Source organism: Oryzias latipes, chromosome 13 (assembly GCF_002234675.1).
Source record: "Oryzias latipes chromosome 13, ASM223467v1".
Lineage (NCBI taxonomy): Eukaryota > Metazoa > Chordata > Actinopteri > Beloniformes > Adrianichthyidae > Oryzias > Oryzias latipes.
Genome location: NC_019871.2, coordinates 21,075,982 through 21,148,070, shown reverse-complemented (window position 1 = coordinate 21,148,070; position 72,089 = coordinate 21,075,982). Strand labels below are relative to the sequence as shown.

General features: G+C 39.6%; 1 protein-coding gene and 1 long non-coding RNA gene across 6 annotated transcripts in view; one reads left to right on the top strand and one right to left on the bottom strand.

The window, feature by feature from the left end:
• Positions 1-19,623: 19,623 nt before the first annotated feature.
• Positions 19,624-24,308, bottom strand: LOC110016158. The gene is made up of 4 exons (XR_002291444.2): positions 24,269-24,308; positions 21,786-21,946; positions 21,601-21,693; positions 19,624-20,851 (listed from the first exon to the last, which is right to left on the bottom strand). It is a non-coding gene; the product is annotated as an uncharacterized LOC110016158 (long non-coding RNA).
• Positions 24,309-66,525: 42,217 nt separating this feature from the next.
• LOC101163507 (glutamate receptor 4) overlaps positions 66,526-72,089 on the top strand; it is a 182,903-nt gene continuing 177,339 nt past the window's right edge. For 2 of the 5 annotated variants that reach the window (XM_023961798.1, XM_023961797.1), the window contains exons 1-2: positions 66,528-67,030; positions 69,799-69,957. In XM_023961798.1, coding sequence (XP_023817566.1) covers positions 66,925-67,030; positions 69,799-69,957 — 265 coding nt within the window. In that variant the 5' untranslated portion in view covers positions 66,528-66,924. Of the gene's footprint in view, positions 67,031-69,798; positions 69,958-72,089 lie in introns of all 5 variants that reach the window. The other 3 variants (XM_023961794.1, XM_023961793.1, XM_023961796.1) reach the window with 2 other exon arrangements.

The window sequence follows — 72,089 nt, the reverse complement described above, 5'->3', positions numbered from 1 at the left end:
ATAGACAATGCTGAAGTTCTGGGATCTCTGGGTATAACAAAAAGGGTCTCTGAAGACAAATGGAGAACAGATCAAATCATTTTTAAAAAGTTAAACTTTTAATGTCAGCAGGGGGGGAAATGATAAAAATGAACCTGAGATGAGTCACAGTTGCTTTCAATTTCTGAAGACTTACATAAACAAAAGCAGTGGTTAGAATACCAGATATGATCTGCAGTGATGCATTGTTTTCTTTTCTCTTTGTGAACACAGAACTGTTCTTGTGTCTGACCCTTTGTGACGGATAAATGAACTGCTGCAACCATTCCTCAAAACAAGTTAATCAGTAGAAGTGTTTGGAAGAAACAAAGGGACTCTAATGTAATTTATATTCTACACTAGTAGCTAATTAAAATGTCTGGAGAACTCGGTGTCTGGAGGCCGACAACACTGAGGCAGCGTGTGGTGGATTGTGAAGTATGCAATTCTTCTTCAGAGAAACATGACAGGCTGACAACACTGGACACAGGAGCATTTTTGCTGGTTGCTAGTAGACAGTTAAACTGCAATTTCAGTTATATTTTATGGTTGCACTGAGCCCGAATCATTAGTGTCCTTTAAGTCAATGTAACATCTGGGAGAAAAGGTGTTGATTTTACCTCAGTTTAAGCCTAATGCTACATTCAGTGTGCATTCAAGTGGCCACTTCCAATGAAAGGCCTATGTAAACACACGTTGCGGGCTTCCACATTCAAAACTTTTGTGTTCATGCTTTGGAACACAAGTTTTTAAGTCCTTTTTAAGTCCGTGCTAAACGTGTGGCCATTGAATGCGCATTGAAAGTTAAACCAGTTGAACTTTGATCAATCAGGGACTCAGATTTGGTACTGACGTGTGGATGGTATACTTTTTAATTCACGGAATTGCCAGTCATTTGAAAATTGATCATGAAGGAGGAATTACTAATTGTGGTTTGTTGGGGCTGGCATTATATTTTACCATTAATTTCATATATCGGAATAGAGCTGTGAAAGAAAAACCCTGGAGTAAGATTAGCAAGAATTGCACCGCTTTGACATTTTGCACCACACCTCTTCTAACTGTGAGTACATGCACTAGCTTCAGGTAGCAAGAGTCCAGTGTAAACACCATACGCAAAAAGTGCGTTCAAGGACCTGTGTTCAGCACATTCTTGAACGTGCAACACATGCCTGGTGGGTGTATAGTATATTAGGGCACCGTATGACAACATCACCAGTTTGTCATAATTGTGTGTAACGAACATCATTATTAACAATACTTAACAATACACTTACCACACACACGACAATGCTACGTTCTATTTTCATGAAGTTCCTTTAAAAGCAGCTGCATGAACATGATGGGAACTGCAAGACACAGCTGTGCTCACCTTAAGATGGAGCCACTCCTTACTATGATGCTCCATAGTAAGTTTAGACAACCCTAAAACCTGCAGCACCTTAGCAGGTTTTACACCTATGGGTGCATGAGACTAAAGGTCTAAATTTCGCACGCGATATTCGCCGACGTTTAACGCCTCGTGACTAAACAAAGTGCACCAATGTGAGTGTGCACACCGACGCGAAAAACGCCACGCGTAAAAGCGTCATTTTTTTAAAAACGCCTCGGGTTCGTTTTTTTGGTTTGACGCGCCGTGTCAAAAACTATACGACCAATGAGAATGGCGCTTTTGCACACGTGTCTGGAGCTTCTGAAGTTACAGTAAAACACAACTTGGGGGCGCTCAAACACAAAATTGTCTTGCTGAGCTCACATACGTCACGGCGAAGAAGATATACGCCAAGTAGCGTCTACACTGCCGTGAAGAAATAAGACGAAGAAGATGCACTCACTGACGGACATTCTAAAATATCCCCGAAAACGCTCATGATACATTTTCAGCTCTTGTACCAGTCAATAAAACTCCCCATGTTCTTCTCTTCTCGTAACTATGGGATGTACCCAAAATCGACGTCTTTCATAATTCAACAGAACAATAATTTCTTCATCGCTGGAACTGGAGCTGGAGCTACTGGTGCTGGAAATATCCATGCTTTCTTTGTATGATTCTGACAAGTGCGTAAATACTTGCTCTCTTCTTCTGAGTGAAAAGTGACTTTAAGAAGCGTAAAGTTGCGCAGCGCCACCTTGTGTACAGGGGGTATTTCTGTTTTACATTAAGCGCCATCTAATGTCAGGGAATGAAATTGCATGTTCGCTCGGCTCATCGTTAGCGAAAATCGCCTGGGTGTGAACATAAAAAAACGTGTCGAAAAATGCTGGCGAATATTCGTCCCGGTGTGTATGGGCCTTTAAGGCTTTAGAAAGCCTTTTCTTGAAAACTTCACATAAGCTAGCTTTTGATTGTCATTCAGTGGTGTAATTCTAATTGTTTCATGCAAAAAATAAATCAGAAATAATGATGCCAATCAACAAATCAATGATAAACGTTAGGCAGATATACTGAGAGCACAATAAAACACACTTTGAACAATTGCTTTTGGGATAAGGCCATGCAGTGAGGAGAGTGTTTTTTTAAAAAGGCGAAAAACTGAAATGTCTGTTTTGATCAGTCACTGAGTCTTAAACCCAAATGACTGTAAACTTAAGTTAGGCATAAAGAGCAGGACTTCTATATTTTAGATCCCAGCAGTCAAGAAAAATAACAACCCAGCTAAACACACAAGACAACTTTCACGGATTCCAGAGCAACATTGTTTTTCCACAATAAAAGCCTGATTTGCTGGTGTAAATAAAAAAAGGAAAATTCACAAATACAAGCAGTGCATGAAGATTTTGCATTTTTTCTTTTTATAATAAAACTATTAATTTTGTGTCAGATGGTTTTCCTGATATTGTAAATATATTTTCTGTAAAATGATGCAAAGAATATACTTTGACATTGTTCAGATGTCTACTGAATGTCTACTGACGTCAGAAGAATTCACTTCGAACAAATAATGGAAGCCTAAAAAGAATATATGCTTCATCCGTCCAGCTGTGTCTTTCTTACTCATCTCCCTGCAAGGTTGCATGACTCAGAGTAAAAGTAAACTCATCAGTTGCATTCTTTTACATTGTTGCTTCTGTTCTGCTCGTGTTTCCCTCTTTCATTGGCTGTAACTATTTCTTAATCCTCTGCAGGTTGTCTGCTAGGAGAACTACATGCATCTGTCACTCCTTTCCATTCATCCGAGACTATAGCTTTTGGTGAAATGCTAAATTTGTCTTGAAAAACTGCCCTCCAAATAAATAAATAAAATATAAAAGAAAGAACATTCACTAGTAGATGTTTGTTTTCAAATGGTCAATAACCTTTTTTTTGACTAGGTTACAGTCAAGGACATTAACTGTTGTGCTTTTTGCTTTGCTACTTTACATTTTAACTGATGTATTTGCTGTAATTTCAGTTGCTGCTTTCTTATATATTTTTATAAATTTTCTTTAATCCCAAAGTGTCTATGAAAATGTCATGACTGCCGCTGCCCCTCCCTCTCAGCGGCCGCTCATCAGGTCTGATTCTCCTCACCTGTACGCCTCAGTATTTAAGCCTGCCACGTAGTCTCAGTTATTGCCGGAACGTCTAGCCTTTTGCCTGACTACCAGCCTTGTTGTTGTGATTTGAGCTGAAGTTCAAGTTATTAACCTCACGCCCTGTCTATGTTAACGCTCCAGGTCCTCAAGCCAAACAACTACTTACCTGTCACGCTTCCAGAGACCAAGCATTCTGCCTGCTCGTCAGCCGACGCTCTCACTCCGTGTCTTTCTCCACAAGACTGCTATTCCAAGTCGGATCCATCCCAAGAATCTCTCATTCCCGGCTCTGGCCTCTAAAGGACTTCTTCATTCAAGGTTTCCACGCTTCGACCCCCCCCTCTCGCTTCTCCCTAAGTGACTGTTTTTCGACTCTCCTCTCAGCCTGCTGGCGGCTCCCATCTCTTGCAACGCCCTCTGGTGCCTATTCCGAGTACTGCAAGCTCCAGCTCCCCAGTCTCCTCAGCCCAATAAATATTAAGTTACATTCCTGGGTCTGTCGTTTTTGGGTTGGTCCCCAAGATCCATCCTGACAGAACGTTCCGGCCACAATGGACCCAAAGACAGCTCAGGAGTTCCAATCCCAGGTTGAGGGTGCCTTCAGGAACTATGATCTGCGGATGGCTGAGTTTTCTTCAGGTTTACGTGACATAACTGAGAAACTCGCTTCTATGAGTGTTTCGCAAGGATTACCACCATCTATCACTGTGCAATCCATCAACGAACCCAAGATGAATCCACCAGAAAGATATGACGGAAATCCTGCTTCATGTCGGACTATTATCTGTCAATGCGAACTGATTTTTTCTCTTCAGGAATCTTCTTTTCCCTCAGAAAAATCTAAGGTTGCCTATGTAATTTCTCTGCTGACTGGCCGGGCGGCTCAGTGGGCAACAGCTGAATGGACTCGTGACTCTATCATCTGTTCCTCATACAGGAGATTCTCAGAAGAGCTCAGGGAGATTTTCGACCCAGTAAAACCCCATAGAGAAGCTGCTCGACAGTTAACCAAGATACGCCAAGGGAAAGAGACAGTTGATGATTATGTCATTCGTTTCAGGACCATTGCAAGTAACAGTGAGTGGAATGAGGAGGCCCTCTACGACATGTTCTATGAAGGTCTGTCTGACAACGTTAAAGATGAACTGGCAGCACGTGAACTTCCAAGTCGCATCAATGACTTGATGTCCCTAGCCGCTCGCATTGACAGACGCATCCAGGAGAGAGGGAGAGAGAGACCACAAAGATCACGCCCCGTTTCACATGAACAGCAATCCTGTTTTTTCCCCAAGCAGTCAGCCTCTTCAGGCTCAAGCACGGAGGAGCCCATGCAGTTGGGTCGCACCCGACTCTCCAAAGAAGAGAAAGATCGTCGTTTCCAGCAGAACCTGTGCTTTTACTGTGGCTCTCCTGGTCATCATGTCAATAACTGCCCAGTAAAAGACCAGGCTCAACACGAAAGGAGGAGACGTGTATGAGCCTTTCTGTGTCCTCCTCCTCTCATCCCAACCCAAGAACCAGAGCATCTTTTCACGTCAAGAATCAGGTACTCACAGAAACTGTTTTTATTGATTCAGGGGCTGATGGCAATTTTATGGCAGAGGCGATTGTACAAAAGTGGGGTGTTAACGTTTCTTTGTCTCAGCAACCTTTGAGTGTCAAAGCCATTGATGGACATGTGATCACTAACAGTCTTCTTGTTACAGAACCTGTTAAGATGCAGATCGACAATCACACTGAAACTGTCAGATTCCACATCCTCAAGAATATTGACCTACCCGTTATACTAGGACTGCCTTGGTTGCAACGTCATAATCCTCAGGTTGATTGGCTTACAGGACGAATCCTGACCTGGAGTACTGACTGCCACAGAAACTGCCTTGGTGCCATGGAAACCCCATCAGTCCCTAGCCAGAAAGTCATCTCTATTGAAAAATACCCTGACCTCTCTAAAATACCCACCCCTTATCACGACCTTAAGGAAGTGTTTAATAAGGTAAAAGCTACCAACCTACCTCCACATCGCCCTTACGACTGTCCCATTGACCTCTTGCCAGGTACTTCTCCCCCCCGAGGTCATTTATACTCTCTGTCGGTCCCTGAGAGAGCGGCCATGGAGACGTATATTAAGGAGTCTCTAGCTGCTGGACTCATTAGACCCTCCTCCTCCCCAGCTGGGGCAGGGTTTTTCTTTGTAAAGAAGAAGGATGGGGGTCTAAGACCTTGTATTGACTACCGAGGGCTAAATGAAATTACTGTACGCAATCGTTATCCTCTGCCACTCATGTCCTCTGCCTTTGAACTCCTTCAGGGGGCCAGGATCTTTACGAAGTTGGATCTTCGTAATGCCTACCATTTGGTGCGGATCAGGGAAGGAGATGAGTGGAAGACGGCATTCAACACACCTTCAGGTCATTATGAATACCAAGTCATGCCATTTGGCTTAACCAACGCTCCCGCAGTTTTTCAGAACCTGGTTAACGATGTGTTAGGGGACATGATCAACCGCTTTGTTTTTGTTTATCTCGACGATATCCTGATATTTTCTCGTTCAGAGGTTGAGCATATCCAACATGTGCGCAAGGTTCTCCTACGCCTACTCCAAAACCAGCTATATGTTAAGGCTGAGAAGTGCGAATTCCATGCCACCACCACTTCTTTTTTGGGTCTGGTCATCGCTGAGGGCAGAGTTAAGATGGATCCTAAGAAAGTCCAGGCAGTGTTGGAATGGCCCAAACCCGAAAACCGTAAGCAATTGCAACGTTTTCTAGGATTCGCCAATTTCTATCGGCGCTTCATCAAGAATTACAGTAAAATCGCTTCGCCTCTACATGCCTTAACATCATCCAAACAGAGCTTTTCTTGGAACCAGAGAGCAGAATCTGCCTTCAAAGATCTAAAGAACCGCTTCACATCGGCTCCTGTGCTGGTTGTTCCTGACCCCAGTAGACAGTTCATTGTGGAAGTAGATGCTTCCGACACTGGGATCGGAGCAGTTCTATCCCAACGCAGTCTGGATAACAAGGTGCACCCTTGTGCCTTCTATTCCCGCCGTCTGTCCAATGCTGAAATGAACTACCATGTCGGGGAGAAGGAGTTATTGGCTATTAAAGAAGCATTAGAAGAATGGCGGCACTGGTTGGAGGGGGCCGAAATTCCTTTTGTTGTGTTTACTGACCACAAGAACCTGGAGTATTTAAGAACTGCCAAAAGGATGAACTCACGCCAAGCTCGCTGGGCCCTTTTCTTTAACCGGTTTACCTTCTCTTTGTCCTATAGACCAGGGTCTCGAAACGTGAAGGCTGATGCACTGTCCCGAAGGGATGAATGCCCCCTGAAGAAGGCCTTTCCTGAGTTTATACTGCCTACCTCTGCTCGACTCGCTGTTCTCAGTACCGACATAGAAGAGGAGGTAAGGTCGGCTAACCAGGACTCTCAATCTCCTTCTGCCTGCCCCGTAGGACGTCTCTACGTACCTGTAGATCTCAGAGCCAGAGTTATTCAATGGTTTCACACCTCACATATGTTTTGCCATCCTGGACAGAGAAGAACACTCTCCATCATTGGACAGCGCTTTTGGTGGCCCAACATGAGGAAGGACATCAATGAATATGTCTCTGCTTGTCCAGAATGTGCCCAGGTCAAAGTAACTACGTCCCCACCTGCTGGATTTCTGCAGCCTCTGTCCGTCCCTAGAAGGCCCTGGTCCCACATCTCCCTGGACTTCGTCACAGGACTTCCACCATCTGAGGGCAAGACAGTGATCCTTACGGTAGTAGACCGTTTTTCTAAAATGGTTCATTTTGTTGCTCTACCCAAGCTCCCCACGGCCAAGGAGACTGCTGAGGTCCTACTCAACAACGTCATTCGTCTCCATGGCCTTCCCAGAGATATTGTCTCTGACCGGGGACCCCAATTCACTGCTAAGTTCTGGGCGGAGTTCTGCCGGTTGCTTGGAGTCTCTGTGAGTCTGTCCTCTGGTTTTCACCCACAATCCAATGGCCAATCAGAACGGCTCAACCAACAGTTGGAGACCGGCCTCCGTCTTCTCTGTAGCCGCGAGCCTGCATCTTGGTCCCGCAATCTGGTCTGGGTTGAGTATGCACATAATACGCTTCCTTCGTCTGCCACAGGGTTGTCCCCCTTCCAGGTGGTGTTTGGCTACCAGCCCCCTCTCTTTGCTTCCCAGGAGGGGGAGGTTTCTGTGCCATCTGCCCATGCGTCCGTTCGCAGATGTCAGCAGGCCTGGCGCAGGGCCCGGCAGACTCTCCTACGGACCGTGGAGACCTACCGCACCACCGCAAACCGACGGAGGATTCCTGCTCCCTCCTATCAAGTGGGTCAAAGGGTTTGGCTTTCTACCACTAACCTGCCTCTTCGTGTGGAGAACAGAAAACTGGCTCCACGGTTTGTTGGTCCCTTTCCCATCTCCAAAGTGGTCAATCCGGTGGCAGTTCGCCTGCGTCTACCCAGGACTCTCCGTATACACCCTACCTTCCACACTTCCATGGTGAAACCTGTCAAGACCAGCCCTCTTGTCCCTCCTGCTGAGGCCCCGCCACCGGCTCGATTCATTGATGGGGGTCCTGCTTATACAGTGAGGCGCCTGCTTCGTTCTCGCCGCCGTGGACGTGGCCTACAGTACCTAGTAGATTGGGAGGGGTTATGGTCCTGAGGAACGTTCCTGGGTTCCTGCTCGGTTCATCCTTGACCCTGATCTTGTTGCCCAGTTTCATAGTGAGCATCCTGACCAGCCTGCCCCACCGTCAGGTGCCGGTCGTTGAGGGAGGGGTACTGTCATGACTGCCGCTGCCCCTCCCTCTCAGCGGCCGCTCATCAGGTCTGATTCTCCTCACCTGTACGCCTCAGTATTTAAGCCTGCCACGTAGTCTCAGTTATTGCCGGAACGTCTAGCCTTTTGCCTGACTACCAGCCTTGTTGTTGTGATTTGAGCTGAAGTTCAAGTTATTAACCTCACGCCCTGTCTATGTTAACGCTCCAGGTCCTCAAGCCAAACAACTACTTACCTGTCACGCTTCCAGAGACCAAGCATTCTGCCTGCTCGTCAGCCGACGCTCTCACTCCGTGTCTTTCTCCACAAGACTGCTATTCCAAGTCGGATCCATCCCAAGAATCTCTCATTCCCGGCTCTGGCCTCTAAAGGACTTCTTCATTCAAGGTTTCCACGCTTCGACCCCCCCCTCTCGCTTCTCCCTAAGTGACTGTTTTTCGACTCTCCTCTCAGCCTGCTGGCGGCTCCCATCTCTTGCAACGCCCTCTGGTGCCTATTCCGAGTACTGCAAGCTCCAGCTCCCCAGTCTCCTCAGCCCAATAAATATTAAGTTACATTCCTGGGTCTGTCGTTTTTGGGTTGGTCCCCAAGATCCATCCTGACAGAAAATGTATTGTTTAAAAAGTGAGGAAAATCAATGAATGGAAAGCCAAGATAAACCAGAGTTTTCTAAGAAAGCTTTTGGAAAAAAAACATGAATTTATCAAATGTGATGAGTCGTTATCCATTCACTTTCTAGTAGGAACAATTTTCTGTCTTTTTTGTTTTTGTTTTGCTAAATAAGGCAAAAGAAACAAAAATAATGGCAGAACAAGACAGTAAACTATGGAGTGGTGTTGATACTAAAAAACAATATTGATAAAAATTTTCTTAAAATTAACATTTTCTGTCCCTCCTTTTTCTGCCCCATCTCATATTCTTTCCTGTCTTCATCTTCTACATTTTCTTTGATTTTGTTGTTCGTTCTTCTTTTATGTCTTTCCTCCTGCACTTTTGGGAGTAAGGCAACCCATTTCATGCTTTCTCTTCATCTTTTTCTTTTTTTCACAGTCCCTTGGAAAACTACCCTTCATTTTACCACTTTAATCTCTTAAAAGAATCTCTTTCTCATTGACTGTTTGCGAACTGGACTGAGTGACTCCTCCCCCTGCCTGCGGGTGTCAAGAAGCCAACATCCCATAGACTTCTATGGAGAAACAAACAGCTATTACTCAGTCATTCTATTTGTCAGAATAACCATTCTTGCACTGATACCATTTTTAACATGCTCTCGATAATCCTCATTGTTTTCCATTAATTTTCTTCTGTAGGTTAAGCTATTCAAGTTGTAAACTGACCAATTAGATGCCTCAATAAAAGTAGGTGGCCTCAAGTCTAGCTTTCAAACCATTTGATCAAAAAAATTTTGTGTAGCCCGCTTTCAAGTGGTAGGGAAATAGCCTTCCAACAAGCTCGCTCCTGATTGGATAGAGTGGTGACCATAGAAACGTTGACTCAGACGAACTTGGACCAATCACTGATTAATGATTTCTGGCTTCAGCATGACGGCGTCTGCATCACGATTAATTTTTGACAGAATAGAGTTTTTTTTTAGCTGGAACCGGAAGTAGCCTAAGTCATTTTCTTTGGGTGACGTCTCACTCACTTGATCCAGTTCTCAGATGCAGTCAATGCACTCTGCCTGTACGTTGCCGTGGCTGTTGGCAAAATATTCCATTGCTGCAGAAGGATAGGGAGGACGAAACATTTTCACATGAGCAATCTTATGCCATTTCTGTGAATTTTTGTTTTAATTGCATACTTCAAAAAAATGGGCACGGTAATTATTCTTGACATTTTTATTAAGTGGTCAGCTCTGCTAGATAATCACATACCTTTGCTTAATGTTAAGTTTGCCTCTCTTTAGAGCTATTCGTGGTGTTTTGCATAGTTTTTATTTATTTCATGAACTTGCACATTCAAACAACCAACACAGTAAAACATTGCAGGACAACCAAACAGGGACAAATTCCTTCATGTCTTAAAGAGACTGCTCTAAAATCCCATTCGATGAATCTGTTCCTTTCAGGGTTCTGCACACATCTCTTACTGTGTCAAGTAAGATGGATTTTTTTTTTCTCCTTGCATCCCCATTTCCATCTAAGGCAGCATTCACCCTGACTGGAGGAATCCCTTATAAACTGTCACTGCCCTCTCCAAACCTTGCCTTTACAACATAAACGATATTCTGTTTAGCTAACAATACATTTATAAGACAGCTGTTTAATGAAACACTAAACTCAGCTCCTACCTTGAATTGCAATGTCATGTTTAGAAGACTTAGAAAACAACCCTCCACTGCCTTTTCTGTCAACTTTTTGCTTAAGTGCTGCCTTGTGTCTTTGTATTCTTTCACTTTTCTTTAGCGCTGTCTTAATGCCCTTCTCACTCTTTTCCTCTCACACTGTCACCATTTCTCTCTTTTTGCTGGGAAATAGAAAATTAAATAAGAGTGAATAAGACCATTTGAAATCCCATCAGAGGGACTTGGGTCTTTGACATTGTTAATTAGCCAAGATATTTATAACTGCGTAAGCTGCAAGGATTTAAAACATGAGCAATCCTGCTTATAGATGTGTACACTGGGGGAAAAAAAATCTTTATAAATAAAAAAGGATATCTGGACCAAATAAAAACTGTGCTGACCTTGTACTTAAACTAACATAACATACAGTTTTAACAAGAAATTATTTTCAGTTTGGTCCAAAAACATATAAATGGACGTTATGGAGAACAAATGTTATAATTAGTTGTTTTATTTCACTATATAACAAATTAAAAAATAAAACCAGTTGAGAAGTTGCTTTAGTTTGTTTACTAAAAGAGTTTGATGAACACTAATTTTCAAAAATGTAATAGTGGAAAATGTGAAAACTGGTCCTTTTAAATAGAGGACTTTTGACAGCTCATCATGCAAACCCTTGACAAAAAGTAGTCTATTTAGGTGTACAACAAGTTTATTTAGTATAAACTGAAAGTGAGGCTGTATACTTGATGTTTCCTTTTTATGTACTAACTATATGCTGTAAAATAAAACGTTTCAATTTAAGATGTATTCAGATTGGAAAAATCATTTGTTCCGGAACAAGTCCGCTTAATTTGGTCCGGATTGAGTCCTGGACCTTGTGTTTGGTCTGTATTCAGACTGCCGTCAAGGGGACTTCCCTGTTCCGGACTACAGCTTGTATACAAAACCATGTGACTACAGATCTCTTCACTCATTGGCCAGGAATTACAAGGGCGGAGCAAAGCTAGCGAGAGGCAGAAATTATGAAAGACCTGAGTCCTGCAGTCCTTGTCAGGATAGTTCACTGATTCACTTATCCAGTCTGAATACAACCTTAGTCTAAAGTATTTAGTTAATATAATGCCGTTCCTATGCTAAATATACATGGTCTATAGTACACTTGCTACACTTATACTCAACTATGCACAGTAAAATAAACAACAATAAACTATAAACAATTTTTTGCTAAGTAAAGAATTTTCTAGTAAAAAATTAATTTAAAGGGTTAAATTAAGGTTTGGGTGAGGATTCATCTTAGTGTTCGAGTTTAAAATATGAATGATCGTACATGGAAGGAGCTCCAAATTGGCTGACAAAGCCAGAAAAACGTGAAACAAATTGCTTGACTGTTTCCCTCAGTGCACACCCTGTCAGGAGTTTCACAGATAGCTGCAGCTTGTGGCTAAAGTGCCAAAAGGAGCATTTTTTTCATGTCTCTCATAGATTCTGCTTCAGCTAATTCATTTTCTTCTTCATTTGGTACTTATCTAATGGGCTTATAATTATGAGAATTAGTTTCGCCGTTTAAACTCACGTTTCAATTTTCAGTGTCCTTGTTCTCAAATCTTGCAGTTGTGGTTAATTTTCTTTTGATTGTTAAACTAGCTTGGCAGCGTCACTGTTTTACAATTTTGTTTACAAATTATTAAATCATTTATATGATCCACCTGAAAATTGGTTTATATATCGCATATTCATGTTTGCATCAAGCTTGTAATTCATATTTTACTATTTGCTTTTGCTTGAGGTGGTGCTCTTGACAGTTGCTTTTGAGAGAAAATTGGACTTCTTTGAATTTGTATTATTATTTTTTCAATGTGTGGTGACTCAATTGTTTGTTTTGGGCTCATTGAAAGGCTGATGTTCAGCTTTGTGGTTTTTGCAATCTTGGCCAAATACAACTTCTTTAAATCTCAATTTTTCCAAAAGAAATAGGACAATCAGAACCTTCTAAGAAGCATGGCAATTGAACAGACAAGCGTGGTGAGGCCAAAGTAAAGCTTATGATTCAGAGCACATCTACAATCTAAAAGAATACCCACGCCTCCTCCTTCTTTCAATTTTGATGTAACACACGATAAAAAATGCAGACATACATAAAAAATTCACCATTTAAAGTTTACAGACCTAAAAAAAAGCTCCTTTTTGGGCCACAGCTTTAAATCGCCTTTACTCTTAAATAAAATAAAAACCAATTAAAATTACTGGACATCAAGACTATTCAGCATGTGTAACAAGTAATCTAATGGTTATGTGAGGAGCTGATCTGGCTGCAGTTACTTTGGTTTTTTCAACATACTTTACCATGGGTCAAAAGCCTTAGTGTACGAGTGTATGCACCTGTATCAGGGTTTACCTGTACAGGTCCTGTGGGTTTTGGGGTTGTCCAGGGGCCCATGGGTGGTTACATAGGGTCATTGGTAAGAATAATGTAAGTTCCACGCACTTATGACGCATGGGTGATGCTGTCGTATGATACCCTTACACCACATTCTAGTCATTGGTAAGGTGTGAGTAGTGGCTCCTCACTGACCTTGCATTAACGCTTCATGAATGGGGTGTGCACGTGACACGTAAGTGCCCATAAGATGACCACACAAACCGCGCTTTGATTGTCCATTTTCAGGCTGCACACAAGGAGCTCACACATCATGTGAAAAGCACTAACGAGCCTCTTGTGCAGTCCACAGAATTTGTGAGGGGGATGAATGAAAAGAAATCTGTGCAGCCCATCAACATGCCCGTGGAAAAAAAACCTGCATGAACGTTTTCAGTCTTTGGGTTCAATGAGCAGTCTCTGACCTTGATATTTCACATGGGTCTCCTTCATGCCCCGTCAAGGCTAATCCATTTCTCTCATAGACAGCCCGTATATGACTGTGGCTAAAGGCTCTGGGGTTTCCGTCCTGTAAATGTCTGAGTCTGGTGGTCTACATTCAGCTGTCTTTTGCAGAGCTAAAAGACTCGCAAAGAACAAAAAAATGGACAAGATGTGACTGTTGGACACTCCTAAAAGGATGGCTACGGAAGACTTTGTTGCAAATATTTTTCTTTACTGTTCACAGGATTAGCTAGATTATACTACACCACTTCAGACAAGGACCTAGGTCCAATATTGTACTCGTTCTGTGGGTAATGACTGCATCACAAAATATACCTTCAAGACGCATGTCGTTTTTTCTTTTCCCAAGCATTTTTTTCACCTGCTTCGCGGATCACATTAACACTTAGAGGTCACTGTAATATGTATTAACATTGCCCGTCAATGCAGCAGAGTGACACAGTGTGGGTGGATAATTACCTGAACCAGAGATCCTAAGCTACTTCAACAAATACTGATTATTAGCTGTAAACGTGTTATTTCCTTATCCAACTAAAGATTGTCATGTTAGTGTGTGTAAACAAACTAAATGAAGAGAATCTGCATTGACTAAACTGATCCTGCAGATGATGCATCTCCTCACACTCTGGCTTTCATTCATTCTGCTGTTAGACCAACAAAACAACCGACAAAAAAACAAGAAAACAATGTTTTTGTTAGGAATAATTAGAAATAGAATAGTTAGAATACTTTAATTCCTTCTGTCTAACCCGTGAGTGGAAGAGCTTCATTCTGATAACCAATCAGAACAGAACCCAGATACGCAACATTTAGCTGTACTGAGGCACAGCACATCCACCTTTTGGGGGTCTGTTGGTGGAAGTTCTTCCTGACAGGGGTGTTTGGTTGTTCACAGTAGACTGACAGATGCTCTTACTCTTGTGACATTCAGACCAAAGGTTGCTGGCTGCTTTTTCAGCTCATCGCTTAAAAATGCTGCTCAGGCACTTTTGTTTGAGTTTAATGAGGTGCAGCATCACTGCAGCCATGACTTGCAGTAATGAGTGAGAGTCTGCAACATCAAGACCTGAAAAGTCAAGCCGAGAAGCATTCTTCATCATCTACTGCTGAGCATTAACAATGGTTAATGCCACACAAAAACACTGAGCAAAATTCTTTACTTTGTTTTTGATAGTAAAGAAATACAATACAGTATATTGCAACAGTGCTGTTAAGTAGAAACATATTTTGGTTTATTGAGATTTTTTTGTTTCCAGAGCAAATAAGAATCCAGATCTTAACTAGTCGCTGCAGATTACCAACGTTGGAAAAATGACACCCCCCCCCAGTAATGTAGCTTGCCAGCAAAATGGTGATGTTCATAGGATTTTATTAGTATGCACATCATGCATTTGTTTGCAACAACCCTCACTTTTTTCTGTCTCTTTTTGTAGTTGACTCCCATATCTTGAGCATCACTGACTTTTTCACCAGATGTGGTCCAGAAACTGATTTATAATTTATAATCAGGGGTTTACTTCCCTCCCTTCCCCCTTAACCAACGTAGGTTCCCCTTTGTGTTTTTCCATAATCATTTATACGCACACACACACACACACACACACACACAGTAAATACGCTACATAACCCCAGCATCAATATGTCAACAGTAGTGCTGGCTGATTGTCAGGATCAATTGATGCCCTGCATATTATGCAGTGACACTGCTCAATAAAGACTGATCAGCAGTGTCTGCTCTATGCTGCTCTATGCACCAACGTAGTTCCGCTAAATTCCACTTTAGGCTTTTGTCCTCCAAATCATAACGTGACATTGTAAATAATGTGTTGTTAATGGCAAGAAAAATGACACTCACTCTGCAGAAATGATCACAAAAAAGGAAAATTAAATATTTTCACATCTCTTGCAATTCTTAAGGTATCAAAAAAAGCAAAAGAGACAAATATGATCTTCCAATCTTTAAATACTACAAAACAAATTCTTACTATTATAAAAAGTACTATTATTGGTAACTGTATCTGAATCAAACTTCACATTTATATTTTCCTGCTTCCTCATTAAGTTTCATGACAAATTAACACAAATTTGCATGTTCAACTGTTTTTCCTGTTTTTTTCTTTGTGTAAATAGATCTATTTTAGAAAAGTTCACAGTGGTCTTTTAAATAGAATAATGTAATTTTTTATCGAAAATAAAAAAAAACTGTGTTTTTTTCTAGGACATAGTTTCTGCAGAGCAACAGAACATTTGAAATTTGCCTGTGACTTGTTGGCTTTAGCTTTGGTGAGCAACTCTGCCCCCCTTCACCTCCCCATTGCTGAGAGCTCAGGGGAAGAAGATTGAGACCTGCCCAGTATATTTTTTATGGCACAAATATGATCTTTTTCAAATGGCATTTTTCACCTGCTTCTGCTTCATAAAGATTTGAAAAAAGAAATTCTCAGAAATGTTATTTTAAGCTTCAATTTCTTAATATATGTCCTCCATTATCCGAAAACTGCCATAAAAACATGTTAAAAACACCAAAACAGGATTTTTTCATCAGAGTGGGATTTTAAATTGGCATAAAAATACCAAATTTTAACATTTAGCATCTCTCCCCTCTACACAAGGTTGTTCAATTATTCTTAAAACATCAATACTAGTGACCTTTTGAAATATAGAACTTGTTAGAATTAAATAAATCAATAAATAAGAGCTTTGATTAAGAGTTTGTGGCAGCAGAAAAGCAGGAATTCTTATGAAAAACAACTGAAATAAAGTTCCTGCACCGCTGAACATAGATGCTGTCATATGTTCCACACACACTTAAACTAATGCATTAACCATGTTCTTTGTATCTTAAGGTAATTCTTGCATACTTGATGCAAAAATAGCAGAGAGATAAATGCATTTTCCTTTTCAGTGACAAACTCCTGAGGGTGTTTGAATGTCGGAGAATAGGTGTGTGTGAAAGTGAACACAGTGGGGGGAGGAAGATGGCCATTAGGAAAAAAAAATCCAAAGTTGTTGCTGATGTGACAGGTAAAAAAAACATTCTTTTTTACATTAAATATTTATTTTATCATCCCTATTTAAGTCCTTTTGGATTGCTAATTTATTTATTCTCTGAGGACTTTTGCTTACTTTTATTTTTAAAGCTGAAGACAAAATAAACAAAACAAAACAAAAAAAAAGGAGATCATTGAGGTTTCTTTCAATGAAAGTGCTAAAATCACTTAATTTAATACTGAGAAATCTAAACTAAGATAAAATTCCCAGATAGAAAATAGGTAATAAAATAGGATTACATTACTTTTCTTCTTTTACTTCACACGCTTTTGTCTAATTCGTTTTATTTATTAAATAACTAATCAGTGGCCAAGTGGACGAGTGTCCACACTAAACATGCAGACGGCTGGTTCCAATTGCAGCAGGTTTTAATATATTAGCTCAGCTAAAAGTCCACAAATCTATATCAGGGTCAGGCAGGACATGAATGGGAGCATCAGAGAAGAGACTGGAGTAGTCAGGATCCATGCGAGATTCGGTCCAGGCGACAGGCAAACAGATTTGGAGACATAACAGGGTCAGGGAATACAAACGTCAGGTCCAGGAGAAATACTTGGCAGAGTGGCACAAACAATACTTTGCACTGAGCGAGGCTCTGTACAGTGCTTAAGTGTCATGTGAGTGATTGCAAATGAGAGTCAGGTGTGTGCACACTGGGGTTGCTGAGAGATATAGCGTGTTCAGAACTATGGAGACTGCCCCTGCCAGTGACCAGAGGGGGAGACAGAGCTCTGACTTCTGACACTTATGCTGCGTTCACACTAAATTTGGCAAATGCTTGTCTACTGCTTCCATCTTGATGTGTGGGGAATTCCCTGCTAGATGCTGAGAGATCAGGTTTGTTTATTTTGAAGAACTCTCCAAAGGCATCAGGGAGCACATCTCCATGTCTGTGTTCATGAGGTCAGTTAGAGACTCTCAGTACGTTGAGGTTCACCATGTACTGCAAGAGCTGTGTTTGAGTGACGGACACTTTCAATGGTATTTCCTTTTGACCCAGTTTGATGTCCCGCATTAGTCCAAAGAGAGAAAAATACAAATAATGATAAAATTAGAGAAACTTATTTTGTTATGAAGTTCAAGACGAGAACAATCAGCTTCTCCTCAATTTTGGTTTTGGACTCCACCTGCATCAACACATCATGGGCCAAAGCAGAGCTCCACAAACTCTTTGCCAAAGTTTAGATATTGCGTTGCAGCCGAACACTCACTAGACTGCCGCGCCTGATGCTCAAAACACCTCTAAATGTGTCTGTACGTTGACTTGACATTGAAACTGCCCACTCCTGCTGCACTAATTGCATTCGGCTTGAACATAGCTTTAGAAATTATGGCTGGAATGCCGCCTCAAACTCCCAGGTGGCTTGGATTTTCGGTTGTGTCAGCAGCTTACTGTTTTCTTAAATGAAGGGTTAAACATGCAGAATATAATTCACAGTTCGATTGTGACAGCTAGTGGGACTTTAAATACCCATAACTGTGCTTCTAATCTGAAATGCAATTTTGTCAGTTTGTCCATCAAAACGTTAGCAACTCAGCTCAAAAACTGCAGCCAGGATGAAGCTATGAGGCAAAGAAATACCTTTATAACATTAAATTTTTCTATTATGATATTCCATTACACAACATTTAATGTAGATTTTCATTTAGCTGTACTGTACTCCGTGCAATGACAGGATTTAAACACCATAATAAACTGCAAATACTGAAATTTGCAAATGTAGTCTAATTAGAGAATCTTGTCTGCAGCACAGCAGCTGCAGGTCTACTAAGACCACACAAGCTGAATTGGAGAATTGCAGTTGTCAGCTACTGCCTCATCAGAGCAAATTTGCCCATCTTTTTCGTGTATTCTGCCCCACTCCATCCATTCTCTGTCAAAACAAGCCTTACATGGGTTGCTCCAAACTCCTTCATTACACGGCTCTACACATACGCAAACATAAACAGGTTTCTGCTGCTGCAAAGAGCTTGATTGCAGCCATTACCTCTGTGACAGGAATGCCACGGCTAATGATATCTGTGTTTTAAGCATAGGAGAGCTTTCTGGACACTCATTCATCCTAAAACGCCATTTCTTTTATGAGCTAATCTATAAGGACTGTTGCATTAGTCAATAAAGCTGCTTCAAGCCAATGACTATTCATCTGCAATGCAAATCGACTCAGTGCAAATGTATGTGTGTCTGTAGACTTTTATTCCCCCCAACAGCTGTAGTCAGAATATTACAATACCACTACAGTTGTTCCCAAAGAAAGACAGTGCTTGACTTAAATTAAGCCAAAACCTATTTTTTTCCAGATATCTTTTTAAAATTATTACATAAAAGCATGGATCCATCTTCTCTTGTATCAATGGTTTAACGCTTGTGCTATCCTAGGCATTTTGACATAGGGAGTTGGGTCATCTAGACCCCTCAAGACAGTGCGTTGAACCTTTTTTCTTCAATGATTCGTGATCTTCACTGGTGTCCAGGGATTACATGAAATCCTCTCCACCTTTATCCACCTTTGTCATGGTAGGGAGAACACGTCAATGTAAGGGTGGGGTCATAGGTGGCACAAGGGTTAAGGCTGGTGGTGGTAGTGTAATGGTGTGGGGGATATTTTCTTCCTTAGTACCAACTGGGCATCTTTACAAAGCAACTGCCTATCTGAGTATTGTTGCTGACCATGTCCCTTTATGACCACAGTTTCTTTTGAGAGCTACTTCCAGCAGGATAAGGCGCTGTGTCATGAAGCTGAAATGATCTCAGACTGGATTCTTGAACATGATAAGTTCACCAGACTCAAATGACCTCCACAGTCACCAGATCTCAACCCAATAGAGAACCTTTAGGATGTGGTGGAACGGGAGTTTGGCATCATGGATGTGCAGCCAACAAATCTGCAGCAACTGTGTGATGCTATCATATTAATATGGACCAACTCTCTGAGGAATGTTTACAGTACCTTGTTGAATGTATGTCACCAAGGTTTAAGGCAATTTAAAAGGGCATCTGCCCTGGCAGTAGCAAGATGTGCCTAATAAAGTTGCCAGTGAGTTTAGATCACAGATTTCTGTTTTTTATTTGTGTAATGCATTGGTTATTATCTAGAATTGTAAAGCTAAAATAAATTATTTAACATGTGATTAACAGTGATTGCTGAGGTTAAACCACAATGAGATACTAGTAACAGAAGTTTTGGGGTTGTAGATTATTTTTTCTTATTTTATTTCACTTGAATAACAATACATAACATCAATACAATACAAAACAAACTTATAACAGTTAATAAATGAATAGGAACAGAAAGAAGAATACTTAAACGACCTGCCCCCATCGCTACATCAACAAAAGTAACGCAAACTAAGATTTAGTGTAGTCTGGATCCTAGAACAGTAAACTATTGACACATTGTAGGTTTATTGTGACCTACATTATAACTGTTAGCATGACCAACATGTTAGTCCAGAGTAACACATTGACAGCATTGGAGGCTCCACTTGCCTGATTGTCCCAGGCAAACAGGAAAATTGAACATATCGAGCTTTGGGTTATTTCCTCTTTAAACTTGATTTGTAAAAACTATTTTTTTGGAAACTTTTTTGTTTCCTTATGAAAGTGATTTTTTTGACAAAATGTTTTTTTTAAGGAACGCGGTCCCATTTTTTGACCTCTCATACATGTAAAGTCTAGGGAATTAGCATAGTTAATAATGAAAGAGCCTTCTAACCCATTTTTATTAATTGGTACATTAATCTGATATGCAAAGTTTTAGAATCCAAAATTTTAAGTCTTTCTGGATCACAAATGTTTTTCTTCTTGTTTTTTTCTAATTTATACTTCCCCCAGAGATGTGCAATTCATTTAATGAGAAACTTTGTGACCCCCCCATGAGCCTGTAGTTCTTTCACAGCAGTAAAATAGGTTAAAACTTTGCTTTTATAGAAAGCGGGTTTGTATAAAATGGGGCCACATTTGCCACAAACACAGCTGAAACTCTCCGTATTTACATTCAGCTTTGTTTTACATAATCTTCTTTAAACTGTTTATTGATAATCTTACTTTGTGTATTTCTACTGTTCCTCAGTACGACTGTTGAATATTCAAAGAAACGTTCATGGTTTTGATGTCCCTCTGCAACACACATAAATACTCACACACAAACTGTGACCAACAGACAGCCATCTCACTCCTAATTGAAAGATGCAATCTTGGAAATGGAAGCCATGAAAGATTCAGAGAGTGTGCATGTGTGCATGCCAGTGTTTACGTGCACATGGTTTTTGTGAGTAATCCTCAAGAGACTCACTCACAGGCACTCTGCAATGAAAAGAAAGGGGAAAAAAAGCACTGGTGATCACCCCTTGGTCTTCTTTCATCCTCTTTTCTTCTTTTTCATACTGACTCTAAGCCTCTTGTTCTTTCTGCTCAGACAAAATGCTGGCATTTGCTCCCGACTGGAGCATTTTGGACCAAAAGAGCCTAGTTTTATTTTTAAGATGCCAAGAAATCACGTGTATTTTATAATAAATGATGACATTTCCTTACTAAGTAATTTTAGAAGCTGCTCATTTGAAGCACCAAAGTAAACAACTTAGAAAATGCAGTCCAAGATTTAACGTTTTCATTACAGACTGTTCCTGAATAGAATATTCTCCTTCAGTGTTTTCTAATTTGTGACAAAAAAAAACAGTAATTTAAAAAGATGCAACTTTGCATTTAAGTAAGGGATAATTAATGGATAATAGGAAGGCAGATTCCTTTAGTTTCTGATAATGCCCAAGGTCATCATCCCGCTTATACGATGATCACTCACCAAAGAGGGGCATTTTAAATAAATTTAATAGTACCTAAATTTAGTCATTTTTAGCATTTAAATCATTTTTCTCAAGAAGCAAACTATTTTACACACATTTTTACCCATTGTCATGGTAACGGCTACCGACCTGGATCTCCCTCTGCTGCAGCTGGTGTATGAGGACAAACCAGCGGTGGAAAGTGGTATACATGCTTAATGTTAATGTTAAATGATCCTAAGCATTACTTCAAAAGGGAATTGCACGTCTTACCACTTGTTTTTGTCCAGATGATGAAGCAAAAGTCCACAAGCAGTTTTCTAGATTACCTTGATTGCAGAAAAAACTCACCATTAACTCGGATCACTAAATGTGGATCAACAAAAAACAATTTCTTTCATTAATTAATGTTAAAATTATTCATAAAAAGATGTTGAAGTTTCTGTTGTTCTGGTTACCAAGTAGTGTTTGGGCCATGGCTATAACATCACATATTCTGGCTATGTGACTAAAAGTTCTCTTTTAGGTGTTCAATATCCCTTTTTGATGGACACCCTGCGACCAATCAGATTCCCGTAGTCACTTGGCTCATGGTATAAAGGGTGACAAAGCAGATGACCTGTCAAAGGTAGACGAAAAACCAGACACTATAAACCCTGAGGAGAATTAACACAAGTGAAAGCATCTGTGGGTATTTAGCAACTTGGATCTGTAATGACCGTGTCAGTGGGAACACAGAAAACCTGAAAACAAGAATCAAAGCTTAAACCTTGAAAACTCATTATTTTCACATAAGGGGCTAATATTTTGAGTCCAGCTTCTATGCAGGAGTGCCCATCAGGCTCTGTATCTTTAGATGGGGTTTTATAAGATTGGTCAAGATGAAAGAAGTGGTGCTAATTGCATGTAGATTGTGGTATCTGGAGCTTTTGATTGTCAGATCACATCCTGTATCAAGTAAAACGGCTCATTCGAAAACACAGAACTGCCCAGACTGGACTTAGTCTGCAATCACACTGCAAACCAAAGACACACAAAAAGGACTGCTTTCTGGCCCAAACCTTTTTTTTTCTATCTAAACAGTCCAAATAACATGAAAACTGACTTTTGAAACTTTTGAATGTATTCCTCCCAAAGAGTGAGGTGTGTATGTACATTATTCCAAACATGTTTAATTATTGCACTGCGACACACTTAAGTAAGGGTTAATTACGACGGAGTTTTAGGGCCACGGTGAGGAAAAAAAAACCCGGCCAACGTGGCGAGATTAAAGTCGTCATGTCGACTTTAATCTCGTCATGACGAGAAAAAACTCGACACAAAGTTTCGAGAAAAAACTCGTCTTGTCGAGATAAAAGTCGAAATAAAGTTTCGAGATTAAAATCGCAATGTTGCGCGCGAGCGAAAAAAACTCATAAATTTACGAGATTATTGTGGAAGTGAGCATGCAGAGCAGCAGGTGAACGACGCGCAGCAGCAGAGCAGGCCGACTAAACTTTGTTGAACAGGTGAATGTTAATTGATAACGTTCCAAATGTCTGGAAGCTCATTTGTTTGATTTACAAGTTATTAAAGTTTTATTTATTGATGGTTGGTTTGCAGGATCTCTGCAGCCCGATGAAGCCGGCATCGGGTGTCCCTGCAGCTGTTTGCTTGAATCCTTTCTTCCTCCACCAAAGACAAGATCTCTATGTTTGTGTGATGCTTCCGTCTGGAGGAGAAGCACTTTTTGCCTTTTTCAACGTTGTAATACTAATATAACAGACTATTTTCATTCATCTTTGTTTTTTAATGATCAAACGGGTCGTTTCATCTTCAGGAGGGGGCGTTTGTAACACTGTTTACTTCCGCATTGGTGATCGGATGACAGATTCATGACGTAATGTGACAGATGAACTTCAGGTTATGTGAATGAAAAGGAGAATAAAGGCTGCAGCGGTCCTCTACACCCAAACGTGTCTCTGAGCTCCCTTACATATGAAACTCCGCTTTACTGACACCGAACCCTGGAAAGACGGCTACACGGAAAATAATCTGATTTTGAGTCGCCAAAAGACTCAGAATCTCTTTGTTTTAAACCTATAATCCGGAAATAAAGCTTCACAAAAGGCTCCACATATTTCATCTTCAAGCGATGCTCCGATAAACAGACAACTTCGGGGTTTTCTCCTTGTTAATCTATGACTTTTTTCCCGTAAATTTACGAGTTTTTATCTCCTAATAAAATTACTTTTTTTTGGTGACCATAAAACTCTGTCGTAAACTCTTAAATACAAAGCCACTAGCTCACTAACATTAGCCATAACACTGAATACTCCTGAAAGACTCAGCTTCACTGCTGTCGCGCAACATTGCGACTTTAATCTCGAAACTTTATTTCGACTTTTATCTCGACAGGACGAGTTTTTTCTCGAAACTTTGTGTCGAGTTTTTTCTCGTCATGACGAGATTAAAGTCGACATGACGACTTTAATCTCGTCATGTTGGCCAGAATTTTTTTTCCTCACCGTGGCCCTAAAACTCCGTCGTAGTTAATGGCCGACGAAGTGTGCGGTTACTACTTTTTAACGCACGCCGTGGAAGCGCGGAGGACGGTTGCTTCCGCGAAGTGCGTTTAAAAGTAGTAACCGCACACTTCGAAGGCCATTAACCCGCTCATACCATGGTCACTTACAAAAGCAATACATATTAACCAGGTTTTAGTCCTTAATTCTTGTTTTTTTTTTTTTTCGATTTGGATCATTTTTCTCATAAACAGCGTACTATATGTTACGTGATGCGGCGCGATGCGCCGCATCACGTAACATATAGTACATATATATAACATATAGTCCGCGTCGCGCAGCACCACCGCTGCAGTCAAGATTCGGCGATATATATATGCCGATCGTCCCGATGGGTTGAATAAAGCATCAATTCAGAGGGAAAGTTAATCGCTTACCGCTTGTTTTTGCCCAGATGATGAAGCAAAAGGTTGTTTTACAGAAGCCGGCGCAGTGATACAAATCATTTAAGCTAGCCGACCGGAACTTCTTTTTTCACCGTGCGCTTATCAGGTTTTAACGCATACCCAGCAGCCAATCAGAATCGAGTATTCACCCGGACCATGGTATAAAGGTAATTTAAAAGCCTGACATAAATCAGATTCAAAAGTTAAGTCAGAGCATGTAAAGTAACAAAAAATCTTTTCTGAATGGATGCACATGTATCCACACCTGGATAAGTCTGCACCTGTCTCAGCAGGGAATGCTTGTTTACAGTTTCATGCCGATTTTTTTATTTTTATTATTACTCTGTCTTGAAGTATTTAAATGTGTTTTTTTCACGTCTTGTCAGCCTATTGCACTTCAAATTTGATAGTTTATGGCCCACCTAATAAAACACTTGTAAAAATGAAGCAAAATCAAACAAATATATGATCTAACTCTAACTGAGGAAAAGAAAGGAAGCAGAGCTGGAGGTAGAAGAAATAAAGAGGCTGAGGTTCCTATTTGGGAGTGACCAGGATGGATAGGATCAGGATTGAGTACATCATCGGGACAGCACATGTTAGAGGTTTTGGAGATAAAGTCAGAGACCCAGACTGAGATGGTTTGGACATTTCCTGAGGAGAAACAGTGAATATATAGGTAGAAGGATACTTAGTCTACTTAGCTGCCAGGCAAGAGGTCTAGAGGAAGACCAAAGGTTTATGCATGCAGTGAACAAAGACATGAAGGTAACTGGTGTTAGAGTAGAGGATGCAAAATAGAAGGTTAGATGAGGGGAAGCTGATTCGCTGTGGCGACCCCCGAAGGGAAAATCCCAAAGGAAAGGAAAAAGATGAAGATTTAACTCCACTATTTTACGACGGAGTTTTAGGGCCAGTTTACACCTTTTTTTTTTTAATCACGACTTTTACATCGTAAATTTACGTGAAAAAAAGTCATAAATTAACGAGAAAAAAATACCAAAGTTGTCTGTTTATCGGAGCCTAGCTATACTAGCATTAGAACGTTTAAAATGCCAAAACGTGCTCCGCCTCAGACGGAAGCGTCACACATACGTAGAGATCTTGGTTTCATGGAGGAAGAAAGGATTGAAGTGGACAGCTGCAGGGGTCTCTTCATCAACGGCTGCAGAGATCCTGCAAACCACCCATAAATAAATAAAACATTAATAAATCGTAAATCAAGCAAATAACTTTCCAAACATTTTTACGTTATCAAAAAGAATTCAGCTGACCTGTTCAATATTACCTGTTTAATATTGTAAATTTACGAGTTTTTTTCTTGTAAATTAACGAGATTAAATCTCGTAATTGTCCTTTCTTTATTTTTTTGGTGGCACTAAAACTGTCGTACTATTTGCATATTGTGCAACTTTAGAAAGTTTTTGTTTATTTGTTTTTGTTAGGGAGAGTTATCATTTTTTTTATGTTGACCACAAATACGTCTGTGACATATGACAAAATCAATTAAGAAAAAACATAAAAACAATATAAAAATGTAAGAGCTTGTTTTTAATATTATCAGTGAACCTTCATGGTGACCAGTTATAAAATCTTAGGATCCAAAGCCTTTGTCAAAAATGTTGATACAGGTGGATAAGGGCTACTCTAGATGAAAAATAGGCAAACCTGGTTCGTACACGGCACACAGGAAATATCAAAATTACCTTTCGGTTCTGTGGAACAGAAATATTCATGAACATTTTTTCATGGGTTTGCTGCAGACGACAGGTATGCAACATGTAAGGGTAAATAAAGGGGAAGTAGGTGAGATGCAAAAGTGTTGTACGTCCCCCCCCCCCTGTAGTGTGGGGTAGGGGCAATGTACAACAGCATTCATCATAAGTGCGCTGTACTTACATTATCCTTACAAATACTTCACAATACACTTATCACATGCACAACAATGACAAATTCAGTTTTAATGATGTCCCTTTAGGTGGCTGTACAAACCTCAAGGGAACTGCAAGAAACACCCGCACTCCTCTTAAGACTCAGACACTCCCCTCTATAATCCTTCACGGGCCCAGACAACCCAAAAACCCACAGCACCTGTAATGGGTCAACCATGTGACTAAGGCTTTAAGTGGAGATCAGACCTCAAAGGCGATAGCCAGATATCAAACTTAGTGGTAAGTCTCATTATAATCCTCATTTTGGGTTCCTAACAATGCTTCAAGCACTTATTTGTTGACTTTCATTGGTCTTTTTTTGGTAATAAAATGACCAAAAAATAAAAAAAAAATTGTTTGAAACATTTTCAAAGAGTAGCGACAGCTAAAGTCATCTGAAAGATTTACTGGAAAAGTAAAATTGGAGAACGCTTTAAGTTTACATCCAAAGTATTATTATAACATTTAGTTTTCACATTCTTTCTTCTTTAAGCTGTGTATTTTTGACACTGAATAAATAAAAATGTGGCTTTTAAAAGAAGGACAATGTGAACTGTTAGACTTGTCAGATCCTTTAGTTAAGGAAAATTTCTGCTTTTTTCTTTAGTCAAACATTTTTAACTGATTGTTAAAGCACTAAACATTTGTAATAAAAAAAACAGTAATTTGGGACTTGGGAATCAAAGCAATTTCTAAATGCCATTTATGACTAAATTTAATTTGTTTGGTCCTTTTGAGTCCTTTTGATAAAAATATGAAATGAAATGGGCTTATTTTGGTTATAAACGAACAAAACTACAAGTCTAACTTTGATTGTTTGTTATTTCAGGGAAAGAGATGCTTAGCAGCAAGAAAAAAGACATAAATAAAGTTTGATTGAAAGAATAATATATGCGGTATTTGTCACAAATGGAAATCTTCAAGGCATAACATTAGTTTTACATCAAACCACATTTCAGGAGAAAAAGGAAAAAGAGACTGCGACAATGTTGTGCACAGATAAAGTGCACAGTGTTATAAAATCGACATTGGAGGAAAGTGTGGTAAGAAAGGAGAATGAAGGAGCGCAAGCTGTAGAAATCAAAGTGATGAGAAACCAGATTGAGAAACTATGCTTGAGATGAAAGTAGAAGTAGGGTGTTAGTGAAAGGGAAATGAGAAAAGGAGACTGCAAACAGGGGAATGAAAGACTGCAAAGGTAAACAAGTCAGAGGAGATCAGAAACAAAAGTTGTTGCTCATGAAATATTGAAGAAACTGTATTTTATAGGAACGACCTTCCACAGGTAAGAAGAAAGACACAGAGAAGAAAAAACATGGGACGCGACTTTCTGCTCTAAAGGGAGAAAGTAACAGACGAGAACGGTTGGCATTGATGATAGCAAGTGAAAGTGTGTTCTTTCTGAGGAAAACTGGGAAGGAGACTGTTGAGAGGATGGTCCAGACAGAGGGAGAAAAAGGAGCAGCAGGCAGGGACAGGCTCATAAAGGGGGCTCTTCTTCCGCTCAGCTGTGTGTCTTGGCCAGCTGTGAAAAGCTGCTCTCTTCCTGACAGCTCAAGAAACCCAAAAGGGCGCCATTGTGGCTGATTGAAGGGGGAAGGGGGGTATCAGTGACAGGGAGAACATCAGAGGTTTTGATAAATTCCTTAATACTCCGTTCTGTTTTGGGAGATGGATTTAATTGACACTGAAGGAGCTCGCTTTGTCAATCAAACAGGGAACAGCCTCTTTTCTGTTTTGTCGTATTTTTTGACCTGTAAATTAAATAAAAGGAGGTTTATCCTCGGCTGCTGCTTTACAATCTGTTGTGCTCCACGGTCACAGAGGCTGTTATGTCAGTCACAGTTTGGTTTATGAGATTGCGCTGTGGTGTTTGCCTCTACTCCAAAGAGACTGGCTTTTTCCACATCTTTCAGGGAATCTTTCATTTTGTTTCACTTGTTTGTTTTTTTTTGTGTGTTTTTTGTGTGTGTGTTAATGGCGCAGTTTCCAATGAATCAAATATCCATGCACTACTATTTTTATCTACTTCTAAAATATTTGAATCAACTCTCATGAATTTTTAGTGTTCTAGTGGTATTTTTTCTGATGATGGAGGACATATACAAAGAATAGTAGATCCGAAATTGAGTTTCTGAGTATTTATATTCTCAAATCCTGGTGAATCAGGAGCAGATGCATTCTCATGCATTCACTAGTACTGTAGACAACTAGATCCACGCACGTCTCTGTTTTCCTCGTCTGAGCTGGCATCTGGCTCAAAACTGTATGACTGGATTATTCCAATACTGGTCTGTATTTTTGTTGCACCAGTAATGTTAGGTTGGGGCTGTGAGGGGAGAGCTTCTGGGAGAGCATGTAACCAGAGAGCCATCAGCAACAAGAAGGAGGGACAAGGTCGCTCCTTGCCAATGCTTTTGCTCACAACTCTGAGGTGATTTCTGATTAACTACTGCAGAAACTATGTCCTGGAGAATATTTTTTTAGGATAAAAATAACATAATCATAATCGAAAGACCACTTTACAATAGATCACACGATAATCAGAGTGGAACTTAGAACAGTGTTTTCATCCAAATTGCATGTGCAGGGGTTGCAGCTTAAGACAAAAAACCCTCAATGGCTTATTGAGGTTTCAATCCGTAGTTTTTTATTGAATCTCTGTAAAAACATTTGATTCTGCAGTTTTATGTTCCTTGTTTGGATGGCAGCCTAGATTTTTGGTTTTATTATTATTTTTATTATTTTGTGTTAGTTACAATATTGATGTAACAAAAATCTCATTTTTGTTCTCCTTGTTAGGTGAATCGACGTTTGCTTCAAAGACCCACAAAAAGAGCAGAGCCAAGCGCTTTTCTTTCAACAAGACTCGTCAAATCCCAGTTTGTTATCGCAGGTAAGGACTAGTCCTTACATGAAATCTTTATGGGACATTCAAGGGGATTGTCTCGGGCGCAACAGTTTTTAGCTTTAGCCTGCATCTCCACCTCATTGGTGCAAATTTGATGTGAACACAGAAATTATAAATAATTAGTTAGAGAAGGTGAGACAACAATAAATCCTCATTCAAAGCTGCCAAAAACCATTTGTCCAAAAGCAGTCACTCGTCTGCGTGTAAACAAGTAAGTTCAACCCTACACTGACATGTCTCACATGAAGTTTAAGTATTACATGGGGCGACAGTTAAGGTGTTACAAATGCATAAGACACTACCATTGTACAGATGCAAACATTTTAGTGAACTACTCCTCTCGTTTAAAAAGTTTTCAAGTTTTCTGTCATGTTCTTGCTGCAGTGATTCAGGAAAATGTTTGAAAAATTTCCCCCCTAAAAAACCTTAATGGAAGGAAAAATATAATCAGATATTAAAAAGACTTATACCATGGTCGATTCTGATTGGCTGCTGGGTGTGGATTAAAACCTGATAACCGCACAGTGAAAAAAGAAGTTCCAGTCACCTAGCTTAAATGTTTTGTATCACTGTGCCGGCTTCTTTAAAACAACATTTTTCTTCATCATTTGGACCAAAACAAGCGGTATGAGGTGAACTTTCTCTCTGAAGTGATGCTTTATTCAACCCATCGGTGCGATCAGCATATATATATATCGCAGAATCTTGACTGCAGCGGTGGTGCTGCGCGACTATAGTCCGCTTTTTGTGAGAAAGCGATCCAAATCGGAAAAAAACAAGAATTAAGGACTAAAAACTGGTTACTAATTATTTCTTTTGTAAGTGACCATTGTATAAGCGGGTTAATGGCCTTCGAAGTATGTGTTATTACTTTCTAACGCACTTCGCGGAAGAAACCGTCCTTCGCGTCGGACGGTTCAGGCTTCCACGGCGTGCGTTAAAAAGCAAAAACGCATACTTCGGCGGCCATTAACCCTTACATATTTGCATTAAAACTGGGACCTATTTTTTTATTTGTCCATTAGCAGCACTTTGATTTTTTTTTCTCTTATGAAGTTGTTGATCTTTTTTCAGCAGATTAAAGCTGTGAATATAAAGTTCAGTGTACTTTCTTTCCTTCTGTGATTGGAGTTATAAATCCTGACTGTATATGAAAACTGGAGCTAGTGAGTGTGACACCACCCATAGAAAATGGCTTAATTCCAATGAAATTAAGTCATATCATCAGTCACTATTTTTTCATGATACGGACACCGTTATGTTGCAGGCAGACGAGATCGGTAAGCAGTGATGTGTCTGAGTTAGTCTGAGTCATCATATTTGTGGCAACCACTCTGGTCACACCCCTATTAGTTGAAAGGGGGCAACATGAAATCTGTCAAACGTTTTGAAAGTTGGATGTGGGGCCAGCAGGCACTACCTGCTTTTATTGAGACATCCTGATTAGTCAGTTTATAACTTTAATAACTTGAACTACCGAAACATGAAAACATTTCAGATTATTAAGAACATGTTAAAAAAAGGTAGCAGAGCAAGAATGGTAATTCTGACAAATATCATGACTAAAGTAATACCTGTTCATTTCTCTAGAGAAATTTGTGAGATTTTAGCTTGTCGGAGTCTGCAGGCACTTCCTGTTTGAAACGCCAGTGGGGAGGAGTCAGACTAGTTCTCACAGTGAATGGGACAAACTAAGCATATCACTTATGGTCTGCTAATGAACTGTTTTTGGTTCATTAGCAGACCTCACAAGCTATCTTAGATGATTCCAAGTCCACAAATATGTGGACCAGGTTTAAAAACTGCAACCTGTGTACCAGGTTTAAAAACTGCAAGGATTCTGGGAAAAGTAAATAGGTGGTCCAGGCTACCAGCATCCAGACCCTGAAGGAGTTTAACAACCTAAGCATAAATGATAACGGGCCTTTACATGAACTTGTATGTTTTTGTTTTGGTCTCCAAGTTTTATCATTTAGACCCCGGTGATCTAGTGGTTTTCAGACCCTAGTTCAGGTCCTAGCTGTGTCTGGTCTGTCTGTATGCATGTTCTCCTCATGGATGTGTTGATGTCCTCCAGGTTCTCCTGGTTTCTTCTTACAGTGCATAATCATAAATCTTAGGTTGGTGATGCTAAATTGTCTCTTATATGTGTGTGGTTGTTTGTCTGAATGATGGACTAGTGAAATGTCCAGGGAGAACCCACATTCACCCAACATCAGAAGATGACTACTAGAAGATGAATGAATGACTTGGACATTTTTTTAATCAAAGTAGATTGAATTTTGGTGAATTATTTCAATTATTGTATATGGCTCCAGTAGATTTTGTTTTCAAACAAACTTCATTCTGAAAGGTAAAGGGATGCGACTTGGTTATTGCAGACCTTTTTCTCACTTTCTTTGACATAACTGCATCGCGCTCCACTTGCTTTACATCTTATAGGGGTTCTGTGTCACATTCATGCGTTGTGTTCATGTTTGTTTTTATCAAGTTACAGTGGAGTTTCTGCTGCTCTAACAGCAGTCTGGAGAATTGTGGGAATGCATGGATGAACATCTTTGGTGCAACAGACTGCACACTCTTGCATGTTAGGGCAAGCTTTACTGATCACTTTCCATCTCTCAGCCACAAGCATTGCCACTTCATAAACTTGCAAGTCTTCTCCCAGAGCCATCTGAATTTGGTCTCCTGCCTTTTATGAGGTGTGTACAACCTCCATATTTTGCAAAGCAGGGGTATAGATGTGTTTCACAGACATATGGCCCATTAGTGAAGGATTTTACTACCTAATTTCTTACAACAAAGTCAAGAGCTTTTACATCAACATCTCTGTTTTTAATGTGGTTTTTAGCATTTCATAACTTTTTATTCAGTTTATTCCTGTTGAAGTTACAGCTTTTAATGTGTTGCACAATGTTATCATAAAATAAGATGTGAGCTCCACAAGAAAAGCAGGAAGAGCTGTGTCCCCCGACTTCAAGATGGATTTTTGCTTTTAGCACATGGTCAATTTGGCACAGAGTTAATCCGGAAAAAACATGCTTCCTTCTTATTAAAAGTGGGGCATAGTTTTATTAATTCAGTAAGAATGAGTTTTCTGAGAAAACTCATTACTGTAGATATTTCAGCAGTGAAACAATACATAGTATGAAATAAACAATTGGTTCTAAAGTTCTATGGTGGTCAAATTACAGCTGAGCAAATTAAAACTTCCTGATGACCATGAAAGAGGTATTTTAATAATAAAAAAACTATAAATAAAAAAAAGCAAATGTAAAAAAGAGAACAGTGTAAGAATGCATTTTGACCTATAATGAATAAAGATAAAACAAGAAAGAACATGATTGGAACTGGAAGTCACAATATAAGTTACTTAATAATTGAATTGCATCAGTTTTGTTTATTTATTTCTTTTTGGAAAATTAATCATATCTTTTTGTGTGAATATATATAGTTGATAGCTTTGTACAGTCTCATAAAGATGCAGTTTTGGTGAGGAAATCACCAGCCATGGCCTACATTTTTTAAGGACTTATCAGTTTTTTTTGTTGTTCTCTTTATGTTACTTTCATCTATTCTTCTTTCTGGTTTTCTTTTTCATTTAATGTTTCTGTTCTACCTTTCTCTTCATTGCCCCAAATCACTTTCTCAACTCTGTTTTCATCTATTTATTTTATCGTGTTCCCTTCTTTGACTTTGCTGTGACTCTCGTGCTTCAAGTTTCTTACTGTGTTTATCTTATCTCATTCCCTATTTTACCATCTCATATCTTGTCTTTTGTACTGAACAACAAATATATTTCATTAATGCTGAATAAACAAACACAAATTGCTGATCATGTAGTTTATCCTTTATCGAATTAAAGCTTTGCTAATTATAAATGTGACATATAAATGTGACTAATAGTTACTGGGTATAGATTAATGCCTTAGTCACATGCACCTGTTCGGGGACTGACCTGTACCATTGTCATGAGTGTCTTAAATATATCATGAAGTATTCGTAAGGATAACAGAAGTTACACACACTTATGAGGTACGTCATCCATCAGCTCCATATCTGGTTAAAAAGTTAGTGCCACTGCCTAAAAATTCGCTACATACTGCAGACATTTTCATCACATTTTACAACGGACCGCACCTTTTCAAACCAGATAGCTTACATTCAAACCATGCAGCCTCCCATCTAAACTCAAGAATGTTAAACCTTCTCCGTGTGTGAAACCTTTTTAACTCATACTGTTCTTCTGCACAGCAGTACAGAGCCAGACTATTTCTTTAGAGCAGCATTTCTTAAATCTGTGTTCAGTTTTAATAGGTTATATTGAGGGAACTGGGTCAATGGAGAAATGAATCGGGGGAGGGAGGGGTGCTATGTTTTTCTGATATTCCTGTATGTTTTTTAGTGTGTCTGTTTTTTTGTTTTTTTTACCACATTTCAGTTTTTTATGAGTATTTATTTGCTGTTACGTAAAGTGCTTTGTGCTTCAACCCAAAAGAAAAGCGCAGAAGAAATTAATAAAATTTGAATTATAACATCTGAAACTGCAGACCCTTAAAAACAGAAAATCTAACGTTTTTATTCCATTTCTTGGAAAAAAACAACAACTGTTTATTGGGACCAACATTTTTTTTCTCTCTTTTTCCTGAAAACCTTTAATCCTACAGCGTTAATAAAGTCTTGCAGTATCAGCTGTACATGTGTCAGTTTAGATGTCCCTCAAGCATTTGTGTCTCAACTGTTGGCATTTATGCAGCAGCCGATGCCTGAACTCTATTTAAGGTCTCTGTCGGGCCATTACTTCCACAGTGCATCTGTCGAGCATATGATGGAGTGCCTCCATGCTTTTAGAATAAGGTGAAAAGGAAGTGACATCACGCTGACCTACCATGATGCCAAAGTCACAACTGTTGTCTGCAGAGTTTCGAAGGAAGAGCCCGAAAGAACCCACTGCGGCCTGTAAAGACACGCCATGTAAAGAAATTAGGGCAACCGCTCATCCATGTGAAATAAAAGTGATTGTTTAGGAAAAGGCTTTTTTGTATTTGTGTCTCCTTTTCATTACTTTGTAAAAACATTTTAATGAGTATTCTAGCCGTATTTGAATATCCACTCCTGTAGAACAGTTTGTATGATAACGATGGTAGACTTTAGCTGCTGTTTGGCAACCAAACAGTCCTGAAATCCGTCTTGGTTGTGTGTCAGTGCATTTGTGTACATGAACAGATCCTCAATGTCCCGCAAAACACACACACACATGCAGTGGGTTCTGAATATACTTGATTTGATCACAGAAGACTGCAGAGAGCAGTGAGCTCTTTTGCCTGCTCCCACTGTGGGGATTTAAACCCACACTGTGTCCTCTGCCTCACTTCCTCCAGGAGGTATGTTGAAAAAAAAGGAAGGAATAAATCCGTACTTTCAAAGCCAAAATGACACAGAGGTACCAAAAGATTCATATACCAAACGATCCCATCCCATCCTTTGTCCATCTGGGAGACGGGCTAAAACATTGCTGGACCCAGTGAGGAAAATCACCTCTTAAAGCCTCCATTTGTATTTTTTTAGACCAAAACCCTAAAATTCAACATATAAATGCATTTTGATCGCAAATCATACACTACATGCCCAGACTTTGTGAACAACATTTCCTATTTTACATTTTGGCCTCTTTGTCCACAGACAAATAAATTTAGGTCACTGAAAGTCAGTAGTTTGGAAAAAATATGCAGGAACTCAGCTTTGATGATTTGTAATGGGCTTACTAAAAAAATATCACGACTTTAAAACCGACCCACTGCTCGCTGATTACACCAGAAGAGGCGTGGCCTCATTGCTTAAAGGTTTCATGAGGTGTTCTTCAGTTTTAAAGTCTGAAAATTACTTCTTGAATCAGCAAAAATCTACTGACTATCTCAACAATATATGTATTATTCCCACCAAAGTCCAACTTTTATGCTAAAATTGTTATGTAAATCTGAATCAGCCACAGGCTTTGCTGTCTTAAGCCTTAGTCTCATGTACCATTCCAGGGTTAACCTATACAGCTGCTGCGAGTATATTTGGTTGTCGAGGCGTGTGGAAAGACATGGGAAGTGTAATGTGAAATATGTAAAGTATGACATATAACATATGAGTGATGCTATTGTATGGCGTTTTTACTCCATACTTTACTCCTTAGTAAGGTGTGAGTGCTGGCCCCTTACTAACAATCCTCATGTCTAACAGTCAGGCTGCACGCAAGGAGTGCACACCTATCGTGTGAACACCACTGACAGGCTCTTTACCCAGCAGGATTTGGGGGAGGGGGGATTGAAACATAAAAAAATGTGTACTACATGCCTGTGTCTCACCTACTTTAGCCTTACCCTTAAATGTTGTCTAAGTGTTCTCTACGACCTGTCACTTGCAGTATACCCATAGAAAGAAAATGTACATGAAGTCTTTTTCTCTTTACATTTTCTCTTTGCAGGCTCACCAAGTGGTCTTTGACCTTGATGTGCCGTGCGGGTCATCTGCATGCCCTGTACAGATTTGCACATATCCATGGGGCTGTTGGGACTACGGCTTTACATGTAAAAAGGAAGGTACTGTATATTGAATAAGCTGAACACTTGATTTTTCTCTTTAACCCTTTAGTACTGAAGATGTTGGCAGCTAGGAGAAATAACCTAGAGTAATTCTTTGGCCATTTACGCAGTTATGGTTATTCCATTAGATTTTGAAGCTGAAGCTGTTTTTTGCACTGCTGTGCAACTCTTTATTTACTGTTGCAAAGTGTTTCATATTAGTGTGAGGAATCAGCTTTAGAATCTGATGGATTCTTCAATACAGATCTGGAGATGCAAATTTGATTTCCAGCAGGACATGGCCTCTGCCCATAGTGCCAGAAGCACCAAAACCTGGTTTGATGCCAATGTCATCCTTTTGCTCTACTGGCCTGCCAACTAACCAGACCAAAACCCTATTGAAAATTTAAAGGTATTAAAAATGAAGAGCACAATCCAAAGAATTGCTGACGGCAAATATAAATAAAAATGTGGGCTTCCATAACTCCCACGCGATGCCACAAGCTGATTGCATCAGTGACACGGCAGATCAAGGCAGTAATTAATAATTACGGCAAAGGGAATCCCACCTAAGAATTATGGATGGCCAAATCCTTTTGAAAATACTTTAATTTGTTTGGTGTGATGTGATGTGATCATAGTCTCTGTCTTTATCTTTTTGGAAAAATGGAAAAGTTGGAAGAAATATCTCCATGGTATTTAAAAAAAAAACTGTTTTTGTGGGTTTTAGGAGTTGTAAGCCCAATTTATGCAAAAATAAACAAATAACTACTTGAAATCAATTAAACAGTGGGCCCTGAATTTGTAAATATCAGGGTATGTATGGATTCCTTGCATCAATAAATGGATTTTGCAACTTGTAACCTAAATAAAATACCTGAACACTTTTCCAGCTTATGTGTAAAAAAGTTAGCCCAGCTATTGTCTCTGAATTATGCTGTTCTGAGGTTTAACTGTGTTATTTTAATTTTCCATGAATGCAGTAGTATCTAATTTAATGTTACTTTTATGCATGCTTGAAATGGGGTGCATTGAGAACTCAGGATTAAATAAAATGTGGTGGCTTCCTTTTTAGGACACTTTTGGCATCACACAATTATGATTAAAATGAAATTAGCGTAGAATTTAGAAATGACTGGACCTTTTCTCAAAATGTACCGTTATTACAGCTAAATGTTTTGCGAGAAAGTAATACGAATTACTTAATTTTGAACAAAGTTGATTAAAAAACACACTTACATCTAAATAAACTGAAGCAACTTTAAGGTATTTCATTTTTGTTTTAATCAAATCAACATGAAGGAATGTTCCTTTTCTGCAGAGGAAACTTCAACGTTAATGAGTGCTTTTATAAGCTCCTATAAGATGCAGCTCTAATATCTGTCGGGGAAAAAACTCAATTATACAGCCGATCAAAACAGTGCACCGCAAAGTGACTATAGTACTCCGTAGAACAGTAATTGGTTAAAAGCTTGAGCACAACAAAACATAAAGCATGTCAGCTCTCCTAAAACCAAAACAGGACAAAGATCAGCCTCTAAAAGACCATTTTTGTTTGTTTACAGAAAATTAACAGACTGCTGCTTTCCCTCAACAGTTCCTTCTCAGTGTGTTCAACCAAAAAACGGGATCTCTTGGACTGGTTTCAAGTGGCTGTTACATTAAAAGTCTCAGTAAGATGGTCCACGTGTGCTTAGTGTTTAAAAAAGCAGCATCTGGGCCAGGCCATTTCAAATGATCACATATGGATGGTCCTTATCACACTCTTGATGAGATCTCCTACAATATGAGAGCCGTGCAGACACAGACGGAGAGGAGCAGGAGACAAATGTCAGACAGTCGCTTTGACGCCTCAGCATTTATAGAGACGTGATATATTGTAGGAAAAACCCATTATCCAAGTCTCATAAAATCCACTGTCGTCATCTTGCTGACTTAGATTCTGATGGATAGGGTGCAGCGTAAAACCATATATTTGGTATTATTTTGCTGTTATGTAAAGGGACCAACAGTTTATAGGTTTCTACATTTATTTATTGTTTGTTTTACATGTACTTCAAAATAAAACACTCAAATTAAAATTAAAAGGGCCATTTATCAAGATTCCCAGACAGCAGACTTTTTCTTTGGATTTCTAAATTCAAATTAGAATTGATCCTTTCCAATTATTAAACTGTTCTTTTAATCTGTCGGGTATACAGAGATTGTAAGAGTGTTTGCAACTTCCAGTTCATGGAAGGAAGCACAATTATTTATTCAACAGGAAAACTACCTGCGTAGAGCAAGTGAGTTGATTGCACAGCAGAAAAAGGTCACAAAAGGTTAGTGCCTTCTCCCACTGCTCGCTGCCAGTGTTCACTACTTAGACTGAGAGATCAAAGAGAATAAAGGAGGGTCAGCTGCTCAGGAATAAAGCGATGAACAAGAGAATAAACATGGTGAAGGGCAGAAAATTAAAGAAACAGAAAACTCTGCAATGAAAAGTAAGCTATGGAGAATGAAAATGAAAAAGAGCAGCGATGTAACTGCAGGAGAGGGACCAAAAGGACGACACACAGCGCTGATGGATGGTTGGCATTTAGCTCCCTACTTGCAACGGAAATAACTAATTAAGCCCAGGCTGATGTGTTTGTTTGTGTATGTGTGTCTGTCAAACAGATGTACGTTTGTGTGTGAAGAAAAGTAAGCATTAAAGAAAAATTAAGAGATTTTATCGATATTTGTCTGCATCAACAGCTATCAAATTGTCATCTTTCACTATGTAAATTCATTTTATTTTTTTTACTTTAAAAAGAGAAAACGATAGTTTCCTTCTTGAAAACAATAAAACATGTAAAACAAGTAGAAAACATTTCAGTTGAATATAGAATGTTTTACGTCATAGTAAAACATCAGTAATTACACTGTAAGAATTAAAATGCATTTCTTAAAGCTCTTTTGCCAACAAAAGCTTTGTTTTTAAATCTCACCTCACTAGAAGTGTTTTTTTGTGAATTGACAAAACTTTTCATTCAAAAATGTCATCAAATGTTATTAAATTCTTTATTCCTTTTTTTACCATAAACTTTTGTCATTTGCAATAATTCGTAAAATTTTAGAATCTTTCACAAACTGGTTAACTCTTTTACCAATTATTGCTGTAAAGATTTTGCATTATTACATAATATTTCTTTTTTCCATTTATGAACAGGTTCAGTCACGTAAATACTGGGGCCTAAAGCATCAACCCTTCAGTCTGAGGTCCATGTTGCCAACCTCTGGTCTCTAAAGGCCATAAATGTCCAGTCTTTCTTCACAGGAGCAAGCTAAAGCTAATGTGTGCTGCATGCTACAGGTGATTTCTTCTGCTTCAGTCAGGCTGACAGGCAGAGCTTCTCTTTAGCATGAGTCATGCTTCCCTCGCTTACTCATCATTAATGACCAACGATAGGATTAAACATTTGTGACAGAGTGAAAATGAGAAGGGCAACTGAGGTGGAGGTTGATGGGGCAGTAAGTTTTCTTTTTTTAGTATAGCTGCATTTACAAGTACAAATAAAAGGTCACCACAATTGTCATAAAAAGCATTTAATTCTCTTTATATCTGATCAAATGAGCTCCAGCCTGTCAAAAAAGAAAAAAAAAAAACTCCCAGATGTGGTGACTGTAGATCATGAGTTGGCCAAGTAATCTGTCACCAGCTAGCTAATTGGCTGATTGTAAGTGTGAACTTTGTAAAATACAATTTTTATGAAAAGGCTCAAAAATGAGTTACTTGTAGCAGTTTTCCATGAAATGGAAAATCTTTTAAGCAATTTTCTTGTTTGTCAAAAGTGCTCTAAACTCAGTGCTTTGTTCTAATGAAATGTTTCATGTTTTCAGAGCAGCAGAGTTGTTATTTGTATTTTGCCACAACTTCTGAACAGTTTCAAGCTGAGTGGTCTATTGTTCCAGCATTATCCTCACACCATCATAAAGTTTCTAAATGGCATAAAAAGCTTTTGAAAAATCAAACAATTTCCTCAAATCTGCAGCCTAACAAGCAGCTGTTGACTAAACATGTCTGATCATAAACCTGATTCCAGTAGATCACAGTTACCTTTGTGAACGGTCTGGTTACATAAGACTTAGACTGTGTATGTCTGAACAGACGATCAGCTTCATGAAATTTCAGGAGTAAAGTTGTCATTGGGACTGAACTCTTCTAACCTTGATTCTGTCTTGTCAATCATTTTTCTTAAGTAACCACTCTGATCATCTATTGACCCATTGTAAAAGCACTCCCCATGGTCTTCTAATTCTGATTTTGTGTTTTTTTAGCCAAAATAAAAACAAAAACCTTTTCTAGGACAGACTGCCACTGCAGAGTGGCGGGAGTTCATTAGAATTTCATCTGAGTTGTGGGCGGGACTGTTGGAGTTGAGCAACCCCACCCCATCCCTTCTCCTCCCTGTAGCTGAGAGCTCTCTTACAGCCCCTCTCCCTCCAACCTAACATTGCAAAAACAAAAGAAAAACATTTTGAAAAAAAAGAAATATTGAAGCTATCCACCTGCACCGTTTTGAGCCAGATGCTAGATCGGACAGGAAAAACCATTTATGGATCTATTCATCTAAAATGAATTTATTGTTGTGCTTGTCTTTTGAAAACACCATCTAAGTTGTCCTGCATCTGCTGATGTCTGTTCTGTATTATCCTTTATATGTGGATTTAACTTTTTACCTTAGAACCAGCAACCTGTCAAGGTACTAAAGATGGAGCACTAAAGGCTATAATCTCATATCTTTTCATTTTTAAATATTATATTTATATATGCATTCCCTGTTTTAAATTAACAAACAAGTGGATGCATCAGAATGGAGCAGAGTAGGGAACTGGTGGCCCACCCAGGGTATTTTCTACGTCCCAAATATGATATTTTTCAAAAGTTTCTTCTCTCTGCTCCCGATTCACTCCAGTTCGTCGTCGTAACCGACTTGAGTGGGAAAATGCTCACATGCGATGGCGTCTGGCACGTTGGAGAGGTGTTCTCTTCACGGATGAATCCTGATTTACACTGTTCAGGGCAGATGGCAGACAGCGTGTGTGGCGTCGTGTGGGTGAGCGGTTTTCTGAAGTCAATGTTGTGGATCGAGCAGCCCATGGTGGTGGTAGGGTTATGGTATGGGCATGCATATGTTATGGGCGAAGAACACAGGTGCATTTCATTGATGGCATTTTGAATGCACAGAGATACCATGACGAGATCCTGGGGCCCATTGTTGTGCCGTACATCCAACACCATCACCTCATGTTGCAGCATGATAATGCACGGCCCCTTGTTGCAATGATCTGTACACAATTCTTGGAAGCTGAAAACATCCCAGTTCTTGCATGGCCAGCATACTCACCGGACATGTCACCCATTGAGCATGTTTGGGATGCTCTGGATCGGCGTATACGATGGCGTGTTCCAGTTCCTGCCAATATCCAGCAACTTCGCACAGCCATTGAAGAAGAGTGGACCAACATTCCACAGGCCACAATAGACAACCTGATCAACTCTATGCGAAGGAGATGTGTCGCACTTCATGAGGCAAATGGTGGTCACACCAGATACTGACTGGTTGTCTGAGTCCCCAGACCCCCTCAATAAAACAAAACTGCAGATTTCAGAGTGGCCTTTTCTTGTGGCCAGTCTAAGGCACACCTGTGCAATAATCATACTGTCTAATCAGCATCTTGATATGGCGCACCTGCGAGGTGGGATGGATTGTCTTGGCAAAGGAGAAGTGCTCACTATCACAGATTTAGACAGATTTGTGAACAATATTTCAGAGAACTGGTTATTTTGTGTATGTGAAAAATGTTTTACATCTTTGAGTTCATACCATAAAAAATGGGAGCAATAACAAAAGTGTTGCGTTTATATTTTTGGTCAGTGTATATATCCTCCACCATCAAAAAAAGACGACAAGAACATGTTAACCTATTGGCACCTATTGATGCAAATATGCATCACACCGTTTCAGCCCTAAAAAAAAAAAGCGGCTTAATTTAGCAACTATTTCAAAGAAACCCATAAGTGATTTTTTTTTTGTCATAGCAGGAAATAAATTCAGGCATCAAGGGATAGAAAACACCAAAAACACCTTTTTCAGCAGAGTGGGTCTTTCAATGAATCAGCTTTCACACATTTATTCATAATTTCCTTTTTAAAATAAATTATACACTAACGCTTAAGGTGCATACATCCTCATTCATACACATCCAGAATTTTATTATTCTAAATTTGTGTTTTGTTCACTTACTTTGCATTTAATTTAGATGATGGCAATGAGAGTGAAGTGCTGGTAACTAATAAAAATGATTTTTCTATGCATTATTGAAAAACTGACAGCTTTTTATAAAATTGTATTAGGTAAAAACAGGTTCAGGTGAAGTTTTTATTTATTTATGTGTTTGTTTTTTTATCCACAAATAAAATTCATTTTCCTTTCTCCTAGAACTGATGCATTTCTCTCTTTTACTGTTTTTCTTTTATGTTTGTTTTGTTAAATACATCGTTTTTCAAAAAATGTCTTTTTCTTTTTACTACCACATTGTTAGTGTTACAAACAACCTATAAGTGCATCTACCAACATCCACTCTCACTGTTTCCTCTGTACTTAAAATATTTATCTGCACGTTCAGGATGATAGTTTTGACAGATTTGGAATGACTGCTTTTGTTTCACGGCACCTTGGTTACGGCTTTAAAGATGGAGTGGGTTGTTCCACTTTCAATTATCAAAGAGAGGCAAACAGATGGGGGGGGGGGGGGGGGCAGAGCCAGAGACATGAGATAAATTGACAGGAGTGGAGAGATTAAAAGGGAGGCTTTTATATCATGTGTTGAGGTGACAAAGTGCTGCAGAGAAAGTGGGGAGAAAATAGTGAATCACACAAATGAAAAGAGACAGGTACATCCTTAACACTAAACTCCACCCAATAAAATATAGGTCTCCTCAGTTATTTTATACTACATAGAAGCCCACACAAGTACACAGGAACCCAGACATGCCGAAAGGATGAAAACACAGGTGGTTTCACCATATAGGATGATGTGCTTCATGATATGTGGCCCTCCATATAGCAGCTCTGCATTTAATGCATGAATGACAAGCTTCATAATGTGTGCACACTGCAACACCTGTTGTAATGTTCATATTTATTAAGGACAAGTCAAAGCTTGGTGTTCCAGCTAGACTGCATAAATAGACCTAAGGCACAGGTATGTCCTGGAAGTGAAGTCATCTTAGCGGAATTAAAGATAAAGCAAATTCCACATCTTATTAAAAGGGAAAACCAACCTAGGAAGATTTATTAATCCAGAACATTGATTACAGTGCTTTTTAAATACTCATTCAAAGGAAAATAGTGTTTTTGGTGTTTTATCATGTTTTGTAATATTTCTTTCATGATGGAAGACACATTTAAATTAATTTAAGCCAAAAAGTGCATTTACAAGTTTTTTTTTTAATTCAAATTGAGGTGACTCAGGAACAGATTAAGAAAAAAAAATGCTGAAAAAGATTTCAGTTGTGATGCAGCAACTGAAATGAGCCAGTCAAAGCCCCCCTGCTCTGCTCCATTCTGATGCATACATGTGTAAAAAAATAAACGTCTTCACTTCCCCTTGACCAAGCTGGCATCTGGCTCCAAACTGTACAGCTGAATAGCTCCGCTATTGTTTGCCATTTTTGTTGCACTGCTTATGTTAGCTGGGGGTTGTGGGGGCTGTAAGCTAACGGGGGAGAATGTAAACAAAAGGATGATGGAATATGAGTGGAGGCTCACTTTCACGCCAACAGCATCGCCCATATGTCAGAGCGGAGTTTTTGAGTAACTCCAGCCGCTCTGCAGAAAATATGTCCTAAACAGACAAAACAGGTTTTTTAATTGGGGTAAATTTGTGAAACAGGCTAATTTTTCTACCTCTTCATGGGGCAAAGCTCTTTAAAATCACATTCTTATTCACCTATTCACATGCTGGTACCAGATCTACCGTACACACGTATGCAAGCAAGACCCTAACCTGCAACCCTTTGATCAGAGGTCAGGCAATGTTCTGTTCAATTCAACTTCAATTCAGTTTTATTTATATCGCCCAATCAGCGGGCTTCACACTGATAACTTTACAAAAAATAAGATCAGTTACAAAATACAATAACTGATTGTTAAACTAAACTAATAAGAATAACCTAAACTGGGCATCCCTGCCCTTAGACCCTCCTTCTCGGTTCTACTGTTCCACAGCCACAGAGGTATGGTACATAATTGCCACTCAACGTGTCTCACCTTTGAGTGGGACATGGCGAAATTTGTTCTCTATATTATCCTAATAATATGAACATGTATGTAATACACATAAACCTGTTGAAGCAGCATGGATGATTCCAGCAGTGTAAAGGGCATCTGAAACAAACAGGAAGTTTGTGCATCAAGTTTTTATAAATACAAAACCCATCAACCTATTTTTATACGGCTATGTTACTAGTTGAAAATATTGTCAAAGCTATTTGGTGCTGCATTATAGTGCAATATAAGAAACCCCACCCCTTTCCCCTCCCTGTCGCTGCACACGCATAGCCCCAAGCTAACACTAGCTGTGCAAAAAAACGCGGTCATTATCGGAGCTATCCAGCCACAACGTTTTGAGCCAGATGCCAACTTTGACAATGACAAAAAACAAAGACGTACATTAGGGGGGGAAGAGAAGAAGCAGCAGAGCAGGGAGACTTTGGCCCGCCCATGGAGGTTGCTGCGTCACAAACCTGAGCTTTTTGAAACAACACGTTTTTATCTGCTCCTGAGCTATCACGAGTTGAATAAGGAACTACTCAGAAATTCAGTTTTAACCTTAACCCATAAGAATCCAGATGCATGTTTCATGAAAAATTAGATAATGTAGAGTACCCCACAAACCAAGTGGACCATTAAACACATTTCTGATATTTTTCTGTGACACTGATGTCACCATGGGTTCTAACGGGTTAAACTATTTTATATATGTCCTCCATCATCTGAAAAAGGTTACAAGAACAGGTTAAAAACACAGAAAACACAATTTCCATCGAAGTTGGTCTTTAAAGCTTTCACACATCAAGCTGCTTCCACAGTAGCTACCCAAAAACAAGCATAAAAACCGAACATTTTAATTCTATAAATCTTATCTCATCATCTCACAATTGCATTTCACTCACACACTCCAAGTTGTGAATTTGGCAAAAACAGTTTGCCAAAAATGTGTTGGTAGAATACTTAAGTTCCCCTTTGGTCATCTGGGCAGGAAAACAGTTGACATTTTATAATATTTCTGATGTTTAAAACTTTATGAAAAACAGGATTATAAAAGTCTAAATTTCTCTGTAAAAATTTAAAAAATAGGTAACAATAGACTGATTTTGCTGTCGTGAAAAAAACGTTTACACTGCCACCTTAACCGCACATCCTTGACGTACTGTATAGTTTTCCAGTGGTCGGCTTTGGTACACAGGGAAATGGTACATTTAAGGACCAGAGTAGAAGTCTCCAACCTCTCATTTTTAATTATTACTCAACTGCCCCCAATGGTATGTACTTAGTCTATCTCAGAAATGGGTGGTGCACAGCTGCATCACTGATATTAACAGAAGTACACTTAGCAGGAGAGAGGTGGAGTGGAGTCAAGTGGTTCACTTTGGCTGGCAGCTATGAACAGAGTAGTAAATATATGGCTTAAAATTGTGTTGTTGTTTTTTTTATAATGGTAGTTTATTATTGGAGGTGAAGAATGTTATACAGCACAGATTTTTGCATCAGAATATTTATCAAACCTGTCTCATATCCTTCTTAAAGACCCCTCTGGTTAAAAGTGTGTTTTGATTTTTTAAGGTGTTTTTGTGAAAAATTTCTGGTAATGGAGAACATTTATCAAGAACATTTAGCTTAAATTTACATTTCTGAGTATTTGTTAACTTTTTTTTCCCCATCTGAGCTGGCATCTGGCTCAAAAATGTATGGCTGGTTAGCTCCAATATTGCTCCATTTTTGTTTTACCAGTAACATTAGGATGGGGGTGTGATGGGCTGTAAGCAAACAGGAGAGAGTGTAAACAAAGGGATCATGGGACATAAGTGGAGGCTTGCTTCTGCACCAATAGTCCCACCTACAACTCAGAGGCGAGTTTTCGACAAACTCCAGCCGCTCTGCAGAAACTAAGTCCTTGAAAAAGACACAGGTTTTTTTCCCATTTTAGCTAAAAACTGCATAAATATAATTAAAAGACCACTTGGAACACTTTGAAAAAATATCAAAAGATGATTGAAGTGGGTCTATAAAGCAATATGACCTTTACATTTTTTATAGGTAAACACATGGAAAGACTAAATTAAATGACTGTCATCCACAAATTCTTTGCCTGTGAAATTCTCACATTTTTGTGTTACCCTTTTTATTTTCTGTTTTAACCTGTTAACTCTGTTTTATTGAAATAATTTAATTTTCAGCATACAAATGCTTAAGATGTAAAAGGTTTAGTGTATGTATGAAAGTAGGTATTAGATTCATCAGCACACTCACTGCAAAATTCTAAATTTAAACACTGAACATCGTAAAATTTAAAACAATTTTAAACAATCATTTAAGGTATTTGGAAAACCCACAGTGCAAAGAAACATGCCACAGCAACAAACCCAAAAACTCATGATCAATATTGTCCAGGGAGAGGGAGGTTGGCCCTGTGACAAATTGGTGACCTTGCCTAATAGTTTTTGGGATAGGCTCACGCAACTCTGTGACCCCAGCAGGGATTGGAAATGGATGGATGGATGGATGGATGGATGGATGGATGGATGGATGGATGGATGGATGGATGGATGGATGGATGGATGGATGGATGGATGGATGGATGGATGGATGGATGGATGGATGGATGGATGGAGAGTGAGGTCATGAAACCATCTCAGGTGAAGCGAGACACATGAATCAGAATCAGAAATACTTTGTTGATCCCACACGTGGGAAATTTGTTCGTTACCGTACCAATAAAAAAGACTAGTAGACATAAGAGAAAATAGAATATAAAAAAAAACACAAATGTAACATAAATGTGAACAAATAAAGCTTTCTTCTTAGGTAGAAATATTTACTTTAGTAGTGTTTACAATTTGTTTCCCCCCCAGTAACTGCTTGGTTTATCATTTCAACTTTTTTTTTTTTTGCTTGTGCTTTCACTCGTACTCTTGTATTTGTCAAAACAATTAAACAATTAATTATATGTAATTATAAGTGCATGTGGCTGTCTTGATAAGAAATAGGAGAAAACTAACCCTTCACAGATATCAAGGATGATTGTAATTAGTTTTAAAGGTTTTTCAAGACTATCAGTGTGAAAATACATTATACAAGCACAAGAGCGATGTTACATGTACTTTTTAGTAAATTTTCTAAATGATGACGCAAAATTGTACATTCCAGAATAAGTCCTTTTTTAAAATAAAAATATAGTTGATCATTTTAAAGCCAAAACAAATATATAGATAGCCTGCCAAACTAGCAGCTGGAAAAAGAAAAGGTTAAAGAAAGAGATAAAGAACAAAAAAGATAAAGAGACCAAGGCAGAGGTTTGTGACCACTACATTAGCCTCTTTACTTGTCTCCCTCAAGCATCATTAGCATATCATTATAAAACATCTGAACTCACAGATGTTGGTCTCTTAGCCTGGCAGGCTTCCTGAGGAGCCAATACACACTGAAACATGAGCACACACTGGCTCAGTGCAAATGTGTCCGATTACGGTTAACCTACACACAGATATGCGCAGTGTGAACTCCCAGATGTTTTATCTTAGCCCATGGCAGGATTAGGAAAGACTAGAGAAGAGCTGGCAGAGGTTTGACAGAGACCTGAGTGAAATACAGAGGGGGATTCTGCATGTACCGTTTGATGAAAGCTAAAATGGAAATCATAAATTTGCAGTCAAACAGTCAAACATGTTCTAAATCTTTCCAATCTCGTTTCTGTGTGTCATGGATATGTTTAGATTTTTGGCATGCATAGGTAAGCTTATACTGCTATCAGTGTAAATATGCACATTCATAACATTTGTTAAGTCATATTTCTCTAAGGCTGTTTCTAAGCATGTGCCACCTGGAAAGGTGATAGATCCAACATCTGCATTTGGTTTGCTTTGGCAGAACCCAAGCATGGCGTTTAACAAGGTGTGTTAGGATCCAGGATAATTGCATGAGGGGATAATCATCATGTGACAAGAAAATAGTGATGGCACCTAATGGTGTTGGCAGCCAGCCCAGCCAAAGACATTTACCGCCTTGATGCAGTCCTGCACCAGACAAGGATCCTTTAAAAACTGAAGTGACAGATAATTTTAGAAACACAAAGATCCATCAAAAGGTTCCTGAGATCATTTTACAGTATGCCACCAATCAAACGCAATGCTTACAACCACCTGCCAGAAACTGTGTTTTGAAATGAGGCACGGATTCCACTTAAGGTGTGTTGCATATCTGGCACTAAATTAAGATGGTACTGGATTAGAATCTCCTTAAACCATTCTTGAAGCACTTTTATGGCTATAATTATCCTGTCGAAAGAGGCCGCAGTCATCAGGGAACACCATTTCCATGACAGGGTGGAACTGGTTTGCAACTGTACTTGAGTAGGTGGTATGTGTCAAAGTAGATTCCATATGGGTGGATGGGCCCAGGGTTTCCCAGGACAACACCGCTAAAGCAATACACTGCACCTGCTTGCTTGTCTTTTTCTATAGTGCATCCCAGTGCCATGTGTTCCCAAGTTAAGTGGTGCACACACATGCACACAACTGGCCTTACAAACGATGGAAAAGAGGAAGCGATGTGTCATACCAGGCCACTTTCTTTATTTGCTCTGCGGTCTTGTTCAGATGTTCATATTTGCTGATTCTTTCAGTAGAGGGTCAGCATGGGACTGCTCTACTGATATGCAGCTTTATCTGCAGCAGCAAACCACAGTAATCTGTGTACTCTGACATCAGCGTTTGCTACAGTAGCATAGCTTTTCATGAGGATTGGATCACACAGACCAGCCTTTCCTTCTCACATCCATCAGTGAGCCTTGCCCTCTATGATTCTGTCACTTGTGTAATGTCCCTAGGCCACTTTTAATAGTACAGACCCCTGTTGACTGGTAACACGCCACAATGCTCGGGTTCCAACATTTGTCCATTCTCTTCCTTCTTCTGCCATCTTTGAGGACAAAGTGTTTCCTTTCCGTCTAATGTTTCTCCCCCATCAACAGGAATGATGACAATAAACAGAGTGCTCCCAACGTCACCTGCCACTGGTCATAATGTTATGCTTAATTAACCAAAGTACATGTAGCCAAAGCTGGAAAACATTGATTTCTAGTGTAAGCCATGCTGTCACTCAGTCACTGTTTGCAACCATAACAGCATTTGTTCCCAATTACACGGGCACAAAGGGCTTTACTTTCACAGGTCTGAGAGGGACTGAGTGCAGTTTGTACCCATAATGAGCTTGCTCCTTCAGCCAATCATGAGTGTTCTGCAGGGACTCTCAGAGCTGCTCAAAGGTTTCTGTACGTACATGATGCTTGGCATCTTGTTTTAGTCTCGGTGCAGTACTGAATCTGCTGTAGTTGTGAGGACATCTCTGTTTCGAAAATGGTGTGTATTTTGATTATGGAATACTTAGGGATATTTTGGATCAGATCTGGGTAACCATATCAAGCATAAACACTTTATCCCTTGCAAAATGGCACACCCTCCCTCTGCTCTTAGCTACAGATCCATATCCAGCTCTTCCATAAAAAAGGACCGGCTGAGGGTCACGAGGTGAACAGCTGCTCCATGTTATTAATGCACTTTTCACTCGCTGTCTATGACTTGAATTAATCATCAATTTACTTAAAGTAATGCAATGAGTCCTTAGCTAAAAACTCAGTTTTTAACAGCATTAATTGATACACATGTGCTCTACTTCCCATGAGCAGTAACATATTTGTAAGGAGAAGTTGGGGGGTGCGGGTGGAGGGCACTTTAATAAAGTAATGCTCTTTAGTGAATCAGGCACAAAAGAGATTAGCTCACATGGAGGGGGTCATATTCAAGGATTAAAGAAGATGGGGGAAAAGAAGATGATGAGATAAGAGTTAAAGAAGACGTAGAGAGATCTGTTATATTCTGATAACACCGTAACGACAAGCTGAAGAAAATGCGGAAAGGTTTAGGGGGGATTAAAAGTTGGAGGGATACAGATAATATGATGAGTCACAGGAGGATAAGGTGGAGGATGAGGTGGATGAGAGCATAAAGAGGAAGGGGAAGGAAGAAGTGATGAGGAAAAGGAGGAGGGAATATAGACTGATGAGTCACCACATGCAGCGAAATGAAAAGTGGGTGAAAGCAAGGAAACATAAATAAAAACAACATGGAGGAAAAGCGTGTTATGTGGATGGATGGATGGATGGATGGATGGATGGATGGATGGATGGATGGATGGATGGAGACACAAGCGAGGTGAATGGTTCTTGCAAGTGGTGTTAATCTGCAATATTTGTTGTCCACATCCTTTGTGTCTGTAACCCTTGTGCTATCCTAAGCACTTTAAGGTTGGGAGTTGGGTCATCTAGACCCACTAGACAGTGCTCTGAACCTTTTTTTTCAATGATTTGTGATCTTCACTGGTGTCCATGGATGACATGAAATCTTTCCACCTTTATCCACCTTTGTCATGGTAGGGGGCAACATGTCAATGTAAGGGTGGGGTCATCTAAGATGGCACAAGGGATAAAGGTTGACCTAAAAGGCACAGATTTTGGCTTCACTTTCATGAAAATCAGTCATACTGCTTGTTGTTTAAGTCACTATAGTTCTCGTACTGATTCTTTAAATGCATCTTTATTTAATTTTATAGTTGAAGGCTCTTCCTCTGTTAACTCTGGTTCTTTTCTGCAAAAGAATCTTTTGAAACACGTTTGTTTTATGGTAACTTGAGGGCTTGACAGTTTCAGGGTTTCAATTTTGTGTTTGGTGCAGCTGATTTAAGAAGGTAATGAATGTATATCTGTTACGTGACAGAGCGACTTAACATGCGTCCAGAATGAAGAAAATGGAAATAATATTTACTGTGGCCCGGTACCAACTGTCCCACGAACCGGCACTGGTACTGGTAAATAAAATCTATACATATTAGAATTTCACTCTACATCTTTTGTTGAACAAAAACAAAATCAAAACAAAATTGGAGCCCAGAGTCTGACATCTGCTCACTGGGTCTGTTTATTCAAGAACAAACTAGAACTGTCTTCTTTCAGGCTCTCTGCAGTTTCCTTTGTGTCTAGCCTAAGAGCTTGAAACAGCAATTGAATGTATGAATGTGATACTTTGGGTTGATGTATCAGTTGTGCACTGCTATTTGTTTTTGATTGATGCCCCCACAAGAATTCTACCAAATATTCATTTTTAATAATAATTTTTAAATAATAAACGCTGAGACACAACTAGTTTATTCATCATGTCTAAAAATTGAAAACATTGATAAAGCATCACACATTCAGAATCCATTTTCGGAATCTAAACACGTTGGAAAATAAAACTGGAGGTGTGAGTTTGTGTCAAGGGCTGTTTTACAGTCAATGTGTTCTGACACAAATAACAGAACATTTAGATTCCAAAATTGAGGTGGTTTTCCATTGATCATTCAGCGGATTTCTTGAATCTTTTGATTAGTTCACAGTCTCTGCTTCTGGAAAAGGAAAAAAAAAAGCTGTTTCAAGGATCCATTTTTATTGAGGACCATACAGAGTTGGTACCATTGAAATGTACCATTGACACACAGATTAGTGCAGAGGATGGATGTCAGCTAAAAATCCAAACATGAAGAGGAGGTTCTGGTTTAAGGGTAGTTTCACTCCTAAGAGTTAAGACAGTTGGATTCCCAGGTCATGTGTCAAAGTGCTCTTGAGCAAGAAACTCATGATTTAGTTGTCACTGTGAATGTGATTGTGTTGTATTGTAGATGAGAGGAGGAAATGTGCATTAATTTTTGGATAGGTTGAAGAGTTTAATGTAATACAAACCATTTATAAAATGAATCCCACAACTCAAAAGACCAGTAGCTTAATAAAATTCACCTTTAATCAACTTTTGTATGTAGTGTTTGGGCCAACTTGACACAGATGAGTGAATAGCATAGCAACAAATGTGGATGATGTAAAGCTGCTGACTGTAGACCGACAGCATTGGAAAAAAACAGGTCCACCTGGTTGGCTCTACTCCTAGGGACAGGACTTGAATCCCTCCACAGGAAGATGATGATGATGATGACATTGACATTTTTTAATAATTGAATCGGTTAGTTCAAAAGGGGCCCAAGTCCGAAAGGTTTGTTTTTCCATGAAATGATTTTTATTGCATAACTTAAAGGGAGGCTACACTAAATGATTAAAGCTTACAAATGCTATAATACGAAGCACCTCACTTTTATAATTTCATAGCAAACTAAAGTCTCTGGACTTGGGCCCTTCTTGAATCAAACAGGGGCGCTGCCATATTGGATAACTAGCACTGCCATCTATGGGATAAAGCTAAACCCATGCAAGAGAGGCCCAAGTCCAGGAATTTTGCACTCAATGCATTTTAAATATCAAGCATAGTCAATGCATTACAACGGACTTGGGACTTTTTTGCACATAATCAGATAGCTTTCCCTTGAAGAACATAGAACATATAAAAACTCTATTTTGAAAAACTTGTGGACTTTTACCCCTTTTGAACTAACTGATTCAATTGTGTCACCATAATTTAACATTACATTTTTGAACATTCATTTTTCTGTATCAATGTTTTTGATATATAGGAGGCTAAGGAGTTTGTTATTGGAGTTTCATTTCTGTTTAGTTTTTGTATTAATTTTTATTTTCAAGTAAAACACAAAATGACAATTTGACTCCCGACTTCATTACAAAACCCCAAAAGAAAAGCAGTCACAGCAAAACAAATTTCAACTCAATTTTCTAAATCTAGTTTTTACAGCAGCAAAATGAGTCAAATAAGGCGTGGATGGGACATTGTCCAAGAATAGAATAGAGCTTCCTTTTAACAAAAATTTAGAATTATTGTGGTGAATCTATTTTGTCCAGATATCAAAGCTCCTATGACCTGTGGCATTTATTGTTTCAAGATGCTTTTAAAACACACTGCAGGTCCCTTGACCGAGCATTTCCATGGGGAGGCCCGGCTCATGGAGAGTCTAATTATAAATGTCTGAATGTGTGTGATTATGAGTGTTAATGCCATCATGCAAATAGACCACTGAGCAAAGCTATGGTTACTGTGGGTCATATTTGTTAGCATTATGTAATCTAATAGGGAAAATAATTGACAGTGTAACTATGCCATGACCCCAGCTCTGTTTGCATCCTATATATAGCTCACTTGCAGTAAGATTCTCAGATTGACTATGCAGCCATGAAAGAGATTCACTTACATGAGAGTACTCCACATTTAGCAGAGATTTCTGAGTAAATGAACTCCCAACTATGACAGACTTTTTTCCTAGAATTAATTTTCCTTAATTGGAGTGCATTCAGACAAAAAATAAATGTAGAGTAATCGTGTCCATCTAGAATTTTACAAACAATTCAGACCACAGAAGAACAGTCTGTGTGTTATCTTCACTATGAAACAGAAAAGCTCTTTTTACTATTGAGAGGGAACACCTAAGACTCCTAAATGGGACCCTCCCTGTTTGACGCTCAGCATCAAGGGTAGTAATAGGTTCTCCCCCCTCAGCGACACACCCGCTGAACACTCAACTCTGGTTATAGGCTCTTCTGAAGTTAGAAACGTGGAGCTCCCAGCGGCTACTGTCAGGTGTTATCCGGGGGCCAGAGTTGGTGACATCGAGGGGAACCTTAGGATGTTAGCTCAGAGTAAGTCCAGGTTCCGTCGAGTCGTGATTCACGCAGGCGGTAATGATGCCCGACGGAGACAGTCAGAGGTGGTTAAGTTAAACGTAACTTCGGTGTGTAAACTGGCTAAGACGATGTCCGACACTGTAATTTTCTCTGGTCCCCTGCCGAACTTAGTCAATGATGAAATGTACAGCCGCTTTTCATCATTTAACCGCTGGCTTTCTAGATGGTGCCCAGAAAACGGCGTTGGTTTTGTGGATAACTGGAGCGCGTTTTGGGGGAAGCCCGGTCTCATGCGGAGAGACGGCGTCCATCCCACCCGGGACGGTGCCGCTCTTCTTTCTAGAAACATTTCTGCTAGGCTTAGTCTGTTAACCTGACAATCCAGAGACGAGACCCGGGCGCAGAGCAGCAGTGTAAAACGCTCCTCTGAGCCTCCCTTAGGGTTAGTGCCGGTGCAAAACCCATGCAGGGAAAGTCAAGCAGGTCCTAGCTTTAGCTTATGTGCTGAAAGACAAATGAAAGGAGCGCGTCATAGAAACCTTACAGTGACAGACAGCAGTTCTCACAAGCAGAATTATGATGTCATTAAATGCGGTTTATTAAACATTCGATCCATTTCCTCCAAGTCCCTCTTAGTCAACGAGTTAATTACTGATAACAATCTTAGTCTTTTAGCCTTAACAGAAACTTGGCTCCATCAGGATGACTATGTTAGATTGAATGAAGCAACCCCCCCCACTTATGCTAACTATCAGAAATCCAGGATTTCAGGGAAAGGAGGTGGTTTGGCAGTAATATCACAGTCTAGCTTACTTCTCAGCCCTAAAGTTAAAAATGCTTATAATTCATTTGAAAGCATCATATTGTCTTTAAGTCACCCAAACAGGAAAACTCGAAAACCTGTTTTACTCATAATTATTTATCGCCCCCCCGGCCCATATTCAGAATTTTTAACTGAGTTTTCCGACTTCCTATCGACTATTGTCTTAGATTCTGATCAAATTATAATATTAGGGGGATTTTAATATTCATGTTGATGACCCCAGTGACTGCCTAGGAAAGGCTTTTGCAGCTTTATTAGATGATGTTGGTTTCACCCAAAGTGTGAATGAACCCACTCACTGTCATAAGCACACCCTGGACCTTGTTCTAACCCATGGGATAGAGATCAGCCAGCTGAGTGTCCTTCCTCTTAACCCCATCATTTCTGATCACTTTATGATTACCTTCCAGCTTACACTGGAACATCCTTCTGCCCCAGTGAATAAGAAACAGCTTAGAAGAACCTTAACTGACCGTTCTGTGTCTGAGTTTAAACACACAGTTCAGCCAGTACTTAGTGATATTCTGAGAAAATACTCTGAGACCAGCTCCCATAGTATCAGTCCTAGTATAAATGACCACTTTGTTAATGATGCCTTACAAGCCCTCAGGAGTACACTCGATGTTGTTGCCCCCTTGAAACCTAAGTTCGTCAGACAAAACCGAGTAGCACCGTGGTTTAACGCTGAAACTCGTTCTCTTAAACGAGAAACCCGTAAGTTGGAAAGAGAATGGCGCCGCTCCGGTTCAGAGCAGTCTCTGGATATCTGGAAACATAGCCTATTAAATTATAAAAAAGCTCTGCGTAGAGCTAGAAGCCAGTACTATTCAACCTTAATATCAGAGAATGGAAACAATCCAAGATTTCTTTTTAGCACTATAGCTAAATTAACTCGCAGTCAGAGCTCAGTAGAACCACATGTTCCTGTTTCTCTCAGCTCTGATGATTTTCTTACATTTTTCGATAGTAAAATCTCAAATATTAGACATAAGTTAAATCAAGTTATTCCTACTATCAGCCCAGAACAGGCTGAAGCGGTAGAAATGGAGGCATCCATAGAAACCTCTGTAACATTAGACTGCTTCACTGCTGTGGATCAAGCGGAAATAACATCAATTATTACGTCCTCCAAATCCTCAACGTGTCTGTTAGACCCAATTCCCACTAGACTTTTTAAAGAAACTTTTCCCCTAATTAATGATTCCATATTAACAATGATAAATGCCTCTCTGGAAACGGGTTACGTGCCACAGTCTTTTAAATATGCAGTTGTTAAACCTCTTCTGAAAAAGCCCAGTTTGGATCCTAGCATCTTGGCCAACTATAGACCGATATCAAACCTGCCCTTTATTTCTAAAATCCTAGAAAGAGTTGTAGTTAAGCAGCTTTACTGCCACCTACAGGACAACAGCCACTTTGAAGACTTTCAGTCGGGGTTTAGACCTCACCACAGTACGGAAACTGCACTAGTTAGAGTCTCTAATGACTAGTTATTGGCCTCAGAAAAGGGACTACTTTCTATTCTGGTCCTGTTGGACCTCAGTGCTGCCTTTGACACTATCGACCACGGTATTTTACTCCATAGATTAGAGCAGGACATAGGGATCAGAGGATCTGCTCTCCAGTGGTTTAAATCCTATCTGTCTGATAGGTATCAGTTCGTTAATGTAAATGGCCATTCCTCTCAGTGCACTCGAGTCAACTATGGAGTCCCACAGGGCTCAGTCTTGGGACCGATCCTGTTTACGCTTTATATGTTACCCCTAGGAAACATAATCAGGAAACACAGCATTAATTTTCATTGTTATGCCGACGATACGCAGTTGTATTTATCCATGAAGCCTGACCAGAATGACCAGATAGAGAAACTGAACGCCTGCATCAGTGACATCAAGACCTGGATGACAATTAATTACCTCCTCTTGAACCCAGAAAAAACTGAGGTCATTATACTTGGTCCTAAAAACCTCAGAGATGCTCTGTCTGCTCAGATAGTCTCCCTGGATGGTATAAGTATAGCCCCCAATTCCACAGTTAGAAACCTTGGGGTTTTACTTGACCAGGATTTATCATTTAAGGCTCACATATCTCAGGCATGTAGAACTGCCTTTTTTCACCTGCGGAATATTGCTAAGATCAGAAATATACTTTCTAAGAGTGATGCTGAAAAACTCATCCATGCATTTGTTACGTCGAGGCTGGATTACTGTAACTCCTTGTTAGCAGCGTGTCCTAAGAGTTCCTTAAGAAGTCTCCAGCTTGTTCAGAACGCAGCAGCTAGATTGTTAGCTGGAACCAGCAGAAGAGATCACATCACTCCTGTGTTAGTTTCGCTCCATTGGCTCCCAGTTGATTCTAGAATTAAGTTCAAGATCCTCCTGTTAACCTATAAGGCCTTACATGGAATGGCCCCGTCCTATATTAAGGACCTCATAGTCCCTTACCAACCAATCAGAACACTTCGCTCGCAAAATGCAGGACTGCTTGTGGTTCCTAGAATTAGTAAAAGTACGGTTGGAGGTAGAGCGTTTAGCCACCAAGCCCCTGTCTTATGGAATAAACTCCCAGCTCATATAAGAGAGGCCGACTCAGTTTCTACATTCAAAGCTAGACTGAAAACATTCCTCTTTGGACAGGCTTATTGTCAGACTAGTTAGTATTCAGAGATTATTTAACTTAATGTTAGTTTGTTTAAATTAAACTTAATAATAACTATTTCTTTTAAAAGGCTGCTAGAAGTTGAAGCTGGGGTAACTATGGTACACTGGGGTTCTGTCCTCTTTCCTTTTTTACTTCTACCCTTCCTCTCCTCTATTCTTGATCATAATTTATCATTTAGTTCTCCATGCCTCTGTTTGGTGCAGTGCGATTCATGTATTGTCCCTCTTTTCCTCTCCCCTCCTGGGGAGTGGGAGTGCTTCCAGACTCCAGTTGGCTCATCCGTGCTCCAGTTCCTGACCGTTTACCTCGCCTTTGCTCCTGCTCCTACACCTGGCTGTGGATCCTGCCTCTGGCTCATCTCTGGCTCGTCTCTGCTCTGTACCTGACCGAGTACCTCGTCTCTGCTCCTGCTCCTACACCTGGCTGTGGTTCCTGTCTCCGGCTCGACTCGCGCCTTTGACTGTCCCGATAACCACGGCTGGATGAAGCTCGTCTGCTGGACTTTTATATATGTAGTTGTAGATTTAGATAAGTTAATTCTTCTCTAAGATTTCTGGTAAATCGCCTGTCCGTCCTGGGGGAGGATCCCTCCTTCATGTGGGCACCCCTGAGGTTTCTTCGTTTTTTCCGGAATCCGGTTTTTTTGGGAGTTTTTCCTTACCGCGAAGGGGGGTCTAAGGGCAGGGATGCCAGTATAGCTTAGTCAGTTTGTTAGTTCATTTTAGTATTTTCCTATTGAACTCTTTGTATTCGTGATCCTTTTGATTTCATGTTTTACTTCGAAGCCCATCGAGACGACTGTTGTTGTGATTTTGGGCTATACAAATAAAATTGAATTGAAAAATTGAATTGAATAGTATTGAGAGGTAACCCTTGTGCTATCCTAGGCACTTTAACGTTGGGAGTGGGTCATCTAGACCCACTAGACAGTGCTCTGAACCTTTTTTCTTCAATGATTTGTGATCTTCACTGGTGTCCATGGATTACATGAAATCTTTCCACCTTTATCCACTTTTGTCATGGTAGGGAGAACACGTCAATGTAAGGGGGGGGGGGGGGGGGTCATCTAAGAAAGCACAAGGGTTAAACAGGCAAATAGTTCCTTACAGTGGCTGTGACTGGCAGCTCACTGCACCTTCAGCTTAACTGCTGACAACAAATTAAACAGTATAACAGCTTCAACTCGGAGCAGGAAACCTGTGGCCCACTTCTCATATTTTTTATCACAAATAAGCACTTTTTAAAACATTTTTTTGTCTGCTCCAAATTCACAATGATTTGAATAAAGAAATACTGAGAAATGCAATTTTGAGCTGAAATTTTGTATGTTCTTGTCAGAAGAAAGACCTCTGTCTCTCCCTCTGGTCACTGGAGGGAACTGTCTCCAGACTTCTAACTACACAACAGTTCCCAGCAACCCAAGTGCACCCTTCCTGGATGCCGCACATCTGACTCTCATTCATTCATCAACCACAGAATACTTAAGCACTGCACAGTGAAGCTCAGTGCAAAGTATTGTTTATGCCACTCTGCATGCTTTACTGAGTGGTGTAGTTGGACCTGATCTTCTGTCTCATGACTCTGTTTCTGACTCTGTTTGCCTGCCTTGACTTTCGCCTGGATCCTGAGTACCCCTGTTACTTCTCTTGGGCTCTCATGCTTGTATTTGACCCCTGCATGCATGACCCTGATTTAGCTTTGTGGACTTTTAGCTAAGCTAATAAACGTGCTGCATTTGCGTCCAGCCGTCTGCCTGTTCTTGTGACAGGTCTCCATCAGAAAATGCTGCAAGAACATGTGAAAAAAACAAACACCATTTTCATTGGAGTTGATCTTTAAAATGTCGTTTTTTTCTGATGCATGTCATCAAAAGATTGTTTTCTCACCATTTTCAAGAATGTTAGTTTTTAATTGTCCAGTAACACTTTGAAAAACAGTTTAATTTTCTGTTTCACAGATGCTACACAAATGAATCTATTATTTTTGCCTTGACTTCACTTGGTGAGGATTGAGATTAAAGCTGCCAATCACCCTCAAATAAGGCTTTTAGCATACGTTAACAAAGACTAGAAAAGTACTGTGTTTTATGTGTGAGTTTGGAAACCGTCCTAATTTACTGATGCTGTTAAAGTTATTTCTCAGTTAATTTTATAAAAAATAACAGAAAAAATATATGTATAACAATTATTGGGGTTGTGTCATCAAAATCAAAGCTCTGTAAAGCTCTGGTTGTCCTTTTTATCAGAATAAGTAAGCATGGAGTGAAAGAATATATTTGTAAGGATTTTTGGTGTTTCTTCTTCCTTCAGGAATCTCAGTTAAAGACGAAAGCAGAGAAGAGCATCTCCACATCAAGCCCACTAACACACAAGCTGAGTAATTTCAGGACCATGGACAGAGTTCTTCATGATTCAGGCTGAACTGAGTTGGTTTTCAGTTTTTGCACTTTGAATATGTGTCCATATTGTATGGAGTTAATTCAGTCTCAATAATCAGAAATGCACACAACATATTTCACAAATACACACGCTCCGATTCACAAATGTCATTTTATGCAAACGTGAAAAATAAATTCGGAAATACACACCCTGTGTTTCACAAACACACAGATTGTGTTTCACACATGCACACTAAATGTTTTACAAATGCACAATAAGTGTTTCTCACAAATGTGCACACTGTTTTTCACAAAAACATTTTAGAAATTCACAATAAATGTATCAGAAATGCACAGTAAGTGCTTCACAAACATGATTTTTAGGTACACATGTGATGTGAACTCACAGATCATTCGAACTGCAAACTGTGCATTCAAAATCCCGTTCTCATTTGTGAATCTCCCCGTGTGTGTGAGAGATTTTTCTACGGTGAATATTGAGACTCATCTGACGGAGCGGGTCAACTAATGTCACCATTGGCTAGTGAATCTGTCAATCAAACTCATCGGCAAAGCAGGCGGGTTCGCTTTTAGCCAATCCAATGGCCCCTTACACTCTTCACTTTCAAAGTGACGAGGGAGGGAGCTGTTCAGCACAGCAGTTGGGAGGACGCGGGCGGCAAACATGGCGGAGAGGTCTTCTGAACGGGATCAGTCTCAGCCCGTAAGTAATGCATTTATTTGATCATTCCCTCGTTGTACGTCCTGTAATGTTATTGAATACTAAGTTGAAGCGTTCTCCTTTGCCAAGTGACATGTGTGAATGCTTTATGAACACTGCAGCCGAGTCGTTTGCAGAGTACCCCCACCGCAAATTAGCTTAGCTTTGTTTTGCTTAGCCTGTGCAAGTTGTGGCTGTGTGAGTGTGAGTGAAGTTCAAGCCGGTGTCGGTTCAAGCTAGCGTCTATAGCCAATGATCTGTAGGTTCTTAACATGATTCATAAGGAACTAAGGGGAAAAGCATGCCGGATTTACAGCAGCAAAGAAAGTTTAATAAAAAGTATTGATTTGGAGACGGCGATTTGTTTAAACACTGATGCTATGCTATGCTAACTAGCTAGTTGTTCCGTGTGCTGCCTTTATGTAAACGCGATCCGGGTTAAAGTTAGACACAGCATTTTCACAACCCAGACTTTAATAAGACGGGGTGGACTGTGCAACAAAGTTAATTCATGACATTCATGAAAACGGCATTTTTTAAATATAACATACATGAATCCACTGTTGAATGAAAGAAGCCTCATTAAGTTTCTAACGTTAGAACCCGTATTCATTGTGATGACCAGCCCTGTGAGATTGTGTCAGAGTGACAGCCACTAAAATCCCCGTATCTTTACTTCCAATGACGTAATGACAAGAATCCCAAACATTATGTTTTTAGGCTGTTTTGTAGTCGATAAGTAGTCACAGAAAGGGTGGATGGGAGAAATCAGCTGTCAACAGTGATTTGAGTAGAAGTTACTGTAAGTATTACACACAGGCTTCCTGTGATCAGTGTCTTGTCTCTGATTTTTTTTTAAAGGTGTTCTTTACTACAAGCTCAAGTAATCATAGCAAGAGTGTTTTAAAAAATTCCCCTTTCATATATTTGAAAATTATGTAATTTAAGATAAGACAGCTAAATGATCTAATCCATGTTTGTTGTGTTTTTATTTATTCTCTAAGAATTACTGAATGTGACAGCGTGACAATCTTTTGTTCCTCGTGCCATCAGGCAATACAACTCTCTGGCAGGGCATCTTACAAGTAATTTCTTTTAATTTTACCCACTGATTTTCCAATTATTTACCTTTTTTTTATCAATCTTTTTATTTTGTGATATTTCTATTTGTAATGCATGTGTGTTTATGTGTTTTTTTAAGATGGCCATTTTAAAAAAATTTCCTCAGGGATTATTAAATACCCTTTTATTCTATTCTATTTCATATTTTATCATCCTGTTGTATTACTGTTTTACCTGTCAATTGGGAATTTAGCATTTTTGCCCCTGTAAATATCTGTCAGTTGAAAGTATTTGTACTTGTATTCCATAGATCTTGTACCTGAGAAGATAGCAGAGAACAACTGTGCAGACACCCACTTGGCCTTCTTCAGTGACGCTGTGAACGTGTATGGATTACCTCTGAGGTATTCATGTTATTCATAAAGAAATATTTTATTCACATATCAGGCAGTATAAGTACTTGGTTATTTGTACAAAAATAAAATTACTTTTTTTAGACTCCTCTCCATAAACAAAGGCAACTCTAAAACTTTCCCCTCATGAATAACATTTTACCCCCCCTTAACAGTCTCTCTCACCTCATTTTTTTCCCCAGAGATACATGTAACCCACTCCTGCAATTTTTTTAACCTAGAAATTCTACTTATTGGCATCATACATAAGAACATTACATTTTAAACTGATGTGTACCGTATTGGCGATGCATTTGTAATTATGTGTTTGAGACATGATTTTCATGTTATTGTCAGGGTGAGAGGAGATCACGGAGGAGAAAATGTGGGCATAGCCGAGTTAATGCTCACAGTACGTACAACTGACACAAACGGCTTCATTGCAGGAAAAGTGTACACACAATCAACGGTGAGTTGAACCTAGTTTTAGAAGCTTTAATATATACACAGGGCTCCAGACTGCGTCCATTTGGTCGCATTTTGCGACCAAAATTTGAGAGTGTGCGACTGAAGTTTACACCCAGTCGCACATGTGCTACCAGTAAATTTGCCTCCTCCACCCTCCGTATTTTTTATACATTAAACATGAAAGGAGCACGTCAATGATCGATGAAATGAGAGATGAAATCATCAATGAGACGCGAGCGCACACGCACGCAGGCAGACACACACACTCGCGCGAATACTCATGAGACTGGAGCACACGCGAGCACACACTCGCGTTTCATTGAGTGATGCCTGAGGCGGCCAATGCGTGTGGGAAGAATAGGGAAAGTCACTGCAAGTGGCTAAAATATGTGGAGGGGCGGGGCTTAACATCCGTGGGAAGGAAACGGAGACAAATATCATCACAACCTGATATGTGCGTCTGAGCTATGAGCAAGCGAACTATTGATTCGTTCTTCCGACCTGCAGCTAGTGTACCAGTGACAGAGTGTACAGCAGGGGTCTCAAACTCGTATGAAATCGAATCTGCAGCGAGACTGAAAGAGACCAGGAATTAGGAGTTGTCTTGGGATGGATGTAGCCTTTTTTTAATCAGTTGGTATTTTAAATTATTTGAATTGATCAGTGAACTACAAAAAACCCATCAGGACGCATGTCCCATAATGCATTGTTTTTTAGTCTGTAGGGCAGCTTTTAGTCAGTTCAATACTAAATTTCCAGCTGCGTTCGCTCTGATTGGTGTCTTGCTCTCACCCCTTTCTCGTGATATTTTTGTTTTGATTGACAGGTGATGTTGGAGCAAAAACAAAAATATACGTCACACACCAGGTGATCTGTGCAGTGTTGCGTCCATCTGGGTGATCTCAAACACGCTTATTGTGCATCTTGACTGAACCTATTTGGTGTCACCAACATGAATTTCCATCCTCTAATATTTACATACATTTAAGTATTGTTTGAAACTGTGAAATTACGAAAGGTTACTACGGTAATCACTTGTTACTAAAAACTTTTTTTTATTCTAAATGTATGGTATTTTTTTTACTATTTTTACTTAGTTGTACTGTCGTGACAGCGATGGTGCTGTCAGTTTACCTTCATGTTGCATCTTCAAAAGTGCAGATTAAAATGTGACACTGAATTAGAAACAGCACATTGTAATTTCTGCATCTATTATTAAAGTATTTATTTGTAATACAGTGGAAATTAGTAGATTTGGTTAGAATGTTGATTTACGGTATGCGCCCCTAAATTTTCTGGTTGTGCCCCTAAAATTTTCAGTTAGGGGCCACTATGCTCCTAGTGAAAAAAGTTAGTCTCGTGCCCTGATACATAAAAGTGAATGATGTATTAAAAATAAATCTGACAATATAATATTTCTTTTTGCTTTTTTCCAAATACAGGATTGAGCTCCTCTGGTGTGATGTCTTCGTGAGTGTTACTGGTTTATATTACAACATCCTGCTCTCTCCTGAGGACCAAGACTTGCTCAATATCAGTCACATCACGTATTCTGCTGCCATTACATTTTTCTACCACGCATTCAGGCCAGTTTGGATGTCTTTAGTGACGCGTGGGACAGCCATCCAATCAGGACGGAGCAAAGCATGACACCAAATCAGCTGTGGCAGTTGGGCTTGACCCAGAACCCTGTTTCTGATCCCCGGGTAAATGCTTTATTTAATCTCACTGTACTGGACAACTGATTTGTGTGCAGTTTGACTAAAGTGGAAAGTTTCAAGAAGAGTATCATGAAATCATAATGACTACAGTGAATATTCATCGAAAATGAATGAAAAGGATTATTGTTGTGTGGTTTCCCTAAATTGTTTGTTTGTAGGAAGAATAGCACATCTGCAAGTTCAAAATGCATCACAATGCATGGCATTATGAGCCATCAGATGTACTAATGTCACTACTTTGTTAAGGTTCACTTATTTGCAAATTATAAACAGTTATGGAGATATGAGGTCTGCCTGCAAGCAACAATATAAGTTATTATTAGTCGGTCACTGTTCCTACATAATCTAAAACACAAAAAAAACAGTGCTGTTCATAAACAGTATCTTTTTTTTTTTTTTTGTCAGGGTATGCTGGTTCCAGAGATTGAATGGGAGGAGAGTGGATCCATGACTGAACCTCATCCTGGGATCAATGTCCTGGTATGGGACAGTCACCTTTTGGGTCCACAAATGTTGGAACTGCAAGACGACATCAATCCATTGTGGAATTCACACCGTTTGGGAGTGGACCTACATCTTTACTGTCCAGTGTGTTTAGAACTTAATTTAGGTGAGATAATTACATACAGAAGAAGAGAGACTGAGGGGAGTAAGACAGAGTTCAAATCAATACTGCTGTATTGTTCAAGGGACTTCATTGTATGTAAGGAAGTTATGAAAATTAGTTCCAGTTTAAATAAAATTCAAATCAGTAGAGATCCCACATTTGCTTAAATTTTGATGTTTTAATCTGTCCATGTTTTCACTGAATTTTACTCTGCAATAAAGGGTGAATGTTTGCACTTTGTTGTTCTATGACCATCTTTTGTTGTGTAGTATTTAACCAGCTATAAAACCCAGAGAGATGAGGATCTTTTTTGCAAGGGTGACCTGGCCAAGAGGTGTATATGTATATGGTTACAATATAAAATCAATTACATTTGAGTTATTAAAAAAATAAAATTAAACAAAGTGACTTCGGGCTGAGCAGGGGGGGTGTATTGGGTATCTGTGATTGACAGTGAGATGAACTTGAGGTAATGTAGTCCCACTGCGTGGTACGGAGCAAAGTGATGCCAGTTTCTCCACAAAACCTGTGGAAGTTGAAGATTTTTCTCCTCCACCTTCATATGATCAAAACCGTGTCTGAGTGTTGAAATGACGCTAGCATGAAAGCTAAGAGAATAACGTACAAACAATCCCGAGTGAAACGTTCATTGTAAATCCCATGACCAGTACAGAGTTCGATGGATTCTATGTCAACTGCATTCAACCACTGTTGCCTTGCTTCCAGGTCCACTGAAAAGTTGCACAAGCCAGTAATTTTTGACAACCGAAGGAAATAAACCGACAAGCCATGCTAGGGCTAACACGCTAACGACCGACTGGTACAGAATCAAATATGGGCGGGGCTTTTGCCACCCGCAGAAAGCGTAGAGAAAGTGTAAGGGGCCATTGGATTGGCTAAAAGCGAACCCGCCTGCTTTGCCGATGAGTTTGATTGACAGATTCACTAGCCAATGGTGACATTAGTTGACCCGCTCCGTCAGATGAGTCTCAATATTCACCGTAGAAAAATCTCTCACACACACGGGGAGATTCACAAACGAGAACGGGATTTTGAATGCACAGTTTGCAGTTCGAATGATCTGTGAGTTCACATCACATGTGTACCTAAAAATCACGTTTGTGAAGCACTTACTGTGCATTTCTGATACATTTATTGTGAATTTCTAAAATGTTTTTTGTGAAACACAGTGTGCACATTTGTGAGAAACACTTATAGTGCATTTGTAAAACATTTAGTGTGCATTTGTGAAACACAATCTGTGTGTTTGTGAAACACAGGGTGTGTATTTCCGAATTTATTTTTCACGTTTGCATAAAATGACATTTGTGAATCGGAGCGTGTGCATTTGTAAAACCGGTTGTGTGCATTTCTGATTATTGAGACTGAATTAACTCCATAATATTGTGCCCATGACTTCTGACATGAACTGAAAAGTTCTTTAGGAGGGGGTTCTTTTTTTGCTGCAACACAAATATTATTTGGGAATTTCCTTGTTAGCTAAGACATGTCATATAAAGCACTCTTAGAAACAACCCTCTGATAAAGAAGAGGTTTGTTAGAATTGCATTTTTTTCATAGACAGCATTATTAAGGTTTTTTTTTTCCTTGCAGGATTATCTTCTTTGATTTGTTGTTGTTTTCCCAGCAGAGGTCAGGTGTCCGCTCGCAGGAGGTCGTGCTGCAATGGGGGATGAATTTGCGGGTCCCTGGGGTGCCGTTAGCGCTGCTGCAGGCGGGCTGAGGTTCTCCTCAGTCAATCAGTCGGCGGCTTGGATGCCGCTGAAAAGCGCCGTGAGGGGCGAGCGGACCGCTGCTTATAGGTTTGTTTATACAAGCGCAATCTTTCTGATATTCATTCTCATGAAAAAAAAAAGAAAAGAAAAGAAACAAGACTTTTATTTTGTACCGACAAAAGTATTTGTTTCAATTGGGATGAAATCAACATTTCAATTTCTGTTAGACTGAAGCATTCACAGAGGCTCATGGGGCATTTGCGTTTTTACACGTTCATATTATAAGGAAATCCCACTGCGATTTTTGTTTTTCCAACGCAGACATGAACCAGGAGGCACAGAGACAGAGCAGGAGCGGAGAAAGTAAAGAAGGCAAAGCATTTTCATCGAAACTCCAAAAGAGGGAGAGGAAAGAAAAGACGAGTGTGTAGGAGAGAAAGAGAGGAAGCGGCGGGGCGCGCATGTCCAGTCTTTCCGCGCAGCCTGCTCTGAGCTCACCCAGCGACTTTCCCCACTCTTCCTCTCCCCCCCCGCCCCGATTTTTCAATGTCTACCGGACAAACGGCTGCCTCCCGAACAGACGCTGCAGGGGAAGGAACGGACAAACGCGCCATGGAATAGGAATACTACTTGGAAAGTTAAACGGGGGGAAAGAAAACCTCTACATCTTCTTTATTTTTACCTTATTCTGCTTCTTTTGCGTCTTCCCCTCCTTCTCGATGTATCCAACCTGTTTCTGAAAGGACTGTATGACAGAAAAAATGAGGATTAATATTTTTTCTTGGCACTTTCTTGGGTTGTATTCCGCCCTGTGGGGACTGGCGACAGGGGCTTTCCCCAGCTCAGTACAGATAGGTGAGTTGTGGGATCACGGAATTTACGCACGGGTTCTCACATACTGAAGACAGCAATATATCTATATATGTTTATATTAAATAGAGCACATGACAACTAGAGAAAAATCCTGTTAATCCAAAATATGACGAAAGAGATTAAAAGGAAAAAGAACATTTTGTCAATGCTGCATTGCTTGTCTGAAGCTTTTCAACCCAAATCTTCTGCTTGACTTCAGTCAGTCATATGCTTTAGAAATGCGCATAAACTCTCCCCATTGACTGTATTGCTCGCATTTTTAAAGCTGTTCTACGCTCATCAATGTTTCAGGGAGCGTTGTTCCTTCCTCGGTGTTTGGACACTGCGGTGTTCTCTTTGTCGCTTTCTCCGTCTCCCTCTGCGCGTTATCAGTTAGTGCGGGATAAGTCCCCCCTCCACGAACAGATCAGAGATAAAGTTAGATGTGTGGTGCACAGGGAGCACACACCGGCTCCTGAACACGCACGTTCACACATTTATGCGTAAATTGAATGCACTGCATCGCTGTTTGCGCCTGAGAATGCGTGCGTTTGCGCGCAGGTGGATTCCTTCTATTTATGTGATAAGCATTGATAATGTAATGTCCACATGGACGCAACAATGTTAAAGAATGTATGTGCACAGAGGAGAATTTCCTGCATGAGGCATGGCATACTGGTGCGCACCTCCAGACAGGCTAAAAAAAAAAGCCAGAAAAACGGGATGGTGAAGAGAAGAAAAGCTCTTTGCACCGCATGTCATGCGTAAATACACCATCTACCCATACATGATCGTTCCCCTGGCTCCTACCCCCCACCCCCCCAACACACACAAACACACACACACTTCACTGGAGGAGTCATCTGCATGTCCCTGAACTCCACACGAGTGGAACCTCTGTATAAATGAATGGTTTTCCTTCAAATGTGTGGAAAAAGACATTGATTTCATACCCAAAGCACAATATGCTTTTGCCATGCCAACACTAAGGTATTAAAGTTTATTTATTAGGGAAGTGTGCAATAACCGGAGAAGGTGTAACCTCCTTTTATATTTTGTTGTATATTTTTTAACATATCTTTCTTATATTGTCTTATTTCGCAGTTTTTAGTTTTCTACTCTTACTTGACTTTTTATTCCACCGGAAAAAAATTGCACTGTAATTTCGTTGTACATGTACAATGACAAATAAAGATATTTCATTTAACACAAATGCATTGTTGATGCTTTGAACCAGCTGGATTTTTTTCAAATTTCTATATTGCCCTCCAAAAATAAAGTTTTTTTGACTACTCCAATATACCTGATGTGTAACTGATGCACTGCTGTGTTTAACAAACCGAGCAGGAGCAGTGAAGGGACCCTTTAGACACAGCAACACACTGATGCCCGTCCTGATATCTGGTGGTAATTGCTTCATTCAATATCCTCTGCTTCCACCTCCCTTTTTATCATTCTCCTGCAGCACAGTCAAGACTCCACAGTCCACCAGGGTAATCCAACTCCACTGAATCGAATCTGATCTGCTAAAACTTCACCAAGTCATCTGTGGTGCTCACATTTGAAACAAGCCAGCAGACAGTCAGCTAACCAAATCACTGAGTCCTGATCCAAATAAGAGACTGTGAAGGCAAAGTTTCAGCTTTTCGAATACTTTTCTTTGCCTCTGACTCGGCTTCAGTCATTTATGTGTCTGTTCTGAAGTTTACAGCCACATTTTGGATTGAATGCTTAAACTTCTGTCGACAGAACAGACATTTGAAATGCTTGTCAAGAAAACGTGGTGATATGTGCTCATCAGGCTTTTCTGTTTGTGTTTGCATGAAAACAGATTTAGAACCTCCTAACGTTGAACTAAAGCTGAAAAAAGAAGGAATGTTGTTAGATAAACCATGTCAAGATATGTCTCTAAGTTGAGACTTTTCTTTGCTGATTCTAGTGATTTTATCAGGCTGTGCCTCCTTGCAGTGATCATGTAAATCTCATGATGCTAAACTCTGACCTTCAAGTTGTTGTATTTTTAGTGTGTTTTATTTTCCTTTCAGCATGTTTGATCTATTCAGCAGTTTGAGGAATTTCCTGTGTTATATTACAGCTGGTAATAGCTGTAATATAAGACAGAGGGATATCATTTGTTACCTATTGGTACCTATTGGTAACAAATGATACCTCCAAGTGCCTGAAAGGATCAAATGGCCATTTTTTTCTGTTTGAGCAAAGCTTCTCCTCTGTTTAAGAGGATTTTGCTTTAGGTTTCTAAAACATTTTCATTCCTCCAAAATCAAATTCTTCTACAGTTCGGATGAGTTTTGTCATTTTCAAAAGTCAATCTCGCATTTCTTTTACATCACTCATTCTTTCGCCTGATTCTTTCTGATCTTCTCTTTCTTTTATATCTTCTCAAACCTACCAGTCTTTCATCTGGCGACTCTTTTCTCACATGATTCCTTTCTGTTTTTTCTCAGATTTCATGGATAGAAAGAGGAATGCGGATCAATGTTTGTATTCATGTCTGCGTGCCAGACAGAGTGAGAATCTGCTGAAAGACAAATTACCTTTTATAAGCGACCTAATGAAGATATTGGCTTTCTTCCCTCTGTCCCCTCCTCTGATTTTTCTCTTTTCCACCCATCCATCCTCCCTTCTTTCCTCCCCCCATCTCTGTATCACAACACTCCAACCTGATGACCCCCTCCCCCCTGCCCCGCTCTGCCATAACTCACTTCCTCTTCTCTCCATCTTGTCCTTCTCCTCTCTGTCCCTCTCTCCAGGTGGACTGTTCATTAGGAATACAGATCAGGAGTACACAGCATTCCGATTAGCTATCTTCCTTCACAATACCAGCCCTAATGCTACGGAAGCCCCCTTTAACCTGGTTCCACACGTTGACAACATAGAGACCGCCAACAGCTTTGCAGTTACAAATGCATGTGAGTGTTTTAAATTACACTTTTTTTTCTGTCCTTGTCCTTCCTGTTATCTTTGCTTTGCTGGGGTCTATTCTGCTGTCTACAGAGGAAACAGCTTTGCTTTTAAGTCTCTAAACTGTGGTTATTTCACCGGTTTTAAGCTCTAACTTTATAGTTCTGGTTTGGAAGCAAAATGTAAACGGCAGACCTGCTGAGTTCAACCATAATCATGTGCAGCTTGGTTTATTGCATCTTACGGCAGATGAGAGGTTTTTAAACTAAGCTTTGCTTAGACTTTACATTCCCACTCCAATACGTTCTTGTAGCATTTTTCTGATGGAGGACATCTTCAAAGAAGATTAAGCTTAAAATTGCATTTCTTAGTATTTCTTTATTCAAATCATTGCGAATCAGGAGCAAATGAATAAATGATGTTGGGAAAAGATCACATTTCTGACGAAGAAAACACGTTGGGCAGACAACAAGCTCCCTGCTCTCCTCCATTCTGATGCATCCAGAATCCATGTATGTCTTTTTCTGGTCTGAGCTGGCATCTGGCTCAAAAATGTACGGCTGATAAGCTCCAATATTGCTCGCCATTTTTGTTTTCCCAGTAATGTTAGGTTGAGGAGCTATAAGAAAGCAGGTGAAAGTCTAAACAGATGGACAACTGTAAGTGAGGTGGGCCTACTCTGTGTCCATAGTCATTATTTTCTGATGAACTCTTGCTGCTCTGCAAAATCTGTCCTAGAAATCAACACAGCTTTGTTGATTTGGGCTATAAAATGACAATCGTTATTAAAAGACCACTGGGAATGCTTTAAAAATAGATATAAAGATGATTGGAGTGGGTCTTTAAAGAATATTTTTATAAAGTGTGTCATTTCATTGCTTTTTTCCACTTAACAGTGGTGACATAACCTTTAAAAAAGCCAGAATGCCGTGGTTCTTTGGGTACAGCTAAGCGTGTGACGAGTTTTTGTATTCCGAACAAAAAGGAAGACACGGTACATTTGTGCTCCGGTTTTTTTCCTCTCTCTCTCTCATTGGGCGGTGACAACTGATCCTCCACCTTTTCTGCTTGTTCCTGCGCTTGAGATTTCATTTTTCTTCAGTCTTTGTTGACCTGAAAATCTTTGAGCGAGCATTCTGCGATGTTCATACTGAAACTCTGGTGTTAACAAGGCAGCAGCATGTTCCAGAAATGTTTCTGTTCAGAGCAGTAATCTTGTTACGGGGTTTGTGTATGAAGAAAGTATCAAGCTGCCCACAGTCTGTCAAAATAACGTTCTGATCTCACTTAAAAAATCTGTTCCTTGCTTGTGGTTTCTCGTTTACACATTTAACGAGTTTGTATTTTTGGGTTAGAACACAATGCTTACAAGTTTATAATTTTTAGTGCTATAAAGATGTTTTTGAGTTTGACATTTTCTTATCTTTGCCCCATTTTCACACACAAAACTTTCTGTTTTGAGTCTTCCATCACTTGTTGAGAGCTTAAAGACTGTGAAAGACGAATGAATCCCCCTTGAAGTAGTTATGTGACGTTTGTCAGTGAGCCCCCACTATCCTGGTTTCTTCAAATGCATCTACATCTGACTGTCTGTCATGAGTCACTTCAGTTCTCCGCTGTCGGATGCTGGATCGTTCTTGACCACCAACTGACAATCCGGACAAATAAACCGATCCCATGAAAAAACAAAATGGATCTCAAAATTTGCGACATAAAAGGGAAGATAATTCTTGTTCTTATTTTTCAAATATTTACAAAACGTGTTAAAGTAAGTATTACATAAGAAACTAGTTTAAAATAAATTATTTTCTTGAATTCTGCCTTATAGTTTGGTGGGAGATGCATCAAAAAAATTCACCCTAAAAAAAAACTTCATGAGAATGAACTTGTGTCTTCTGTGTTAAAAACCAGAAACCCATGTTGTGGGAGTTTATTTGTCATTTTGTAATTTTATTAATGGTGTTACAATTATCTCTAAAGTACAGAAAAATTGCAAATGTTCTATATCTTCTTCTTCTACTATAATGAGAAAATGAGATTTATTTAACACCAAAATGGATTAAGTAGGTTCAGAGGATGGATGGTTGGTTGGTTGGTTGGTTGGTTGGATGAATGAATGAGAAAAGGAGATTTTAGAATT